The sequence below is a fragment of the Polypterus senegalus genome, chromosome 11 (genome assembly GCF_016835505.1).
Source record: "Polypterus senegalus isolate Bchr_013 chromosome 11, ASM1683550v1, whole genome shotgun sequence".
Lineage (NCBI taxonomy): Eukaryota > Metazoa > Chordata > Cladistia > Polypteriformes > Polypteridae > Polypterus > Polypterus senegalus.
In genome coordinates, this window is record NC_053164.1 from 53,537,815 (window position 1) to 53,598,762 (window position 60,948).

The window sequence follows — 60,948 nt, forward strand, 5'->3', positions numbered from 1 at the left end:
TGTAACGGTGATCGCTGCTTCGTAATTCCGTTCGTTTTCTTCTGCGATGCGAAAGGCGCTATATAAACTAAAGCCTCGATTTCCCTTACGCCGCAAATTTTGAAGCTACCTATCAGTACAAGTCAGACTTGATCATGCGTCTTATTCCTACGCTTGTCCAATTTGAGGTTTTCTTGAAAGTACACCTTTGATTGATTTGCTAAATGGATGTCATGATCTGGCTCAGATCTCTAAAATGGGGGGTGTGCCAGGGGACAGACGCTTTATATTTTTGCTGAGGGGTGGGGTGGGAGAGAGAGCTGCCACAGCAAGAAAGCTGAAATAGTTTCGGGCAAAGAGATAAGGATTCACACGAATGCACCATAGTTGTGAAAATGACAGCGTATACGAAGAAAAGATTTGCAATTTTTGTTTTTTTTAATGAAGTGACAAAGACTATATCGCATTCCTATGACAGCGAATTGCACCCATTAAATGTTGCCCGATGAAACAAAGCTTGGGCCGCAATTTTTTTGGAACGTTATTATTTTCCTGCAAAGCTGCACTGCCATCAACATGCTTTATTTGACTTCCTGTATGTCGTATACAACACAGAAAATTGTGTATGCAACATGCCTTTTGAGCTTTTTTATTGAATAAAAATAAAAACACATCGACCCGCATATGTTTTTTCAGCAGAATGTTACATGTCATTTTTTTGGCATTTAGAAACATTTTAAGTAATAGCTCACCTACCTTTTTGTTTCACACTCACGTTTTATATGTGTTGCTATTTTTCCATTAAAACAAAAAAGGCGGCATTCGCTTACCTCGCCTTTCAAAAAACAATCAAAGCCAAGAAGGTATCCCCCCTCTCTTACACAGGCGGTATTGTCAAGGGTAGAGCTGCAAAAGAAAGTGACACCATTCTGGCTCAGCAGCAGAAAACCAGTATGCCGCAGATGGAGCAACGACAGAGCCAAGATGGCTGCCAAATCTCGCATAGACTGGCAAAGAATGTTGCAACTGGCGATCCGTCGTTCAGCCGTGACGTAGTCAACATGGTGTCCTGCAGCTTCAGGGTTTTGTTTGCCTCCACTGACAAATTTAAATGGCAAACATTAACATGTAGAGATTTAGTTTAAAATATCTTAAATTGATGTCCAATAATGCATCTACATGAAGATAGCTCCGATCAGCATTTCAAGATATTTTAGAAACTAAAGTCCAGGTCATTAGGAGATAAATGAAATGCATTTTAGGATAAATCTTTTAACATTTTCAATCCAATCAAAATTTATTTGTAATATACTGTTATACACAGTACAGTATATAGTGAAATGCTTGGTTACTGAACTCTAAGACTGCATTAGAAGAATATAAAAAGGCAATAAATAGTAAATACTCAGTCCTATAAATATCAATACGTACAATGGCTGTATTATAATCTAAAATATATAATGAAAAATATATATTGTGCATTTTAAGACAAAACTGAAGTGCAATTAATATATTATATTGATATACAGTGTGTATGTGTGAATATATATTGTAGCGACCCGTGGAGGAGTCTTTTAAGATTTCGAGCCGAACTCTGCCGTGCACCTCTCCGAAGCTGTCGGCTAGCGGCTTGCCAGCGTCATGCACGCAACTGCACCCAGCTCTTTAAGAAAGAGAACACTCGTGCCCCATACACCGCACGACTCGAGTGTCTCGGTAGTTTGCTTAGATAACATCTTAGCAAATAAACAGCTCTGTCCTGTTGTATCTTTTTATTACAGAAGATAGTCAGAAACAAAAGCTCAACATTATTGCGCGGCCATTGCCAAGGTCAAGCACGAAGACACATTTCAATAAATTGGTACTTTTTACAAAATAAATAACCCCCGGACGGCGATAACCCAAACCCACCCAACCAATTAAATACAAACACACCATTATTTACAACACAAATGACAATACGTAAATTCCGACATACAATAAGCTTTTTATAAATTACCCATAATTTCCCCGCAAACTATTTACATAAATTACCCATGAGGCGTCACTCCGCCAGCGCTTGCTGCCGGGTTGTTACACAGCCCCCTCCTAAGAGGGTTAGTGTCCCCACAACCCTACTCATCACAGATAAAATCACGTAAATGTCCTGGCCGTCGACGGACACGCTTTGTCCTGCCGGAGGTGCCATCACTGGTGTCGGGCTCAGTCCTGTCACTGTCTGACTCGGTGCCGGGGGTGGAGGTTGGAGAACCGCTTATATTTTCGAGTTGTTGTTGCTCTGGGGCCAGTGGGTGGTATGGTGCTAAACGGTCCTTGTGCAGCACCACCCGTCTGCCTCGTCCAGGCATTCGACTCGGAAAACTACCTCCGATATTTTGTCCAATATTTCTCCCGGTCCTTGCCAATGGTGGGCTAGTTTTGGGGACAATCCCGTTTCCGTTGGGGCAAAATACCCACACTTTGTCCCTGGCTTCAGCGTCCGGGCCATGAGCCCGCGAGTCATAAGCCCGTTTTGGCGTGCTCCAGCTCCCTCCAGGGCCTCCCTGGCCAGTCGATGAACGGTGTCCAGCCGCTCTTTTAGCCGTCTAAAATAATCCATTTCGGGCCCACCAATAATCTCAGGCTCAGGGGGTGAGCCAAACACTAAATCCACCGGCGCGAAGTTCCCTTCCAAACATCAGCCCGCTGGCGTGCATTGGCTCGACTCCTGCACTGCTGTCCGATATGCCCATAGGACCAAAGGCAGATGTTGGTCCCAGTCCCGCTGGTGTTGACTGGTCAGAATTGCCAGTTGAGTGGCCAGGGTGCGATTAAATCGCCGACCAATCCATCACTTTGTGGGTGAAGGGGTGGTCCGGTCTTTTCACCCCAGTCGCTGACACACCTCTCTGAACAAACGGCTCTCAAAGTTCCGCCCTGATCGCTGTGGAGCTCGTCCGAACTCCAAATCGAGTGAACATTTCATCCACGAGTTTTGGGCAGCTGTGGGGGCACTCTGATCCGGAACTGCATACGCCTCTGGCCATTTGGTAAAGTAGTCCATTGCTACCAAAACGTAGCGATTTCCGGCTTCCGTTACAGGAAAAGGACCCAGTATGTCCACGCCAATTCTCTCCATGGGTGCCCGACCAGGTATCGTTGCAATGGCGCGTGAGAACGTTGACCAGGTCCTTTTTGTGCAGTGCAGACGTCACAGCAGTGGACGTGTAGCTCTGCGTCTTGCCGACACCGGGCCAATAAAACCGCTGCCGTAGTCGACGCACTGTCTTAGCGTTCCCGTAATGTCCGGATCCAGCCGCTCCGTGGACCCATCGGAGGACCTCGGCGCAAAGCCTGGGGAACCAGTAGTTGTAGCCGGTCAATTCCTCCCCCGGGTGCGTGCCACCGCCTGTAGATTACGCCATCGTGCAACTCCAAGTTGCCCAACTGAGAGTGGAGTATTTTGAGTTCAGGCCCCTGTGACGACACGGTTTGCCAGTCGGGACGTTCTTGTGTCTCCAACCAGCCCTTTACCTTTTCTAGTGCTTGATCGTTCGCCTGTAACTGCCTCAATTGGTCAATAGTGTACGGCTCCCCTACTCCAACAGTGTCATCTATCCTTGCGGATGCGGACGATGGCCCCAGCCCCCTTTCTTCCTGTCGGCGGCAATATCGACATTCATTGCTGAGGCATGGACGCCTGGAGAGGGCATCAGCGTTGGCATGCTGCCGTCCCGGTCGGTGCTGTATCTCAAAGTCATATTCTTGTAGAATCTCCATCCACCTTGCCACCTGGCCCTCTGGTTGCCTGAAATTCAACATCCAGGTGAGGCTAGCATGGTCAGTCCGCAGTGTGAACCTAGTGCCCAATAGGTAGGGCCGAAAGTGCCGTACCGCTAGGATCACTGCCAACAGTTCCCGCCGAGTGACACAGTAATTCCTCTCCGTCGACTGAGGCTGCAGCTGTAATAAGCTATCACTCTTTCTCCAGCCTCCCCCTTCTGTGAGAGCACGGCCCCAATCCCCACATTGCTAGCGTCAGTGTCCACCACAAAAGGTTGGTTGGGGTCAGGGTACGCCAGGACCGGCGCGCTGACGAGGGCAGCCTTTAACTGTTGGAAGGCGGCTGTGCAATCCTCCGTCCACCCAAACTGTTGGCCCTTACTCGTTAGTCGGTGCAAAGGGCTGGCAATGGTCGCAAAGTTTTTACTGAATCTTGGTAGTAGGAGGCTAAACCCAAAAGCTCCGCAGTTCAGTGATATTGGCTGGTGGGGCCAGTTGCTCACGGCAGTCACCTTCGCGGGTCTGTAGCCACCCCACTCTCGCTGATTACGTGCCCTAGAAACTGAGTCTGTCGGGCGAGAAGATTGCATTTCTCAGGGTTTAACCGCAACCCGGCGCTACGAATGGCGGTCAGGACCTCCCTTAAATTGTGCACCGCCTGGTCAAAGTCTCTGGCATGAATCAGCAGGTCATCTAAATAGACCACACAACGGGTTCGGGGAATGTCTTTAGGACCCGCTCCATTAGTCTTTCAAACGTGGCCGGCGCATTACAAAGTCCAAACGGCATTACCTTAAACTGCCACAGCCCTTGTCCGATGGTGAATGCAGTTTTGGGTCGGTCCTCTGCTGCCAGTTCTACCTGCCAATATCCACTGCGCAAGTCCAAAGTGCTGAACCAACGGGATCCAGCCACATAGTCCAATGCATCATCGATGCGAGGCAATGGGTAAGAGTCTTTTCGAGTGACTGCATTTAATTTACGAAAGTCCACACAAGGGCGCCAACCCCCCGTTTTCTTCCGCACCATGACCATGGGTGCGGCCCAGGGACTGTCAGAAGGCTCAATGATGTCGTTGGTTACCATCTCGCGAATCAATTCTTCGGCAGCTTGGCGTTTTGCAAGAGGCAATCTGTGGGGCGAACCGAATGGGGCGGCGTGGCCAGTGTCAATGTGGTGTTTGACTAACGAGGTTCTGGTGCAGTCCTCTTCTCGAGCCGCAAAATGTCCACAAAGTCGTTCAATACTTTCTGGAGTTGCTCCTGCTGTGGCGTGCTCAGCTGTTCACCACTTCGATGGCCCAATTCTTCCACAGCAGCAACCGTCTCAGTGGATGGGTGGTCGTGTGAGGAAAACCGTTGGGGAGCACTGGTCTGAGCTGCAATACTCTCCTGGGGGTCTTCTTCAGTCCCTGCATCTTCCGAACAACGGTCGGGAGCCGGTGAGCCGTGGTGTCCAGGCAAATCCAAGCTAACAGCCCTTCCAGGATGATTCCAGCCCGATTGGGCGACACAGTCTCATTACCTACGCGAGGATGGCCCTGGACACATCAACACATGCTCCCCAGTGGGCCAGCAAGTCTAACCCAATTATGCATTTGTCTTTAATGTCCATGAGCCAGAATTCGTGGCTGGTCTGGCTCGTCCCTACTACTACAGTCAATAGTTTCTTTCCCGGCATTTTTGTCCGTTCACCCGTAACCGCGCGCAGTTCGATGTTAGAAGGGGTCCAGTCTTTGGAAGAGGACCAGCTGTTTGGGCAACACTCCTCTCTGTAATAGACAAATAGTGGACCCCGTGTCCACTAAGGCACTGCATGGCCGTCCGTCTATAATGCAGTCTAGGTACAGTCCACCTGAAAACCCACAGCCCCACTTTAGGGCAGTCATTGCGGAGGGATGATGATGGCTGGGCGCGACTGACCTCCACACCCTCAGGTTGGTCCCTTTCTACCACTCGCTCAACTGCTCGTTAGCCGGCTTGGGCGTGATGATTGACGTGCCGGAGACCCAAGCTGTAGTACCTCTTCAGCCCGTTCAGCCTCCCGTAGTGCCTCACTCAAATGTCTGGGCGACAGCAGACAGACGTGCTGACGGAGACGCTCTGGTGTAAGGCCCGCAGGAAAGCATGAACACTGAGTTCTTCCCTTGCTGCTGTCGAGAAAGTAGGGTAACCTTTCCGTACATAGACCCTGATGTCAGCTGCAAATGCTCCCACACTCTCACCTTCACGCCGATGTCGGTTTGTCAGCTCCTCCCTGTTGTGTTCCGCTGAGGTTCTCTGTCCAAAGCGACGGGTGAGAGCATCGGTGAGGGCCTGAAGATCACGACACTCCTCAGGCGGCAGGTCGATGAGTACCTGAAGTGCGGGACCCTCCAAGGCAAGGGCCAAGTGTGTTGCAGCTTCCTCGCAGCTCCAACCATTGTGAAGAGCAGCCAGATCCACTTGTGCAAGGTATGGCTCTAGGGCGTCAACCCGCTGTATCGTGGCAGCTTAGCGGGTGACCGTGTGGGGAGGACCGGCCGACTGGTGATTTGGGGTGTCGTTGCGGCAGCTACAGGTTCATTCGGCCGTGCCTAGAAGATCGCAACACTGTCCGGGGAATACTGGCACCCTCAGGCCAGTTTGTCCTTTTTCTCCGTGCAGTTCTGCTGATCAGGCGCTCCAACATAACGCTATTTTCCGAGATGGCACGCTCTATTTCTTCAAGACTCTGTTCCATGACGGCGTCTTCTTAACAGCCTGGTCTCCCACTTCTGACACCAATGTAGCGACCCGTGGAGGAGTCTTTTAAGATTTCGAGCCGAACTCTGCCGTGCACCTCTCCGGCTGTCGGCTAGCGGCTTGCCAGCGTCATGCACGCAACTGCACCCAGCTCTTTAAGAAAGAGAACACTCGTGCCCCATACACCGCACGACTCGAGTGTCTCGGTAGTTTGCTTAGATAACATCTTAGCAAATAAACAGCTCTGTCCTGTTGTATCTTTTATTACAGAAGATAGTCAGAAACAAAAGCTCAACATTATTCGCGCCATTGCCAAGGTCAAGCACGAAGACACATTTCAATAAATTGGTACTTTTACAAAATAAATAACCCCCGGACGGCGATAACCCAAACCCACCCAACCAATTAAATACAAACACACCATTATTTACAACACAAATGACAATACGTAAATTCCGACATACAATAAGCTTTTTATAAATTACCCATAATTTCCCGCAAACTATTTACATAAATTACCCATGAGCGTCACTCCGCCAGCGCTTGCTGCGGGTTGTTACAATATATATATATATATATATATATATATATATATATATATATATATATATATATATATATATATATATATATATATAAAAATCCTGGGACTTTTGCCATGATATTTTTTCAAGTCATGCCCTCCTCTCAACCATATTCAACCACACACATGGTACAGTTATCAACAGAACAAATGAGTACACGGGCAATCCCAGCACTAAGAAATGCTGAAGTCAAACAAACTAACACCAAAAATGATGATCAGTTACACGGTAAATTGGTTAAATGTGTATCAAAAAACTATGCTGAAACAGTTGGTGGGGATCATGTGGAAGATGAAAACATCAACTTACAATATCCCGAAGGAATATCTACAACTGTTAACAACGTCCGGTCTTCCACCGCACGAATTACTGTAGAAAGAAGGATGTATCCAAGAAAGGTAATGTAGTACATCTTCTGCGGATAACATTAGACAACAAAAGAGATCTTGATATGCCATTCGTATTAAAACGTTAACAGTTTCCCATTAGAATATCTTTTGCAAAGACAATTAAAAAAATCGCAGAGCCAAACATACGAAAAAATCATTTTACTTAAAAGAGAGAAAGAAACGAAATTCAATCACGGGCAGTTATACGTTGCGTTTTCACAATGAAAGTCCAAACACAGAATCAAAATTCAATGCAATGTTGATTAAAATTGAATTCGAAAAATTGTTTTTGCTGAATTTTTACAGTAAAAGTGTAAGTTTAAAAAGTATTTGCATGTTAATTTCATAGCCAAACACAACAAAATCGTATTATGCAACAAATAACTCTTAACGCAACATGAAACATAAATTACTTTCAAATTATTATGTTTTATTATTTTTAATGTGGTTAATTACTCACTGTAATGTAAAATAGTTAGTTCTTTTATGCATATGTTACAATTCCCATGAAAATAACAATCTGTTTAAATAGTACATCTGCATCCCCATAACGCAAGCGGCAGAACCGCAAAGAGGCTAACGTGTAGCGCAGGCCCGGGGGCTGGCGAGCTCAGCGAGAGAGAGAGTATATAAACTGTATATACAGGGCCATTATGAAGTCCCTGCATAGTTTTAAATTATTTGAACTTCAGTTGTATGTATGACAAAATCAATCCATAAAGAACAGTATGAAGTGTGCTTCATTTATTTTATTTTAGTTTATATTAAGTTTGTAGTAGTTTATTCATTTTTAATAGATTTAATAATTGGCTCATTACTCTGTTTTCAAGAATTATGCTTGAGCCATGACTTCAATAGAAGAGAAACAAAATGGCCCCTTTGGTTGGCTGAGCTAAAACCAGTCATCACGGTCCAAAGAAGATTTAGAACCCATTACAAGAAAAATGTAGCCATACAAGTAAACCACGTACTTTAGAAGGATTGTGGGCTAGAGTAACTAACGTGATTCACATCTTCTACAACTCTATGATGACCAGTATGATTTTCTATGCTGTAGTTTGCTGGGCTTGTAAGATCACTTCAAGACAGACCACCACATCAACAAACTAATTAAAAGGGCAGGTTCAGTTATGGGATGAACTCTGGACCCCCTGGAGGTCACAACAAAGGGGAGATTTAAAACAAAACTGAGTGCCATTATGAACAATAGTGCACATCCTCTCTCTGACACACAAATTCTGAGCACTTTCAGCCAACAAATTGTTCAGCAGAAGTGTGTGAAGAGATGCTATGGGGTCTCCTTTACACCAACAGCAATGCGCCTGTATAATGCCTAAGCTAAAAGCTTAACAGCTAAGTCAGAACGTTATTTTAGGTGTGTGTTTAGAACCATGGTGTGCGTATATATCTTTATTTAAAGAACTTCTGTAAAAAGCCAAGCTTCTCCTGGTGATAAAAATAAAGTTCTAATTAGGGTATTACAGAAAATGAAATGCACAAAGTATTTGTAGAACTTCAGAATCACATACGTATATGTAATGACATACAAGTTGAAAAGTAATGTAGAGAACTGACATTGTGATTATTTTAAACAGCACAAGGACTTTATAATGACCCTTGTTTAATATACAGTTCGGTCCATAAGTATTTGGACAGTGACACCATTTTCATAATTTCAGCTCTGTACACCATTACAATGGATTTTTAATAAAACAATCATTAAGTGATTGAAGTGTAGACTTTCAACTTTAATTTAAGGGGTTTACCAACAATATTGTATGAGCCGTTTAGGAATGACTGCTATTTTTCTGCATACCCCCATTTTCAGGGCCTCAAAAGTATTTGGACATTTGATTGACAGGCTGTTCCATAGCCTGGTGAGCTCAGCAACACCAGAATGTCTGGAAATCCAAAGAAGACAACTGTGCTGGATAACTGCAGAACTCTGTCCTTGGTGAAGAAGAACCCCATTACAACATTTAGCCAAACCAACAACACTCTCCGGGAGGCAGACCTATCTTTGCCAAATCACTGGTAAGCCTCCACCATAGGAAGGACAGAGTAGACTTTGCCAGAAGACATTTTTTAAAGCCTGTCCAGTTCTGAAACAATTTTCTTTTGACAAAGGAAACTAATATCAATATATACCAGAATGTTAGAAAGAGAAGACTATGAAGAAGAGAATAAATGGCTCATGATCTGATGAGTGTCTTATCATCTATGAAAATATGGTGGAGGTAGTTTTATGGGATGATCATGTATGGTTGCCAATGGAAGTCAGTTACTTGTGTTTATTGATGATATGACTGCTGGCAGAAGAAGCAGGATGAATTCTGAAGTGTAAAGTGATATACTATCTGCTCAGATTCAGACAAATGCTGCAAAACTGATTGGACAAGGAGTCACAGTACAGAAGGACAATGAATCAAAATATAGTGTGAAAGCAAATCAAGGGCTTTTCAAAGCAAAGAAGTCAATCAACTGACCTCAACCAAATTAGACATGCATTTCACTTGCTGACAATAAAACTGAAGGCAGAAAGTCCAATGAAGAAGCAGCACCTGAAGACAGCTGCAGTAAAGGTCTGGCAAAGTATCACAAGAGTGGAAACCCAGCACTTGGAGATGGCCATGGGTTTCAGACTCCAGGCAGTCATTGACTGTAAAGGATTTTCAACCAAATATTAAAAATGATCATTATATTTATGATTAAGTTCATTTCTCCAATTACTTTTCAGCCTCTGAAAATTGGGAGAAATTGTATAAAATTATTTGTCTTTTCTTCAGCCTCCACCCGACTCACACTGCACCCAACCTCCTTGGCCCCTCCTGCAGGTGGTGAGCCTATGGGAAGGGGGACCCACATTGCCTCTTCGGGCTGTGCCCGCCCAAGCCCATGGGTTCAGGTCCGGCCAGCAGGCGCTCGCCATCGAGGGGGGCCCCAGTGACCCATGCCTGGGCGAGGGAAAACACCATCCAAAGTTTTTATACATAATAGGAGGTTTTCTGAACTGCTCTTTGTCACGTCCCTCGCCTAGGACAGTTTGCCTTGGGTGGCCCTACCAGGGGCATAAAGCCCCCGACAACAGAGCTCCTAGGATCATTGGGACACGCAAACCCCTCCACCACGATTAGGTGGCGGCTCAAGGAGGGAGAGGGAAGTCTGGGCATCTCTGCTCAAGCTGCTGACCCCTGTGGACGAAGGCTTCAGACCAGACAGCAGGTGTAATTATAAAGCAGCTTTATTTTTGCAGAGTCACAGTGAGAAGAGTTTCAGAAAAGCAGACAATCAAATATACATGACAGCGTCAGGGCTCTTCTGAACCCCGTCTGTTGGGTGGGGTCCAGTTTTATACCCCTAGAATGCGTGATTTAATATCATTATGAAATGTAACAGTCAACACATTTATTATACACAAACCTTTAGCCCCTTCAACGCCCCTTGTGCAACTTGATTTCTTGGCCCCTTTTGTTATGGCGTTCAGATGTAAGCTAAGGGAAAACGTGATAAGGCAGACTCATGTGTGGAATGCTTAGACCTTGAGTCCTTTGCACAAATATTTTTCTGTTTGCTAAAACAAAGCATGCTTTACATGGTTTCGTAAAGCTTACTTCTCAGACATGAATTAGTACAAGGGAACGAAGAGAACATTCGTCTTCCACATTCCCCCCTTTTTTAGAAAACAAAAAATATTTGATCAGGGGAGAGTTGAGTGGGAAAGGGTAGCAGAGGGGTATGGAGTGGAGTGGGCGGAGGAGTGTGGGGTGGCTGTGCTGATCTGAAGCATTTTTTCTTTGTGTAAAAAGTAAGCTTTAGCCATAGAGGCAGAAAAATACTTGGATACAATGTATCTTATCAAGGGAACAATACAGCAAGCTACAAGCAGGAGAATGATTAAAGCAACCGTAAGAGAGATGAAAACAGACTTAAGCCATTGGCCCCAGGTTGAGTGGAAGTGTGTTCTGATTCAGGACCCACAACTGTGGCTACAGCTCAGCTAAATGAGCCACCAGGATCCTGTAAACAGGAACAAAGCACAAGAAGTCCCCGGCGACTTGAAAATAAATCACCCTAAAATGTCCAAATATTGCTGTTCTTATAGCTGAAAGTGCATACAATTTTTACTATTATGTTCTAGAAAATAATCTGTAGGAAGAACAAAAATCCAGCTTTCTTTCAAGCCGTGCTTTATATAGCATCTTTCATACATTTATCAGTCCATCCATTTTCTAACCCACTTCAGTTCAGGGTCATGGTCATCTGGCACCTATCAAAGTTGTGGGCACTGGAACCCTTGAAATGGATGCCATCCTATCACAGGGCACACTCGTTCACATGCCCATAAGAAACATCAGGCAAAAGTACATTATCCAGTTAACCCAGTTTTTATATCTTCAGGATATGGCAGCAAACAAGGATACCACAATCAAGGGTGCCATCTTTTGCAATGTGAGATGTGAATCCAAGCAGGCAGTCCCTCAACTTTAACAGCGTCTGGTGTCGACAGCAGAACTTGGAACGGTCCTCTCCACTGAGGGTGATGCCAATGTTTCCTTCAAGTATCTCTAACCAGAATCCAGGTTCCTAACGGAATCGGGGAGTCCTTTGATGGAGGACTAGTTCTCCAGGCCTGATTCACCTGCTCATGGACTTCCTTCAGAGAAGCTTGGAGACATGTAAGACTGGAAAGAAGATCATTGTCCACAGTATGCAGTGTAACATTACCTATGACCATGCTGACTGGCATGGGCCGTCCGGTCAGAATTTCGAATGGAGACAGCCCTAACTACCGATGTGTTCTTCCCCTTAATCCCATCAAGGCCAGAGGCAGAGCATCAGGCCAAGGTAAATTTGTTTGCTCACAGATTTTAGCCAATTTAGATTTCAAGGTACCATTGCATCGTTCCACAATACCTCCACTTTGGGGGTGGTATTTGCAATAATGATGCACATTTATCTGGAGCCAGGTGATTAATTCATTTATAACGGAATTTACAAAGTGTGTGCCATTATCAGTTTGTAATTTCTGCGGTATGCCCCATCTAGGAATGATTTCCTTTATCAAAGCTTTTGCCACAGTTTTGGCATCTGCATGTTTGGAAGGGAAAGCTTCCACCCATCGGGAGAACACATCAACAATTACAAAAACAGTATCAGTACCCCTTTGATGGTGTTAATTCAATGAAGTCCATTTGAAGGTGTTCGAATGGACCCATTGGGTTAGGTGTAACGGCGGGACTTACCTGGGTGCCCTTTCCTACATTAAACTTTTGACATAATGCACAGCACCTGCAGAACTGCTCTGCATATGTAGAGAAACCTACAGCTTCCCAATGTTTTTCAACATCTTGAACCATGGCGTCTTTTCCAGCATGTTCTAGGCCATGGCCAATTTTTTCCATACCTGGAAAAGAGGCCTTTGGGAGGAAAGGTTAGTTAGTTTGCTTATGGGTCCAGACTCCATCAGAGAGGGACCCTTCTTTGGACCATTTTCTCTTCTCTGTGTCCGTGGCTGCACTCTGTAAAGAAATAATTTGATTATAAGTGTCCTGGTCATTTCTCTGTTGGAATAAAGAGATTGGTGTGTTATTATACGCAGCCCGTTTAGCAAAATGATCAGCTAATTCGTTTCCTTTGCTGACAGGATCCTATTTTCCTGTGTGAGCTTGACATTTAACGATCGCTAGCTTTGATGGTTTAGTTATGGCCTCTAAGAGGGATTCTATTAGTTTTTGATGTTGAATGGGCTTGCCAGTACTGGTCTTGAATCCCCTGAGTTTCCTTAATGCCCCATGATCATGGCAGACTCTAAAAGCATATCTAGAATCAGTATAGATAGTTACAATTTTTCCCTCTGACAACTGACAAGCTCGGGTGAGAGCTATCAACTCAGCTGCCTGCCCGCTCAAACTTGAAGAAATTCGGTTTGCTTCCAGCAGGTGGTCACCTTTGACCTCTGCATAGCTGGTTGAAGGTGTTCCATTTTCCAATCGTAAAGAACATCCATCCACAAAAATTATCTCTCCTGTTCCTAAGGGTGTTTCCTGTAGGTCTGGTCTAGGTTTTATAACCTTAGTTATTTCATCATGACAGTTGTGGGGCTCCCCTTGATTTTCAGTTGGAAGCAGCATAGCTGGATTTAAGATGGAGCACCTTTCTATGGTAACGTTTGACAAAGTACAGAGTACATTTTGGTAGTGTATTGCCCTAGCAGTAGTGAGATGTGAGGTTTTAGCCTGTACTAAAATGGAGTGTACGGTGTGAGGCACTTTTACCACTAGGGGGCTCATGAGCACATATCTGTACTGGCTAGCACGGCCTCTGTTGTGGCTGCTACAGCTCTGAGACAGGTTGGAAGTCCCGCAGCCACTGGATCCAATTTTTTCGAAAAATAGGCTGAGCCTTTGTTTTTTTTCTCCATGGAGTTGTGTAAGAACTGCATTCATATATCCCCCCTTTTGGTCCACGAACAGAGTAAATGGACGAAAATAGACAACAGTCCCAACACAGGCGCAAACAGTAGTGCACATTTTTTTTTTTTAAGTCACATAGAGCCTTCTCAGCTTGATCATTCCATGCCACCTGACCAGAAAGGTGGAGATCAGGGGTGATCGCTAAAGTTTGCAAAAGCTGTGCTCTTTCAGTGAAGTTTAAAATCCATTGCCAGCAGTATCCTAGAATGCCTAATACAGACATAACCTGTTGCTTTGTAACAGGTCTAGGAAGATTTTGAATGGTGTTTATACGATCACTAGAGAGAGAGAGCTCTTGTTCCGCAAGAAATGTCATGACCTAAATATTTCACAGTTGTTTGAATTAACTGCAGTTTTGTTTTAGAAACTGTATGGCCATTTTCTGCTAAAAATAATAACAATTTCTGAGTATCATGTGTACAATCTTCTTCTGTAGTACTACACATTATATCATCTACAGTACATACTGTATCAATACACTGTCTTTATCTGGCCTTGAGAGTCGGGGTGCACAGGGATAGAAAAGTAAGGGTTAGCAAGGTCAATAACAGAGAAATAACAGGCAGACGCGGGTATCGTAGAAAGAATAGTGGAACGATTAGGAACAATAGGTGCCCTAGGAAAAACTGCAGAATTAACTTGTCGAAGGTCTTGAACAAAACGCCATGAACTTTCAGCCTTTTTAAAAGGTAAGATGGGGGAGTTGACTGGAGAGTATTTAATTTGAATGATTGCTCCACATTTCACGAGATCGGAATGTACGGCGGAGATGCCAGCCTCTGCTTCTGGAGACAGAGGACACTTGGCGCGATGCGGGCAGAAGGACGATTTTGGGTAAATCACCAGTGGCTCACAGTGTGCTATCCTTCCATAATCATTTGTCCCCTGGGACCAAAGTGCATCGGGAAGTGAGGAAAGCCAAGAGGGATATGAAGTCTGAAATGAAAATGTGGAGAGGGTGGGATGGCATAATGAACGGATAAATGGAAGGTCATCCCGAAGTAAAATCTTAGTTATCAAATGATCTGAAGTATCAAAAATACCTGGAGCAACATGCAGCCAGTCTGTCCTATCAAGACATTGTCCCACCCATTCCCCAATTTTGACCCAGCGAACAGTGCTAGATTTGGCAAAAGAAACATGGGGAACCAAACCTCCTAAATAGAAAACACTTTGTGAATATGTGAGGTGCACTGACAGCAGCAGCTTTGTTGGATGAGAAAAAAAATGCAAGGGATATGGAGGGTCTCTGGGCTAGTACCTGAAGAGAGAAAAGATTCTAACCAAAGTGTGTCCAGTTCAGCAGGGAAGTACTGGGCAGTACAGTGGAGGGTGTTGGGGATGTGCAAGTGGGGAAAAAGACATGAAGGAAAAGAGTGTAGGGCTTTAAGGAGAATGGTGTGTGAGGAGATGTTCAGGGTCTAGGCTGCAAAAGAGGGCTTAGTGTGGGGGAAGGTTTGGCACAGGAATTTAGGAATAGAACAGTAAAACCCTTGTTCGGTTAGAGAAATAGAGAGGGAGAGCTTAGTCATCAGATCCCTTCCTAACAGATTAACAGGGCAGAGCTGATTTAACAAAAACCGGTGCATCAAAGTGGAACCACTGGAATGAAGCTGAACCCGAAGAGGTTTAGACACCAGCAAAACATGTGGTTGTCCAGAAGCAGTAAGCACAGTCACTGTATCTTTCGAGGCAGACTAGAAAAGCAGTTTCAGTGCCATTCACCAGCAAAGTCAATAAAGGATCTGTCTCTGCATGGCGAGTGAGCAAAGGCAACTGAAGAGAGTTGCTGGGGGTCCCTGTGAATTCCTAGGACCAAGAAATATCCTCAGGTTCAGGTAAGGGAGGCGGGGGAGGAAGCTGATGTGGGCAATTGCGGCAGAAGTGTCCTGTCTCACCGCACCCGTAACAGGCATAAGATTTAGATGCTTGATCTGAGGGGAGAGGCAACTGAGCAGACAAAGAATTCGGATAAGGAAGTAAAAATCCGTGACCTCTCCCCCGGCCTCGCCCCTGTTCTCGGGAAAATCCACGTCCTTGACCCCTGTCTGAGGCAGCTCCACCTGCATAATAATTCATTTGTGCTGCGATTAACTTGGTCTGAGTATCTGACTCTTTTTACTTAGTCTGTCATTCAGCATGCTCCGCGTGTCTTTTAACTTCATCAAAAGTGGCACTTTCCCATCCAAATACAGGACGTGTGTACCTTATTTTGGATATAACTTCTGAGTCCTGACACAAAAGGAGGAACTGCTGCCTTGTTACGGTCGTCTGGGCTGTCTAAGCCAGAATGGTTTGTCATCAAGTCCTGAATGCGGTGAGCCCATTCATCTACTGTCTCATCTTTCTTTTGTTTGGCAGCTGAAATGAGGGACCAGTCGGTGCCCTTTTTATATTTTGCAGCTATTGCCGTTTTCACGGGTTCCCATTGGGCAAGGAAAGGACCCTCATTATTTTGTCCACGAGGCAATTCCTCATTCCACTGCCACTGTACTCCATTATGCTGCCCATGATTGACAGTAGCCCAAGTAGTGCCCATTTTTCTGCGTAGCACCTGGGTCCATTCAGCCTCACTGGGTTTATATATGTTGTCTAGTTGCTGCACCTGTTCCACAAACTTCAACCCACCAATTACCTTAAGATCAGGCAATTCAGACAATACGTCTCTCAGCTCTTGAATATCCCAGTTACGATGTATCATTACAGTAGTGGGGTTATTGTTTCCTGGGGGTTGTGTGGGATTGAGCCAGGGGTAAGGGACCTCAATTAAAGGGCATGAAAATGTGGGTGCTAAAGGTTTAGGGGACTTAAATGGGGTAAAGTTTTCTGGGGACTTATCTTGGAGGGTCTTGCTTCTAGTACGTTGTGAAATGGAGGGCTTTTTGTGTGAGTTAGAACAGCCTCCCATAGCCCCTAACAAGAGGCCGTCAGTCTCATCATCTGGATCCGTAAGTGAGGAGGGGTCGCACTGATATTGTTCATCAAAGAAATCATCAGTAGCTGGGGCATCGGTAACCACAGGAGACATTGGGGCAATGATTGAATGTGGCGGTGGAAGGGGTTGTGGGTAAAGTGTTGGGGAAGAGAGCATGGGATATAAAGGGTCTTTTTTATCACTCCTCTTCCTCCTTCCTTCAGACTGGGGTCCCGAATCAGCCTGCACTTTCTGTAAAGCTATAAGCAGCTCTTCCTTTTCCTTTCTATTCTTAAGTTCAGCAACTAAAAGCTCATTCCGTTTCTGTGCCGCTTCCAACGTACGGTCTTTAATATCCAATTCCCATCTGTCATACATTTCCATCCAATAAGGACCTCCATTACAACAACCTTGTGTATTTCTGCACAGTATTTTTCTAATTTCCTGTATCTCACTAATATCCCCGGTTCCTTTCACTGGCCATCTACCTGTACTGTCCTTATTCCACTTTCTACATGCCTTTTTAAAATCTAATCCTGTCTTCTTTTCAATGAGCTTTCTAGGGGACCCGCCTTTCGATCCCAACAGCACACTAGGAGCCTGGCGATCCCCCAAAAATAATCCGCCTTACGTTAGGTTTTTAGGACTCTTGGGGGACTGTTTGACTGGCTTGCTGATTGTTTTTCCCATAGTGAGTGGCAGGATCTCAGCAGAAAGTAACTCAGCCCTCGATAAACCCCGTTCCAACCGCCGTCCGCTCCTATTCCTGGATTACAGCTTTAGGTGACTTTGTGTCTGTTTATTCGCATCAGCAGAATCGTACATCAATACGCCCCGTGGAGTCCGGGATATGGAGGTTTTTACCCCGATCCCTTTATCAGACGGTTTGTATGCGTCAATCTGCCAGGGTATTGTCTCCATCACCTTAGCAACCCGTTGAAACAAGAGTATGACCAGACAGCAGATGAAAAACTCGACCTCTCGTTTATTTAGACACACATTCTCTAAATATCAATCAATCAATCAACATTTATTTATATAGCACATATTCATACAAAAAAAATGTAGCTCAAAGTGCTTTACAAAATGAATAGAAAAATAGAAGACACAATAAAAAATAAACATAAGTCAACATTAATTAACTTAGAATAAGAGTAAGGTCCGATGGCCAGGGTGGACAGAAAAAACAAAAAACTCCAAAGGCTGGAGAAAAAATAAAATCTGTAGGGGTTCCAGACCAAGAGACCGCCCAGTCCCCTCTGGGCAAATATGCCCTTTCACCCCCATTCCTCAAATAATTATAGGAGCGTTCCATTCGCCCTTTTCTATTCCACTGCACAGGGGTGACTAGCTAACATTCACACTGTGCCGTTTTCCGTAGGGTCCCAAAGCCACTTTCCGTGAGTCCCTAGAACCCTTCTATGGGTCTGATACAGTATGCTCTCTTATTCTTTATTTTGCATATGCTTTTTATTCCTTTTCTTTCTATATTCGTATTACTTCTAGCACACCAGTCAAACTCAAACTAACAGGAATCCCCCGATCTACTCACCGTGACTCGTCCCGTCAAATGCCCGTCAAGTCGTACCTCGTATCGGCTAGGAGGAGGTCAGGGACTCCCCACGCAGGAAATGCCCAAGGCAGGCCAATCCTACTTTTACTGAAGCTGGACCCGACCCAGCCGGAATCGGCTCCACCACGGTCCTCTGGATGATCCTGCTTGAGGAGCCGTCTGCCGTCTCCTGCCCCACGTTGGGCGCTAAAACTGTGGACGAAAGCTTCAGACCAGACAGCAGGTGTAATTATAAAGCACCTTTATTTTTGCAGAGTCACAGTGAGAAGAGTTTCAGAAAAGCAGACAATCAAATATACATGACAGCGTCAGGGCTCTTCTGAACCCCGTCTGTTGGGTGGGGCAAGTTTTTATACCCCTAGAATGCGTGATTTAATATCATTATGAAATGTAACAGTCAACACATTTTATTATACACAATCCTTGAGCCCCTTCAACGCCCCTTGTGCAACTTGATTTCTTGGCCCCTTTTGTTATGGCGTTCAGATGTAAGTTAAGGGAAAACGTGATAAGGCAGACTCATGTGTGGAATGCTTAGACCTTGAGTCCTTTGCACAAATATTTTTCTGTTTGCTAAAACAAAGCATGCTTTACATGGTTTCGTAAAGCTTACTTCTCAGACATGAATTAGTACAAGGGAACGAAGAGAACATTCGTCTTCCACACCCCGCGACCCGATCTCGGATAAGTGGAAGAGGATGGATGGATATTTGTCTTTTCTTAACAGCTCATACAATATTTTTGTTAAAACCCTTAAATTAAAGCTGAAAGTCTACACTTCAAACACACAGTGATTCCTTTATTTCAAATCCATTGTGGTGGTGTACAGAGCCTAAATTGAAAATAATGTCACTGTTCAAATGCTTATAGACTTAACTTTATATATATATACTAGCAAAATACCCGCGTTTCGCAGCGGCGAAGTACTGCATTAAAATTTTTTTTAAGAAGAAAATTAAACCTTTTTAAACTGAGGGAAAATATGCCAATAATTATTTGTTAAGGATCTCTTTGTATACCATGTTGTCAGTTCAGCCCTCCGGTTGTAACATGACTAAGCTGTGCGCTGAGCTTACTCTTAAGGATGCAACATACAGTTTGCCATGTGAACAGTAATCTTGTTTCACATCTCACAGCTTGGATTGCTGCTGTCATAATCGGTTTGAGTTTCATGGTTTGCTTCAATTACGACAGTATTTGCAGGATTTGTTGTGTTGAAGTGACATTTGGCATCTGTCAAGCGTTGTAAGCACACAACCGGTTTCATCGATAAAATCACATCCAGCTTTTGAGAGTTTAAACATTCATAAACATCAAAGTGTCCACTACTGAAATCGTCACCTGTCAATCTAAGATGTTTAAGAGGCATTGGCGGTTGCCGAAAGGTGTAAAATATTTGGCCATTTCGGTACACTTGAAAGCAACAACCGAACAATTCAGTGGCAGCCATCAACTCACATGCAGAACCATAGGTGAAGGGCTTAAGCATTTCACTCTTATAGTGCTCCTGTGTAGTATAATTATCTCCTGTACCATCATCAGTCCACACCTTGAACCTGTCCCAGTCATTTAATACATAAGACACAATGTTCCTCCGGATATCAAGAGTGAGCCTGATATGGCCATGCAATATGATCATCTCGATAGACATGGTAATGGGGGTTGGAATGATAAAGGAAATGGGTATCTGAGCAATGTAAAGTAAGTGTAAAATACCTACACAATAACTATAATTGTAATAAACAAACAATAAAACAGCGAAGAAGCCATGGATTAAACAAAAAGGCTGTAGTTATCAGTAGGGAGACGTGAATCCCGTGGTGAAGCAAGGAAGGGAATGTAGAGACCGGAGCGACAGACGGTCTTATATAGGCAGGCAGCCAACAAAGTGGGAGGCGTTGAGATGGGGGACCCAACGCCGCCTCACACGGCGACCGAGCTGCAGGCTATGGTATATATGTACGTAAGTTGGATTCAGTTAGCGTTGGGAACCCGTGTACCAAATTTCTTGAAGATGGGCCCATAAGTAACAAAGACTGTTGAAAAGTTCAATATGGCGGCCGACAGTAGCATTATATCACCGAAATAATTACGTACATTGGTTTCGGTTAGCTCAGGGTAGCCGCCTACCAAACTTCGAGAAGATGGGACCGTAAATAAGAAAGTTCAACATGGCGGACGTTGTTGACCGTTATGACCGTTACGCATAGAATTTTGAAATGAAACCTGCTTAACTGTTGTAAGTAAGCTGTAAGGAATGGGCCTGCCAAATTTCAGCCTTCTACATCCACGGGAAGTTGGAGAATTAGTGACGTTGGAAAGATTAATATGGCGGCCGACAATGGTGTCATACCAACGAAATAAGTACGGACATCGGTTTTCGTTAAAAGTTCAATATGGCGGCCGACAGTGGCATCATACCACTGAAATAAGTACCAAATTTTAGCCTTCTACCTACACGGGAAGTTGGAGAATTAGTGACGTTGGAAAGTTCAATATGGCGGCTGACAGTGGCGTCATACCATCGAAATAAATAAGTACAGCAGTTTCAGCTAGCGCAGGGAAGCCGCCTACCAAATTTCGTGACGATGGGGCCAGAAATAAGAAAGTTCAACATGGCGGACGTTGCCGACCGTTATTGACCGTTACGTGTAGAATTTCGAAATGAAACCTGCTTAACTTTTGTAAGTAAGCTGTAAGGAATAAGCCTGCCAAATTTCAGCTTTCTGGGAAGTTGGAGAATTAGTGATGAGTCAGTGAGTGAGTGAGTGAGTGAGTGAGTCAGTCAGTGAGGGCTTTGCCTTTTATTATTATATATATATATATATATATATGTGTGTGTGTATGTGTGTGTGTATTTCTCCTATAAACGTTCTATATTTTCAATAGGACATGTTTTGAAATGCACTTGTAATTATATTAAGATATCTTGAGGTTTTTTTTAAGTTCTCAAAGGGGTCTGGATCCTATTTCAAGATATCTGAAAACTTAAACAAGACATCTTAAAATGCACATTGAATAACTAAAGCCATTAGCATCTCAAGTTTATTTCCTTGTTTGTTAAAAAGGGTTTCAAGATATCTTAGATTTAATTTCTAATCTTTATATATATAAAATTCAACATCTGTCTGTCTGCTTTTCACAAGACAACTACTTAACGGATTTAGATCAGGTCAACTTGAACATTCTGGTTGACTTCTGTCATTGCACTAAGTATCATAGTTCATTTACAGGAGCGATCAATTCACGCTAATCCGAAATAGAGGCTGCGAGCCGAGGGGAGGGGGAAACGTGATGTCAGGAAGCGTGACTTCAGCGTGACCACCTCTATTCGAATCGGTCTACTTCTGACTTTTGGAGTGTGATTTGCCTCCGCTTAGCTGGCAATACCTGTTTGTTTATTGATTTTTAAAGTTTATCCAATTTTACTACTAAGCAGGTGGAGCCGCAGGGGACAGCTAGTATCAAATGACCTTTTTAAGGTATCTTTTAGGAAAGGATTTCGAGTTCATTGTAAAATAGGTAAAATACTATCACAGATATGTCTTGTGCCATCAGATATCTCAAACAGCTTCCTGTGCATTTTAAGGTGTTGGAAATGCATTTTACAATATCTCAAGATGACATTTCGTTTTATTTGAAGATATGTCAGATACATTTTCAGATCTGTTAAAATAGACAGGAGGTTCTGTTTAAAAAAATGGAAGACTGGTATGCCAATTTTAGATATCAGAAACTCTTCAGGTACATTGCAGATATCTCAGAATCTTAACATAGATTCTGAGATACTCAGAAAGTGGCAATATATCTTATAACTGAAATGCATTTTGAGAGATGTCTAAATATTTATTTGTTTTTCCATAAAAACTGCTTTTTAGTTTAATGTTTTATAACTAGTAAAACAGAACCTTGATATCCAATATTTCTATGAAATAGAAATGTTCCGAGCCCTCTCCTTTTCAGTGCAGGGTCTCAAGGAGCAGCAGCATTGGGTGTGAGACCAGTAGCAGATTTCAGTGTGTTGGCAGTCCATTGAAGGGCACAAATGCTTTGTCAAATTGGTTGCAAATATGCGTTTAAATAACACTTAATGATAAAAGCAGTTGTTTATTTTTGTTCAAATGCAATATTTGATAAGTACAATTTACCATTTTTTGTTTTTAAATGTATAAAAATGTTTTATAGATAACATATAAAGCCATGGTCTCCAAACTTGGTCCTTGGGACCCACTGTGGCTGCAGGTTTTTGTTCCAACCAACTTCTGTTTTTAATGGGTCTTCTGGGCTAATTAAATGAGTTATCACCCAGTTTATCTGTTTTGAGGTCAAAAGTGTGTTAATACATTTTAGTAAACATTAGCCAATTATATGTGGACAATGCATTTTTTAATAGTTTTTATTTATGTTCATTCTGATTTCCATTCTATTTTTCCTTTATTGACTAATAAGTGGGTCTGACAGAAGCAGTTGTAGCCTTTCATCATTTAGTGTTGTTTGCCTGGGTATGTCTGCTTTGCTTGCTTTTAATTGTCACTATTAGGATACAATGAAGGGAGCAGACTACACAGGAAAAGGGAAAAATAATAGGAAAAACAACAAAAAAGAGTAAGCATTTAAAGCTATAGCAAAAAAGAAATATTTCTAAAATGTCTTGTAATGTAAAACTCATACTGCTGTGCTTTTCTGAATGCAGAATAAGAGAATAGAATGAAAGCTAAGTAAATTAGATAAATGATCAATTATTATCACTTATTGTAAATCTGGTTGGAACAAAAACCTGCAGCCACAGGGGGTCCCCAGGACTGAGTCTGGGAACTACTGATACACAACATGAATGTGTGTGGTTTAATAAGTCGTATATTGTTTAATGCCTACTGGCTGTCAGCTCCCGAATTAAACTCTACCTTTAATACCAATTCGGCAACTTTCAAAATACAAAATGTTTTCTTTCCCTGGACACACATCAGTCCATTCATTCATTGAAGGTGTTCCTTAAATCTATTAAGGGCTGAATTGGACCTAAAAGATGGACTCAGCCATGGTGTGGTGCTAGATAACTAGATAACGTTAAGCAATCTTATTCTGCTTCATATATCTTTACTGTCCATTTTACTGTTTTAAAAACAAAACAAACAATCAGCACATGTTTTGGTGGTACAAAATTAGTTCTGGACAAATATTTATTAAGTTATTCAGTCAGTGTCAGTGCTTTGATCTTATCTCCATCTGACACAACTACAAATCATCTGCCAAGCATGAGAGTTTGAAAGAAGCACTCAGTAGATGTGTGAAGGTCTGCATTGTGCTGTTTATGGTCTGCAGTCTGGCAAAGGTGTTAGTGTAGCTGCTTCACTGCTCCAGTGGCCTTGGGCTTAGAAGATGGTGAAACCTCTCTGCAAAGTTTGCATGCCCCACCCAATTTTTCCAGCCAAAAATTTGTCAAAATGCATCTGGATAATCCTCTGTAGTTCTGAAAGAACAGTCGGTGGACAGGTAAGTCAAAAGACACACATAAGCATGCGTTTTTACTTTTAAACACAGACATTAAAAAATTTTAATAAATTTTCATGTCTATTGTAGCATGGGGTGTTGAATGCAACTTTCTCACAAAAAGGATGGAATGGTTAAATGAGAATGGCCATCTTAGGAAAAAAAAAGGGGTTGAGAAAGACTTTCCTAGCAGAGTACAAAATGCATTTTGAAAAATACTGGTTCTAAGGAAGAGTGGAGAATACTTAATTCTCCATGCTAACTTGCTGAAAAATGAATTAAAAAGTATATCTCACAAACCATGGATTGCAGACACTGTATACTGAAGCGGAGATAATTCGGCTCAAGGGTATTGCTGTATGTGGTTGATTTAAACCTGAGATGGGTCATTTGTGGTGCGCTGCCCAGGAGGAATCATTCAACTAAGCCAACAACAAGCATTTATGGCCTAGATAATCACATTTTTCCACCACAGGGTAGTCTTACTCACTGCTCTCATTCTATCATTTGTAGTAAGATACCTTTTAGTTTTACATATACTTTCTTCAATAAAGTTTATATTGCCATGATTATACTGCCAAGTATGAATGACATATTAAAGACATAATTTACTTTAAAATGTAACATTGTGCTGCTGGTCTCTGGTTATAAAGACTATAACTTAAACACACTGTCTTCAAAAAATAAAATATGAATGAATCACCTTGCAAAGGTTTGATTAACTGAATTATATTTCTTCAGGTTTACAACATAACAAATTCAAACATAATGTAAGAAAACAAAAACAAACAAAACAATTTAATCGTGCCATAGATCTGTGCAGGCATAAAAATGATTATTACATTACACATTTTTCTACAGCTTAGTTTGGTACCATATGAACTTTTCCGTATTACTATGTGGGCATGTAGAACAAAAGTGTTTACTTTGTTTAAATTTGCTTGATTTAAAATAAAAATACACATAATGTGTGAGCACTTTGTGCACTAGTGCAATAATCAGAAATTAATATGCTGCAAAGAGATTGAGACACTGAGAACATGGTTTTTGTGCCTGTAGTAATCCAATAATTCAATTTGTTTAAACGATTATGATGACCACCACATAAACTCAGTTTCAAACATATGGTAAATAACAATATTATAAATTCTTCAAAAAATTACAACAAGGTAGCTTAGTCCAATTTCAGGCAAATCTCACTAGAAGAGTCTTAAGATTTATTTGCTTGAGGAAGATGTCATGTCAACCTCTACAGAAGTTAAAAAGATATTCACAAATAAATTATTATGCTGTAGTTCAAAAGTACAAAAATAATAACAGATGCTTGAATAACTGGTAAAATATTTGTCTACTCAATAGATAGATTTGAGCAGATGGGATTAGCTGACATTTTAACACACGTTTCCAAGGTGGAATATTTAAAATGCATGAGGTCATCAAGTCAAGTTGCTCATAAACTACAATCTTCAGTTATACAGGTTCTTCCAAATCAGCTGGCACAATTAGCTGACAAAAACGGGTATCGCATCTTGGATGCTTCAAGTAGAAATGCTCCTTGACATCCTCTCAGTGTTATAACGTCCAGGGTAACTGAAATTCATAAGGTGGTAGGGGTGTGCAGTGTGTTGCATCAAAATTTTTCATGTACTTCCGAGCCTATAAAAGAATTAAAAAAAAAAAAAATGTAAGTCTTACTTTGCATAAAAAGAAGCATTAATTGTAATTCTAACAGCTTTTGGTGGTGAACAGTTTCTACAGTATACTGTTTTTTATTCATGTTGGAAGAAACATTAAGGAAAAAATTGCAATGAGTTAACACTCTAATTCTGCTGGTATGTCAATTTTTTAGGGCTGAGGAATATGGCATAAAAAAAACAAAACAAAAAAAACATTCTTTTATTTCAACATATTTCTAAATACATTTTTTATATAAATTATATATATATAAATATATATATATACACACACGAAAAATACAAGAATAAGTAGGTTGCCCATATTTTGCAAACTGAAAATACAACTATATCCTTTTTAGAAAGACCAAATAAACAAAACACAACACATGGAAGGAAAAAAAAGCATCAATTATAAGTTGCATTTCCCACTTACTAGAAATAATGCCAGCTGTCTTCTTCCTTCTTTCATGTCTTCTCCTGAGAAGTCAGGGTGAAAAAAAAAAGATATATATATTTATACACTCACCTAAAGGATTATTAGGAACACCTGTTCAATTTCTCATTAATGCAATTATCTAATCAACCAATCACATGGCAGTTGCTTCAATGCATTTAGGGGTGTGGTCCTGGTCAAGACAATCTCCTGAATTCCAAACTGAATGTCAGAATGGGAAAGAAAGGTGATTTAAGCAATTTTGAGCGTGGCATGGTTTTTGGTGCCAGACAGGCTGGTCTGAGTATTTCACAATCTGCTCAGTTACTGGGATTTTCACGCACAACCATTTCTAGGGTTTACAAAGAATGGTGTGAAAAGGGAAAAACATCCAGTATGTGGCAGTCCTGTGGGCAAAAATGCCTTGTTGATGCTAGTGGTCAGAGGAGAATGGGCCGACTGATTCAAGCTGATAGAAGAGCAACTCTGACTGAAATAACCACTCGTTACAACCGAGGTATGCAGCAAAGCATTTGTGAAGCCACAACACGCACAACCTTGAGGCGGATGGGCTACAACAGCAGAAGACCCCACCGGGTACCATTCATCTCCACTACGAATAGGAAAAAGAGGCTACAATTTGCACAAGCTCACCAAAATTGGACAGTTGAAGACTGGAAAAATGTTGCCTGGTAGAGTCAGAATTTGGCATAAACAGAATGAGAACATGAATCCATCATGCCTTGTTACCACTGTGCAGGCTGGTGGTGTAATGGTGTGGGGGATGTTTTCTTGGCACACTTTAGGCCCCTTAGTGCCAATTGGGCATCGTTTAAATGCCACGGGCTACCTGAGCATTGTTTCTGACCATGTCCATCCCTTCATGACCACCATGTACCCATCCTCTGATGGCTACTTCCAGCAGGATAATGCACCATGTCACAAAGCTCGAATCATTTCAAATTGGTTTCTTGAACATGACAATGAGATCACTGTACTAAAATGGCCCCCACAGTCACCAGATTTCAACCCAATAGAGCATCTTTGGGATGTGGTGGAACGGGAGCTTCGTGCCCTGGATGTGCATCCCACAAATCTCCATCAACTGCAAGATGCTATCCTATCAATATGGGCCAACATTTCTAAAGAATGCTTTCAGCACCTTGTTGAATCAATACCACGTAGAATTAAGGCAGTTCTGAAGGCAAAAGGGGGTCAAACACCACATTAGTATGGTGTTCCTAATAATCCTTTAGGTGAGTGTATATAAAACATTCAAAGCAACAGTCTACCTGTGCATATATATTTAGTAATTCTTCTACAGTTGAGTTTTCAAAGCTCACTTCAGGGCTCTCAGGAATGTGTCAATTTCACTCAGTCCTTTTGAAGAGTAATGTTTGGTTGATATAATTAATTTTGAAAGAGGGAAATACATTTTAAAAAGTTTTCTCAGGCAGTTAGTTTTGTTCATGTTGTCTTCCACCATATCAGCTCTAAAATTGCTTAAGTCCAGTAATTATGACCAGTCAATTCCAATCATCTATCGTGTTAATGCAGAGTAAATTTGTTTTCTATTTAACTCTAAGTTTTGTTCCCTTCATTACTAAACCTTTACTTTAGCATTCTACATATACACTTTAGAGCCTCTCTGTCACCAAATTTAAATGATTTTTTGTTTTTATTTAGGAGACTTAGTAATCTGGGGCTTGCTATGTAGTAAGTTGTGTACAGTTTTTGAGTTTACAATAATGTAAAATAAAGAATTGCAATACACAGCACAATAGTGTCGACACTGAAAATACAGTCTGTGATGCAGTGAGAGCTCCCTGATATTGTCCCCAAGTGACACATCATTTTCCAAACTGTCCTTTGGAAGCAGTCACTCCAAGCATAAACATTAAAATGGGATCCACTTGACATCACACACCTTTTTTCATAATATGGTTGCCTTGAGTTTGAATTACATGAACACAGCCAAAAAAAATAATCTAATTTTTGGACAAGTATATTGTCATTTTGGGACATACACTGACCTCAATACTTAGTGAAAAAGTACTTGTAGTGGGAAAGAATACTGATTGTTGGATATTAAAACATTCTTGGTCTGACACTAACTTTCTTCATATAAGATGATGGTACTTGTAAAAAGGTATTTATACATACTCACCACATTCTGACACAGATCATTAAAAATGCACTGTATATAAATACATTTAATGCATTTAGATCCCATCCTAGACTTTGTCTATACAGTGCATGTTTCTCAGTGCAGAGACTTGGAGCACTCCACTGATCCAACATATTGTAGTTGCATTATGTATAAACAAACAATTCTAATTACTGTATACAGAGTGGAATTAAAACATAAATACAACTCAACAAAATTCTGGATGGTCACTGTTAAGTGTTTATTAAGTAGATAATAAGACTTGAATACTTTCATCCTGTATATTTAGTGTGAAATTCTAGTGGTTTAAAAACTATGGAGAAGGTGGTGCCAAGAACAGGAACAGCAAACAGCAAACAAAAGCATTTTCCTAAAAGAATTATATTTGCACTATTGTCTACCAATTCTTATTGTTTGCTTTGATTCTGATATAACAGCACATGATCAATTACGCAATGTGTATTTGGACACCTACACTACAAAAAGTTATTCAAGAATGCAATCAAATTCTCTTTTGTTGCCAGGGTCTGTAAATGTTACTAAAAAACTGAATTGCAATCAGTGTTGACGTTCAGGTGGATACATACCTACAAAAGGCTATTATAACACATGTATCGTGGCTTTTCACAGCTGAGCTTTATTTCTGATATTTTAAATGTATGTAGAAAGCTTATTTTATTATTAACCATACATAATATTTCAATGACAATTACTAAGAAAATAGTCATGAAAGCAGAAAACGGTTTTGCTTCTGGATTATTTAAGAATAATATATGAAAGCAAATAAATTGACCTACCAACACACCACGGGAATGGTTTAGACTGATCAGCCTGATAAGACTGTAGGACGGAGGTACACCATTCATCATCTACTTCATATGCGCTATATAATGAAGCTGAAGGATAAAATGCATTATATTGGGAATCATAGTTGTAGTCCAACATTAATTATAAAATTAGAAATTTATGGAAAATAGCATTATGAAATCTTTCAAATAAACAGTAAGTACATAACACACAAAAGCTATTGAGCATTACAAAAATGACAGCAAAGCAACAAGTTCAAAATGATGGTCAAAGAGATAGTTTTGTCTGATGTTTAGCAAGTTCCAATTCATTTTGGTAAGTTTAGGTTATAAATTACTAAAGCTGATAAAGAGCCAGACACTGAGGATACCTTCTTCAACACTATTGCTGGCACTCAGCCACTCCCTCACTGCTTGTACACCCTCACCAGTCACCACATTTGGATACCTGAAAAACAATATTTAAAAAGGGTGTTTTTTTATAAAAAATGTTTTTGGCACAGTCTTTTTCTGTTAGACAAATAAATCACTGAAACTGTATGCCTTATGCATTTCATTCACTCATCAATATTCTTTTCAGAAACAAGAGGATAAGTTCATTAGCTATTTACCAGGGAGACATAAGGATGACTTCCACTTCTAAAATATAATTTAAGAATTTTCACATAGATCACATTCTAAGAATATGAAGCATTACAAAACAGGTATCATTTCACCTTTGAGTCAAGGACAGATTCCATGGATATTTTGTCTGATTACACAATAGGCACAAGTAATGTGATCTATGGTGGCTATGGAAAATTTTAAAGTGATTAAGATAAAACTAGTCTTTTCTCACTAAATCAAGTTCTGCTATCACATAGTATTGAGTTGAGCTGCTTGGTTAATGAATTTATTTTGCACAGTACAGCATTTTGATCCATTTTCTTCTGTCAATGTGACAAGCAGTATACGAAACAACTAAAAATAAACCACCATTATATTACAAAGTTAATGCAAGGAGATTGTGCTCAGTTTAGATGTCTTGGTGCTAATCACTAAGGGTTTATAACTTCGTTTCAACGTAGTCCAGAAGATGATGATGGTACAGCAAATTGCAAAGCATACTGCCTGACTGCTCTATTATAAAGTGGTTTTCACTAGCTTATAATCACCTTAAACTACACACATTTCTATTAATGGCATGCTTTGGCTACATGAACACTAGACTAAACATCCCTCTACTGGCACTTGGTGTCACTGTAACCCTAAGCCCATAGTAACATTTTAAAGAACTTGATCATTCAGGTAGCTTCCAGGAAGTCCTACTCATGTCAGTCAATGAATGTGTGCTGCTGTCTAATTTTATGGTAGAAAAGTCTTAACCTTCTTCCAGTCTTATCCTTAAATGACACCATGGCTCTACCTTTTCCAGCTTAGGACCATGTACAGCCCATAATAATAACCGTAGCTCATTTGATGGCTCTCCGGGACCACTATATTGTTTTACTTCCACTTTCACCTGCAGGGCTCATCAACCCTTGGTAAAAATATATATATATGTACTGTATATAAAAATTGTTGCCACTTTCATACCAAGTAATGAAATCTGTAACTTGCTTTGCAATAAAGTTTACTATGGAAAAAAAAAAATAAAATACCACTTCATTTGTATAATCAAATCAAGTACAGAATTTGAAATAGCATGCAGAGCTGCATCACTTTAATAAGAAAAAGAAAGCCAGTCCAGCTAATTTGGACTCTAAGTGCCAACAGTATTTACATTTTTGTGATGTGATAGTAGCAAAATACTCAGATAAAACATATACTGAGCAGGAAGCTGACTGAGGTAAATTGTGCAAAAGTCACAGCCTCTGAAGGCAAGACTATCTATCTATTAAGCATGTGCGTGAACCAATCATAAGAGATTTAGGCAATGCCATAAATATTTATTGCTGGTTTTAATTTTTAGAATTTTTTTGCTTTATCTCTAATGTTGGTTATTTGAAGAAATCCTGAAATACGGCAAGTACTTTCCACCCAAGCAAAAGAGAAGAAAGATTGCCAGGCCAAGTTACCAAAAGAAATAGTCATGTGCTGTCTGCTTCACAGCTGCAGGGAGAAAAACAAATATCACATTGAGTTTCGACCCCCTTTAAGTACTGCATGTTGTTTTATGATTTTATTATAATTTACATATCTGAATGTTGGTATCCGGGCATAAGCTAACAACACTGTTAGTCAACATGTTCTGTCATTTATTTTTTTTTTTAGATTTTCAACTCTGAAAACAAAAACTTCACTCTATTCTGAAAGTGTCTGGAAATGTGGTTAATGGAGGAGATACAATGACATACCTGCAAAATACAACAGTCTATGCCCAGATTAATAATTACAAAAGGTGCTTCTGTCCATTTGAGTTTTGGTAATACTGACTAAAGAGAGAAAAATGTTCTCTAAGCAAAATGTACAGACAATAATGATGCTTCACTGTACTGAGTAGCTCTTGCGCAGAAGATATCTAAAGAAGACAGTTACATCTCAGGAATCCATAAACATGAGACAAGAACAAGCAATGTAATGTGAATCTTGAACGGTGATATAAAATGTAGCCTAAAGAGTATATTTTTCTCAAAGGTCAATTTTTCAAGAAACTGACCTGAACTGAAGAAGACGAAGGAGTAAATCATTTCCCCTGTTGGACGTGATGTCTTCAGGCCCTCTGTAATAAAAGATAAAATTAGATTTTTTTAGTATGCAAAAGGGTTTACGTAGAGTCAGTAAGCCAACAGTGCCACTCTGAGCATTATTATACTGCTAATTCCTTTTCAACCTGTTGCAGAAGTACACACTACACATTTATCTACCTATTTACTGCATGCTTATATATGTTAAATGAGAGATTTCTGGATTCTACATACTGTACATAAAAAATAATAGGAAATAAAATTTAGAATGTGAACTTTTTGATATTTTTCATTGGTGCCAAATGATCCTGTTAAATCCACTCTTATGTTGTGGATGGTAATAATGCATGCCAAATTCAACCCTCTACTAAAGGCTCCCTTATTCTCATGTGCAGAAGGAAGTTTTTTATGTTTAATCTGCATAATAATGGGGGACACATTGTGTCTTTATGAAATGTGAAAAACAGCTGGCAAGTCCAAAAATTCCTACAATTGTTTATTTGAGAGTGAGGTTTGGTCAGTAAATCACGGTGCCCACATTCATTAATTCCTTACTGAGGATTTTAATGTCTAGGAGATTATAAAGGATTTGTGACACTACTATAGCCTGGCAACCAACTAGTCACTCATAGTTATCCAAGACATATTTAGTACAATGCAAGTGCGGAGCATCTCGATGTAGAAGAATACTGTACCATCTCTCTATTATATAAAAAAAAAAAAAACTTGCTACAAGACTTTTTCCCAGGGAGGAGATGTGATCTTTCGAAGAGGGACAGAGACACTTTCACTTCCCGCAAGGCAGACAAGTCACGTCCTACTTACAGCCTTCAGATTAGTTCAATGATACAAATGCAGAGCAGGTTAGAGATAATGGAAGTAGGAAAATTCGAAAGTCTCCAAAAATAAGAGTACAGATCGCATTAGCACAAACAATCTGAAAATATTACTCGGGAAAATAACGGAACAGTGAAAAGAGATCTAATATTCAGGTGCTGCACAGGCTTTTAAACGTTTGAAGCTCCGCATGAAATGCAGACCACGTGGCATGCAGCAGCAGCAAGTCAACTGCTTCTCGAGCAAAGAAGAGGTGAAAAAACACCTGTTACTTGTTTCCCAATGCATCACCATTTAAAAGGGGTTTCGGAGGAGCTGCACCATTCCCTTGGGATGTGCTCAGCCCCCTTCGTCACAACGACGCCTACCTCTGGTTTTGGGGGGGTGGGTTTTAAGGGTACGCGGGTGAATTGCAGATTATGCGTGAGGGCAGCAGGAGCAGCTGCTCGAGCAAAGAGGAGTTAAAAAAAAAATTTGTTTCCCATTTAATTGGGGTTTTTGGGAGGCGGCCTCGGGTGGGGGGAGGGGCTTGGTTGACGAGAGAAGCGAGCAGGGTGCAAAGCCCCCTAGTACATACAAACTATTAACTTGACTGCAATCGGACTCCTAGAACTGTAATTCACCAGCCACTAAAATGCTATAGTTATAATACAGAATAAGGTCATCGACTTATTCTCCACTCCAACACAGGTGATTGTATATATACTTTTCTGTATTTCAAGAACAGCATAGACTCTGACACAAGATTAACAGATGAAGCAGTTTGCAGAGAGAGAGAGAGAGAGAGAGAGAGAAAGAGAGAGAGAGAGAGAGATTAAAGGGGATGGGTATTTGTTATTCACTGTGGTTGTAGTCTAATCTATCAATGCATAAGTGTAAGGAAACACTTGCTCTCCTTTATTATGGGGAGAAAAACGCTTCCAACCCGACTACTAGAGAACTAAATTCATTGTTTAATTCTCCCATTACATTCTACAACTTTTTCATTTTTTTCTTTACCTGAGAGTAGTTTTGACCATTGGAATATAGAATTCATGCATAGTCAACAGCTCTTGTGGGGAGCAGGGTCAAGGCTTTCAGTTTATTACAGAGATCATCAAAATATTGCTAATATGTTGTAGGATGGAGGAATTAAGGGTTTTATGTTCACAAGCCATTTACTGAAATATGTTGTAAATCAAAGATTTTTTTTCTGTGTCAGTAATAACTTTGAAATTAATAAAGGTGGCAGTTTAAAATTCTGTGAGTGTATTCAAGAATACAGTGAGTAGTGGAATATAGACTAAGTAACATGGATACAGTTGCATGCCAAAGTATTCAATCCCCTTAAAAGTGATCATAATTTGCTGCATGACAAAAGATTTCTACACATATTTATCCATTCTGTATTTTAATGTGAACTCTTTATGCTGTATCAACTGTTAGTTACATATCTACATAAAATGGTTTGGAAATGTACTGTTACCGCATAACTGTTCACAATAGAAATATTGAATGTGTACAAATCTTTTGTCATGCTGAAAATTATGATGACTTTCATGGGTTGAAAACCTTTGCATGCCACTGTATATACAAAGACTTGGACAGTGCAATGCACACAGGGCAAAATGGACATGTCCAAGGGTATCAAATTCACTTGACCTTTGCTTATAATGAACAGTTAGAGACAGAAAATTACCATTTTTTTTCAGAATTGTCTACAAAGAGATGGCAAGTTCAAATGGACGTACTGGAACCGAAGATGTTATTTCTGTCAGTTATACAAATTTGTAAGATTTAAATGTACAGTATCTTTGTAATGAGATATACAGGGTGGGCCATTTATATGGATACACCTTAATAAAATGGGAATGGTTGGTGATATTAACTTCCTGTTTGTGGCACATTAGTATATGTGAGGGGGGAAACTTTTCAAGATGGGTGGTGACCATGGTGGCCATTTGGAAGTAGGCCATTTTGGATCCAACTTTTGTTTTTTCAATAGGAAGAGGGTCATGTGACACATCAAACATATTGGGAATTTCACAAGAAAAACAAAGTGTGCTTGGTTTTAACGTAACTTTATTCTTTCATGAGTTATTTACAAGTTTCTCTTTGTTTACAGCCACTGACATGTCGCAGAGGTTAACGCATGAGAAGCGGATAGAAATTGTGTTGATGTCTGGTGAACGCAGTAACCGGGTCATTGCAGCAGATTTCAATGCAAGACACCCTACGAGACCACCCATCTCCCATGCCACAGTTAGCAAACTGCTTGCTAAGGTTCGTGAAACTGGTTCAGTGTTGGATTTGCCAAAATGTTGACGCATGAAAACTGTCACTAATGAACAAACATCAGTGGCTGTCCTAGCCTCATTCAGCAAGAGCCCACAGCGTAGCACTCACCGCATGTCACTGGAGAGTGGCATTAGTCGAACATCCCTTCGGCGGATATTAGCTACTCACAAATGGCACCCTTACAAACTCCAGCTACTGCAGCATCTCAACGAGGATGACCCAGATCGGCGCACTGAATTTGCAGAATGGGCAAAACAAAAATTGGAACAGGACCCTCAGTTTACGCAGAAGATTTTGTTCAGTGATGAGGCAAACTTTTATGTGAATGGTGAAGTTAACAAACAAAACCACCGCTATTGGTCTGACAATAACCCACATTGGATAGATCCCTCCAAGACTGTTGGAACAAAAGATTGATGGTATGGTGTGGTATATGGGGTACAAAGATAGTGGGGCCATTCTTCATCAATGGAAACCTCAAGGCCACTGGATATGCAAAATTGCTACATGATGATGTGATTCCCACTTTATGCACTGAAGCTGGCACGTTCCCCGAGTTTTTCCAGCAAGATGGTGCACCACCACATTATGGGTGTCAGGTCCAAGCATTCCTAGATGAACAGTTACCTGGAAAGTGGATTGGTCGTCGTGGGCCAGTTGAATGGCCCCCAAGGTCTCCCGATCTGACCCCCTTAGATTTTTATCTTTGGGGTCATCTGAAGGCAATTGTCTATGCTGTGAAGATACGAGATGTGCAGCACCTGAAACTAAGGATACTGGAAACCTGTGCTAGCATTTCTCCTGCGGTGTTGCTATCAGTGTGTGAAGAGTGGGAGAAGAGGATTGCATTGATAATCCAACACAATGGGCAGCACATTGAACACATTTTATAAGTGGTCAGAAACTTGTAAATAACTCATGAAAGAATACAGTTACGTTAAAACCAAGCACACCATTGTTTTTCTTGAGAAATTCCCAATAAGTTTTATGTGTCACATGACCCTCTTCCTATTGAAAAAACAAAAGTTGGATCCAAAATGGCCGACTTCCAAATGGCCACCATGGTCACCACCCATCTTGAAAAGTTTCCCCCTTCACATATACTAATGTGCCACAAACAGGAAGTTAATTCCAACCATTCCCATTTTATTAAGGTGTATCCATATAAATGGCCCACCCTGTACTTTGCTTTAATGAACTGACGAAAAATCAGCCACCTATTTTTAAATGAAAATGAAACATTTCAATTTTTACATGATGCTTAAAGAATTCATAGACTTGACTCTGACGGAGTCCACTCTTTTCTTATGCGATAAATGTATATTTTAAAACAGAACTGACAACTATAGGATATACATTAGAAAAATTATTGAGCTTTTTTTGGTTTAATATCAAAAATGTTCTTAAACATTAAACTTATGTTTTTTTATTTATGCCTTTTTCCAAGGTTAAGAGAAATACTTTACATACACCCAGGAAACAGAGTGGGTATTAATGCTAGTGTACATATTCATTAGTATTATAACTTATTCCTAAAGAGGTTTGTGCAATTTTAATACTGTATGCAACAAATACATTTAAACAAAATCATGGTCATTAAGAAAATGAAATTAATGAGAATGAGAATAAAATGACATTAATAAGGAATAATCACACAGAATAATAAAAATATAAACAATCTGTAAAATAATTTACTTACGTAGTAGTAATAATTTCATCCTTGGTCCTCCGAATAAGAAGAACTGGCCCCTGAAACCTGCATAATAGAGTTTTGTGAATTACTGTTATTAAAGATAAAAGTATAAGGTAATAATTATACAGAAAAGTAAATACAGATGAAAAGTGTCGCAACACTACATTTTTTGGATAATGTGCATGCTATTTTTACTGTCAAAGTAGGAAACTGAAAAATACTAATTTAAAAGAGTGAGCTTTCTAACCACCATCCTCTATAAACACTAGTTAATGTACTTTAAAATTATTTTAAGAAAATCCAATTACAGTCTCTCAAAATGTGAACAAAATCTGGAAAATATTTTACTCACATGGCACTATAAACTAACATGCATACTTCTGGAATGAAGTTCTGTATCAGGAACATCTGTGCTACAGCGCACATACTTAAGTCACAAAAGGCAAAAACAAAAGCACAGTCTCACTTGCACAGCTGTTCTGCATTGTTGAGGTTGAGGTACTGACGCACAGTTCTAGTTACAAGAGATCCTAAAAAGAAGGGAGTAAACTTATTTAATGAAAAATATTTACTCATGCTAACTGTAAATATATAACTTTAGTTTACTAATTATTAACACTGGGAAGTACACTATTTTTACATTGTTACTAAAAATAGTGGTAAATTTAGATAAAATATTTTAAAATTTAAATTTATGTAAACTCACTCCAGCTTTCAGGCATGACTTTGAGGGCAAGGGGTAAGAGGTCATCAAAGGAGGCATCCAGGACTAGTGCACTGACTTCTGGGTAAGACATGGCTGCCCAAGTTGCTATCAACATAAATAAGAACATCAGTAAACTAAAGACATGCCCTTTGACAGATATTTAATAGGATATTACAGTAATGTAATAAATTTTAACATTTGTATCTGCTACAGTATAGAAATTTTTGATTTGATATACTTTGTTAATCCCCGAGAGGAAATTCTCTTTTCCCATGACCTATGCATTCCATTTAAGACAATTAAATTCATTTGATGTTACCTGTGAAACCACCTATTGACCAAGCATAGATGATAATATCATCAAGTTGAAATCCAAGTTCGTTAAGAGCATACTGCATAACCACATCCATAGCATTTGCTTCATTCTGGGGAAATGGCACACCCTAAAAAATGATTAAAAAAAGTAAAACTATTACTGCCACAACTAATACCCAACCACTGCTCCTAGGAAACTTCAAAAAGTCATAATATTAGCCGACTTTCCTTTACCAAAAGAGAAACTGAGTCATGTTTATTTCTTTGCCTGTAAATCCAGGATATTAGGTATTTATCTATACTAATAAAAGGCAAAGCCCTCACTGACTGACTGACTCACTGACTTATCACTAATTCTCCAATCTCCCGTGTAGGTAGAAGGCTGAAATTTGGCAGGCCTATTCCTTACAGCTTACTTACAAAAGTTAAGCAGGTTTCATTTCGAAATTCTACACGTAATGGTCGATAACGGTCGACAACGTCCACCATTTTGAACTTTCTTATTTATGGCCCCATCTTCACGAAATTTGGTAGGCAGGTTCCCTGCACTAACCAAAACCGATGTACATACTTTTTTCGATGGTATGATGCCACTGTCGGCCGCCATATTGAACTTTCTAATGTCACTAATTCTCCAACTTCCCGTGTAGGTAGAAGGCTGACCCCATCTTCACGAAATTTGGTAGGCGGCTTCCCTGCGCTAACCGAAACCAATGTACGTACTTATTTCGGTGGTATGACGCCACTGTCGACCGCCATATTGAACTTTCCAACGTCACTAATTCTCCAACTTCTCGTGTAGGTAGAAGGCTCAAATTTGGCAGGCTCATTCCTTACAGCTTACTTACAAAAATTAGGCAGGTTTCATTTCGAAATTCTATGCGTAATGGTCATAACGGTCCGCCACGTTGAACTTTTTTACTTATGGCCCCATCTTCACGAAATTTGGTAGGCGGCTTCCCTGCGCTAACCGAAACCAATGTACGTACTTATTTCAGTGGTATGCTGCCACTGTCGGCAGCAATATTGAACTTTTCAACAGTCTTTGTTACTTATGGGCCCATCTTCAAGAAATTTGGTACGCGGGTTCCCAATGCTAACTGAATCCTACTTACGTACATATATACGTCCATAGCCTGCAGCTCGGTCACCGTGTGAGGCGGCGTTAGGTCCCTCATCTCAACGCCTCCCACGTTGTTGGCTGCCTGCCTATATAAGGCCGTCCGTCACTCCGGTCTCTACATTCCCTTCCTTGCTTCACCACGGGATTCACGTCTCCCTGCTGATAACTACAGCCTTTTTATTTAATTCACGGCTTCTCCGCTGTTTTATTGTTCATTTATTACGATTATAGTTATTGTGTAGGTATTTTAGACTTACTTTACTTTGTTCAGGTACCCATTTCCTTTGTCATTCCAACCGTACCCCATTAACTTGTCTATAAAGGTGATCACCTCAACTGTCACTTACCGAGTGGTTTCCATGCCCGGAGATGGCACCTACCTTTTCCATTCTCTTTGGTTACATATTGCACAGCCATATCAGGCTCACTCTTGATATCCGGAGGAACATTGTGTCTTATGTATTGAATGACTGGGACAGGTTCAAGGTGTGGACTGATGACGGTACAAGAGATAATTATACTACACAGGAGCACTATAAGAGTGAAATGCTTAAGCCCTTCACCTATGGTTCTGCATGTGAGGTGATGGCTTCCGCTGAATTGTTCAGTTGTCGCTTTCAAGTGACACTTTGATGTTTATGGATGTTTAAGCTCTCAAAAGCTGGATGTGAAGTTATCGATGAAACCGGTTGTATGCTTACAACGCTTGACAGATGGCGAATGTCACTTCAACACAAGTCCTGCAAATACTGTCGTAATTGAAGCAAACCATGAAACTCAAACCGATTATGACAGCAGCAATCCAAGCTGTGAGATTTGAAACAAGATTACTGTTCACATGGCCAACTGTACGTTGCATGCTCAAGAATAAGCTCAGCGCACAGCTTGGTCATATTACAACCAGAGGGCCGAACTCACAATGTGGTATACAAAGAGATCCTTAAATAATTATTGGCATATTTTCCCTCAGTTTAAAAAGGTTTAATTTTCTTCTTAATAAAATTTTTAAGGTAGTACTTCGCCGCTGCGAAGCGCGGGTATTTTGCTAGTATGTAAATAAACCTGGATGCAGACATATTTATGAACTACCCTCTTTTTCTTAGTCAACTGCATTGGCAGTGGTAGAGGAGATATTTTATTTCGTTACTCAGGTTGTTTGGGAGCAGCCTTCAAGTGTTTTACTGGATTGATGAACATCCTTCAAACAAACACTTCATAACTTACTTAATTAATCAGCACATACAATCCAAACTGCACAATTAAAACATGCCTCTTTTATGAAGTGTGCTCTTGTAATACAAAAAATAATGGTCCTAGCTAAGGGCTGAAATCGGATTCAAAGGCATTTTAATAAACTTTTTTTGTTAAAGTATTTAATCTCATATCAATATCATTTAGTACTTGAAACACCTGACAGAATATATGATAACAGTATAAATTCATTCTGGCCCACTGATCTATAGCTAAGATATTATACAAACCTCCTGTCATTTAAAAAAGTATTAGTTTAAAGAAAACAAAACCATAACACTTTATTTCCAACATTGCATACCTACCGTGCTGCCTGCAAAACCAGGGTGATTCCAGCCCAAAACTGAGTAGCCAGCTACATGTAAACAAATCACAGAACATAAAATTATATTTGTAAACATAACACTAAGACCACAGTAAACATCAGTACAGAGTTTTAGGTACCAGAGCTATTCTGGCAGAGGGCATTTACAGTATTTAATAATTTCTCCCATGATTCATTATTGAAGGGCCAAACTCACTGTGTTGTTTATGTAATTCATTTTAATATGTCTTATCAACTGGTAAAGGTGTCATGAACAGTTAACATAATGTAGGATATATAAATACATTAACATGGCTGCTGAGAAATAACGTTCTGTGTAATCTTATCATCTGTGTCAAATGTACACAAAGGTATTTTCACACTAAGTTATTATTACCTATCTGCTATAAAATGTACTTTTATTTCTCTAGCTGTTAGTTATTATTCACTCTAAAAGTGTGCATAATTTGTGGGGTATTTCACCTAATGCAGTCTAACAGTCCCATGTTTACTAGAAGCTGTTTGTGTGATATTGATCTATTTGATATACAGTATATTTATTGGTATTTATTTTCCTAGTTAAACAATAAATATATTTAGAGAAAATCATTTGTGACAAAAGTTACCAATTGTATTAATGTTCTGTAAACATATTAACATTTACTATTTTTCCATAATAATAACTAAGTTAAGATGCATAAGATGGATTACACTTTATTGCTAGTCACAGAATGGGTAATTTGTTTTCTTGGTTTCACAGTTAAGGCAAACCTATCACATTGTTATTGCCAAGGCTTCCTACTTTGCACTTTTTGACTAAACACCAATCGTAACCTCTCTGTCTCTTCTAAGCTTGTTTATCTGAGAGCTTCAGTATTGAATAAACATGGATTGTTCAACAATACTTGGTCTATGACATAAAATAACAATAAAATATTTCATTCTGATCAAACAAAACATTGATATACATATTAAGAAGAGTTTACATTGCACATATTAGCACACGTAACATAATTGTAGGTTCTTTTCATTTACTATGTAAGGAAGGTCATATCAGATTGCCAAAAAAGCAATAACATCAAGCTACAATTCAACTTATGGTGAATACATTTTAGGAAGTGAAGAGTATGAAATAAAAAGTCCTTCTCTTATGACGACACCAATAGACTGTTACTCATTCACCACCTCACAACTTGACTTGTTCCATTTACTTTCAACAATATCTCTAATTTTTCCTGCCTCGCACTGTATGCTTGCTGAGACTGGCATGACCCTGTATGAATAGATGGATGGAATAATTAAACATATACTACTATATATTTATGTTTATACTACTAATAAATTATTTCAGAGGGTCGCGCACAGCGCAACAAGCATCTTGCAGGACGCAGGAACAATCTCTAAAATGGCAGCTCATCGCTACCACTCTCCACCATGCCCGCATATTTAATACCAGCTTTAATTCATTTCATCATCAAAATGATATCAACTATACATCTTAGTATTTAAATTATTCTGTGAGCTGTAATATCATGAATGTAATGTATTCTGTGCCCTATCAGTGTAAGAGAAAGCCCGTTTAAGAAACACGTAGTGATTCACACACAGAGTACATGGAAGAACACATATGAAGCATTTAGCATACTACTTTAGTTACCATGGGATTTTTAGAAACTAGTAAATTAAACAATTTTAAGATGAAGTTTATGACATTCTACTTTAATGCCAAAATAAACAATGTAATTAAAGTGGAAATTTCAGGATTAAAGTTGACATTTCAAGCTTTTTTTCCCCCCACCGTGTCCCTTTTTTTTTCTTTTCTCTGTACCCTAATACGCTTCCATATGACACTCAGACGGTGATGTACGATTCAACTTTTCACGGCGATTTTGATATCTGACCACTTCTTTTTAATTTTGGGCAGTGTGTGACTTTCCAACATTATCTGTCACTTGATCAACTTCCTTTTGTTGTTTATACCACTGCTTAAACCAACAAATAGTATGTTTTTCCTTGCCTCCATTTGGTATTCTCTGAAATTCTTCTATTTTCCCCATGATTTTGCCATTATCTTTTCACAGAACGCTGAATTTAAGAGCTATTAATATTGATTTGCATATTCAAAGAGGTGTAATTCTGGGAAGAGAAGGGGAGGGGCGGGAGGCGCATGCACGTCTGTTACAGTTCATGATGACCGGGATTTACATATTGGAAGGATGTGGAAGTTGGCAAACCTGTATGTCTTTGAAAGAAACCGAAGCACATTGGGGAAGCCCTCCAGGAATACATGCAACTCCAGGCAGAGAACACCAGTGATGTGACTCCCTACTGTCGGGCAGCAGCACTACTGCTCCGTCACCGTACCAACCCCACATTTGTAATTACTAATTGTACTCGTTATTTAAACAAAGTTAACGATTTATCTGTAAAATGTAATATACATACTTTAAAGCATTTCAAAGGATCGAAGGATTCTAAATGTGCAGAGAACCGGAATATCATACATTTAATGTTTTCTGTGTGGCAATTACTGACTGCCGCTGCTGTCGGTGCAGAAGGAAGCCCCAGAAGCTCGTAGCGATTAACAACTGGGCTGGTTTTAAGATGACACTTATGATGGTGTACTTTAAAGACAAAATAAAATATGCAAATTAAAGTGGAAATTAAAGGCAAAGTTTCCACTTTAATCACGAAATAGACCTTTTTACTGTCTCCCTAATTCTTTTTCTGTGACTCAAATACGCTTCAGTATATTCTGATGCTATTATAAAGGCCAAAAAAAAAAAAAGATTTCACAGAAGATGATATGTGAGACCTTTAAAATGTATCGCATCATTCTGATAGGGAATATGTGACTCTTGAAAAGAAAAGCACCATGAATATATATTTGTATGTCAGCATTTTGATTCACCACATCGAACCATTCGTCAAACATCGAAGCATGCACATTGATCCTGTAGGATCTGCAAAGCAGCTTGTTGTCACATGTTGATAGTAAACACAGACTATGACATCATATTCCAACTTGAACACACTATGCTTCACAATTTTTTGCTGGTACTACAACTTGTGAATGTTGTGGCGTTAATTTCTGAGGACATGCATACACCCGATGAGCTCCAAATAGTGCGAAACATGTGTCGTGTACTCTTTGTATATATGTGTGTGTGTAATATATATATTGTGGTGTATGGCCGGCCGTTCATCCCGGCCAAAACCCCCAAGCCGCCAGGTGGAGCCCTCCCTGCAGTATGGAGGTTCCCCAAAGACCAGCAGGGCATCATGGACATTGGAGTTTTTATACACAGCCCTGCTGGATACCATGGGGGCCTCTAGGAGACGCTGCAGGGAGGAACAGTGTTTATTTACCCTACGCCCCGGAAGTACGTCCGAGTCACATGGACAAGGGGAATGACGTGCTTCCGGGGCGAAGAAAAGGACTTTTGATCTGACCCGGAAGTGACAGAAGATCACGTGGACTGGGGATTGGCACACTTCCGGGTCAGGGACTATAAAAGGATTGTGGGAGCTCCCAGACGGCGAGCAATGCGTCTGGGAGTGGTGGATTATTGTATTTGTGATTTGTAATTTAATGAGTATAGTGGAGGAGAGGGTGCTTTGTGCACTGTGCTGTATGAATAAAGTCAACGTTTGGACTTTTATCTGTTGTCTGGCGTATTGAACAGGGGTTTAAGGGAGCGATACTGCCCCCTATCTGTCACAATATATATATATTTTATATTTATGTATTTATATATACACTATGTATCTTTGTTTGCATACACATGTGATACTTTAATATACATTTTCATGTTATAGATGCTTAAATATTTTTTGTAATATATTGTTTAGTTATGCAACCACATTTAAACCTACATGAACAGAAGGGTCATACCTTCTAGAGGTGTGTTCATACAACCAATCTCATAGAATCCAGCATTTCCTTCACAGCAAATGACCTAAATTAACAGAAATAGTCAAAATATGTCAGTTAAAGTTTCAACAAATAAAACCCCAGTTAACTTTACAAATTGCAATAAATTCAAGTTTTCTGAGAAAGTCCAAATGAGGCATGTATTGACCAAACATTACAAAATAATGAGAATTATTTAATTAATAAAGAATATTACATTTTACTAGAATTATCCAAACTGATCCAGTAACTAAATAATGTTATGTAATGTTAAAAATGTAAAGCCATATTACTGTATTTACTTAAGGTTATGAAATAATTACATGGTTAAGTATTTTACAATGTACCCACTATCAGGCAGTATGGAATTACAATTAACTATACACAACTGCAATTACTACTAAATAAATCAGTGAATTTAAACCTTCCTGCAGGAATAAATTCACAAGATTATAATAAACCTTTAAATTGATTATTAAATTTAAATGCATAAAACTAATGAAACTTTGACTTCAAACAAACCAGCTACTTATTAGAAAACTATATAAAAGATTATAGTACATACTATTTTTTTTCCTCTTTCCCCTTGGGTTTTTCTTCTATCCACAAAGATGGTATCAATTTCATTTCCATCACATGCTAGCAGTTTTGCTCTCTGACCTCCAAACTAAACAGAACAAACAAGATATTTAAACCTATTGTTTTGTTAATCTATGCTCATATGTGCACAAGCAAAAATGTACCCACTTCATCTGAATAAACTCAATTGATTTTAAATATCAATACATAAAACATATGTAATATTATGTAATATACCGTCTCTATTAAAATCTATACTGTATTTTAAATTTTTTTGTATTTTGCACTGTAAGCATTGAAGATAAATATATTTACAGTTGCATAGTAGTTTAAAAGTAAATTAATTCCATCGGCTTCCTTTACATTGCTTATTACCTCCTCAACAAGACGAATCTGTCCCTGAATTAACATTGGCATCATTGCCTTCTGAAGTGGATAGAAAGATCCAGGATAGAGCATTCTACGTCCAAAAGAATGAGCTATGAGGTAACTAGAGAAAAGCAATAAATACAGAATAAGATTGTCAAATTGCGAATATTTATTTACATGATCCATTCAAATTTAAGAAAACCTGCACTTGATTGGGCATTTCCAATCATATTTTTATATGCTCCACAACCACAATGTATTTGAAATACAAATACATTAAAATATATACACCATAGACCCCACTGCTCACCTGACAATCTGGCAAGGTAATTTGCCCACTGAGCTTAGCATACTGTCAGCTGATCCTCTGTACTTTGGTTCTGGCTTCAATAAAGAAACACCATTTGTTTTTGTCTTCCTGTAAAGATGTACAGAAGTAAATGAGAATTAAGGGATTAGAAGACATGAAAATTACCAAGTAAACGAAAAATTCTCCTTAAAGAAAACTGCAGTAGATAACTACAGGTTATTATGGAATAGGTTGTATTTATTCTAGTAAGTAAAGGTAGAGCAATTCAGAATGTTCTTTTAAACAAAATATGGGACCAGGAATAACCAGGAATTGTAACATACTTAAACATACAGTATCAGCACAAAAAACATATTTAAGTTTGCCTTTCAACAGCTGAATTCATGTGCATAGAGCATTATTTGTAATGATTTAAATGATATCACTAGAAGGTTATATTACTGGCAGTCTTGCAGATGCCAGAATTATAATATATACGTCTGAAGACAACCATGAGTGAATTCTTCTTAAAACTTGGTGGGAACAATTAGATGGATCACTGACTGTCACATTTCTAAACCAATCCAATCCCTCATAAAAGCAGAGGTCAAAGTAGGAGTGATGATTTTTAACTGCAAAAAGCAGAGGTGCTCTCATTAACCAGGGTTAATGGAGAAGCAATCTGTGATTATGATAAACTATCTACAGGTTAAAAGTCTCTTAAAAGACTCCTATTCAACACAACAATGTGTTTTGCATGTGCAGAGAACACATCACAAGTTCAAAAATAAACATAACCTATTTCAAAGAGAAAAAGTTTCTGTAAAATCAGACTATACATTATTATTCAAAGACATGTAGTGGTATGTATATATATATATATATATATATATATATATATATATATATATATATATATATATATATATCATAATAAACTTGAAATTACAAGTCTATCAATGAATCCAGAATTTTCAAGAGCTCGAACACCTTAAAAAAGGTTTTCACCTTACTATTATGCATATACTGTAACACTCCTTTGGAACAAAACCTAGATAAACACTGTGACTGAGCCAAGAGAAGAGGAGAATAGTCACAAATTTAATGTGAAACTACTGTACTACATTTTGCCTATGTACTTTATATATAATTTTCATAATTAGCTATAATAGTTTACATAATTGCAATGCAAATATATTTGATTATTATAAAAATGACAAAATGTGTTGTGAATTTTACCTGCTACTGACTTTTTCCCAGCTAAAATCTACTGGCCAGTGATGAAAGTCAAAGTTGTAACAAGCCAGCCTTTTCTAAAATTCCAAAAGAAAAAAGGCCATAAAAATGAATGTAATAAATACATTATTATGCAGCATATACAACACATTCTAGATATTTATTGTTTTAAAAGTTATGTATAATTATTAAACCAAAACATATGCTTTACATGCTGATATTTTTCATTTTAAGAAACTGAACTCAAACTTATGTGACTGTGCCAAGCCATTTGCCAGAGACACTAAAAATTATAAAAAATAAATAAATAATCACAAACCAGTACTTGTTTGACAAAAATCTACATCATCAAGTACAGTAGAATGTAGAATGAATGAGTTAGCTTGTAACAATGATAAAAGGAAATTAAACTGTTAATACATTTTCTCCCATTTTTACAAAATCTGCTTTGCGCTGTCGTGCATCATACATAATTGGAATCCATATATCTTTGATATATTGAAATTAAAAACGCTCTGCTTCTGTAAAAATGGGTACAGATCAATAATTTTAATAAGCAGATGATATAATACCACACTGCAACACTACTCTTGTCCCATTCATGTTTGACACAATTTTGTAGCTGAACTTCGTGCACAACTTCTAATGTATTGTGTGGACAAACTCAGATTTGAACCCAGAAAACTAAGAGTTTACAGTAATAGCATTAAAAATAAAAAAATAAAATATACATTACTTTTAACAGTATTTCTGTATATTTGCTGGAACAACAGAGCCAAAATAGCTACTGACTAGCAGACCAGAGACTGGTGACTGTCCATTTTTGCTTTTCTTTTGTTATTAGTAATCATCATGTAAATGATGTCAATTTCATGATACAGATAATGCAAGTCTGACATATACTCATGCACTCACTGCTTAGATTTGGTGGTCTGTACCTTTACAAGTCACAGTGATGGAATGGGCTTGACATATAGTATGTTCATTACTCTACCCTAATAATGTAGAAAGCAGTGTCTCATCTTTGTGGGACAGCTTATTGTACTGGTGTGGTCTTTTTAAAAGATGTTACAAAAGTAATGAATTGCTGGCATGAATGCACATTTTAAAACATATATAACTCATCATCTGCACTGTATTACGTCAAAAGTTAAAAAATATCACATTAAAATTAATTTGCAGTTGGTGGTACATTTGAATTGAAAACAATGTCATATTCTGTACTGCACCAGTTTTACATATCTAACAGACAAGCTTGAATGAACATGTGAAAATATACATGTAGACAAGGCTTCTACACTGTGTAGTATCACGTTAGGATGTTACACAATTATGCTCTATTGAGTTACATTTTTAGTACAAAGTTCTTTTAATTTTTTCAGGGACTGTTCTAATAAGAAAGTAGTTAAATGATTGCTTTACAAAAAGGGTCTATCATGTTCACAATGCAGAAATCACTGCTCCTCAGTGAAAGGTAGGATGTACTGATACACAAATTGCAAATAAAATACAAAGCCAAAGTATTCTATTGGCCTTATTCTTTTCTATTTCATTTTTTAGTGTCCTTTAGGTTACCTTGTTTTCTGGGGTTTGACTCTTTTTAGTTTCTTCCAAGATTGTAATGAATTGAACATACTCTGGATTGGTCCAACGTCCAATTCCTAAAAAGTAAAAACAAACTTCATGAATTCTAGCTACCTTTATTATTACAAAGTAAAATAAACGTGCACATGGCTAGCCTGTTCAGGAATGGTCCCCACTTTTTTGAAAAGTATTTTCTTCTACACTAAATAATACTTTCACTGACATCATTTCTCTGAAGGCTCACAGGCCTTAAGTATGACATTCTATTACAGGATCTTTCTAATTTCCCTACTTGCTTCTCTAGTTCTTAGACGACTACTTGGTAAGAGATGTTTATTCAAACTAATTAACTTCAAGTACATCAACCATTCATTAGAAAAAAGCTAATCAATTTAAAAAAATCATAGAAGTCTGACTGAATACAGTCACTGTTTCTTTTTCTGACAGTCTAAAATACAGGTTATCACCACAAAATTCATATTCTCAAAGAGAAAACTGATAAAACAGATCCATAATTAAAATTAATATTATTTTATTTAAGCACTGAATTATGTATTCAGACTTTATTGGAAATTAAAGGATAAAAATGGTTGTGGGAATCTGAAACAACCAACCATGTCCTCTATTTGAAGATGAAACCTAGACAACATTTAAAAGTATATGGAGATACTATACAGAATTAGTATTAGCAATTAGCTAATTAAATGAGCTTGAGGGACTGAATGGTCTCCTGTCATTTGTGAAGTGTTCTTTCGTAGCAAATGAAAAAGGATGTGCTATACTCTTGTCCATTCATGATAGATATCAAAGTGGATATATTTTCCTCCAATTTTTCTATAACAAACTTAAAGATCTAAATAATTCAACTAACATAAATACATCATCTGTTTATCTTTCCCTGTTCTCCCACTCCATCCAGCTCTTTCTCTAAGTTCTCACCAGTCACATCTGCTTTTGTTAATAACCTGCTTTGTAAGATGAGGCCGACTACTTGTGTACTGGACCCCATCCCCAGCACACTACTTAAATACTGCCTTCATGCCATAATCCTGATTGTTACAACAATAATAAACTCATTCCTTGACACCGGCTCTTTGCCGCTCACTTTTAAAACCGCTTCCATAACCCCAATGTCAAAAAAGTCTGGCCTTGATGCTGACAATCTTAACAATTTTCTGCCTATTTTCCACTTACCTTTTCTGTCAGAAGTTCTTGAGCGCGTTGTAGCTTCCCAACTCTAACTTCTAATAATTTGCTGGAACCCTTTCAGTCTGGTTTCAGGGTGCAGCACAGCTGTGAAACTGCTCTGCTACGGGTAACCAATGATTTGCTTATGGCAGCACACTCTGGACAAACCAGCATATTAATTCTTTTAGACCTCAGTGCAGCTTTGACACTGTCAGTCATGACATCCTACTGTCCAGAATGGAGAATAGGCTGGGTATCCCTGGCACTGCCCTCCAGTGGTTCAAGTCTTATCTGACTGATAGGCAAGAGTTTGTTAGTCTTGGCAACAACAGATCCAGCTCAGCACCAGTCACACAAGGAGTTTCTCAGGGCTCTGTCCTCGGCCCTCTTCTCTTCTGTATTTATATGCTTACCCTTGGCCATATTTTTCGTAGCTTTGGACTGGGTTATCGTTTTTATGCAGACAATACTCAACTCTATTTCAATGTTAAAAGTGGAACTTCATCAGAGCTTTCTCAGCTCACAACCTGCCTCAGTGAAATTAATACATGGATGGAGCAGAACTCTTTAAAATTAAACTGCAACAAAACTGAACTCCTGCAAACTGGGACTAAAGAGCAACTTAATAAAATGAGCTCCTTCCCAGTCCATCTTGGCGGTGATCTCATCAGACCTGCCTCTGCTGCAAAGAATCTTGGTGTCATTTTTGATTCCTCCCTTTCTTATTCCGCTCACATAAATCACATTAAGAAACTTTCTTACTTTCACCTCCGTAACGTATTAAGTGTTCGTTCCTTCCTCTCTTTTTCCAATGCTGAGAAACTTGTCCACGCTTTTATCACATCCCACATCGATTATTGTAATTCCCTACTGGCAGGTGCCCCTTCTAATCTTATAACACAGCTCCAGCTTATTCAAAATTCGGCTGCAAAAGTCCTTATTTGAACCAGCAGCAGTGAGCACATCACACTCATCCTGCTCCATCTTCACTGGCTCCCCGTGTCTTATAGAATCGAATAAAAAATTCTGCTAATAACCTACAAAGCCTTAAACGACCTTGCGCCAAACTACATCAGTGACTGTATATCACTATGTGCCTGTCTGCCCACTAAGGTCCTCTGATTCTGGTAATCTTGTTGTGCCCCACACTAATCTACACTCCATGGGCGACAGGACCTTCAGCTGTATAGCGCCCAGACTCTGGAATGACCTACCGAAATTAATCAGGTCAGCTGACTCCATGAATTCTTTTAAAAAACAACTCAAAACTCATCTGTTCAGGAAGGCTTTTAGCTCTACCTGACTTTATTACCCTTCTCTCAGTTTACCTCTATGTCAACATCTTCATATAACCTGTGTGTGTGTTCTAGACCATCAATTATGTTGTCTGTTAGGCTTTTCTCTGAATTTTCTATCTTACTCTTCTTTACTTATTTTTCTGATTTAGTAAAATGCTATATGATGTATACCCTGCCGTTCTTTCTTAAAATCTGTAAAGCGCCTTGAGCATGGGAAAGGCGCTATATAAATAAATTGTATTATTATTATTATATAACTTCTGTGCCATAGATAAGACCAAAAGTACTGTTAAATATGTCAGAAAGATGCAGAACCCCTGTCCCTTTCCTCATACATTTCTATAGACAGCATGGATAAGGGTCTAGATAAAATGCCAAAACCTGTCTTCTGTGAACTCAACATGACTAAACACAACCAATGTCGAGACAAATGGCATAATTTTAGCAGTAATACAGCAAGACAATACATTTTTTATCCGAATTAGTTGAGAATAAAACACTGTATATGCAGTCAGGTAAGATCCCGCTTTGCCTTTGGGCAGTATAAAAATCCTCCCATCAGTCCCTGCACACTGTTATTGCATGATGGGAATTACAGTACCAGCATAGGCACTGATTTTTAGGTTGCACTCCTGCATTACAAACCCTTGTATTGATATACCATATAGTCTAAGCCTTAAGTTGGACCAGCAGCAGCACACAAATTTTGTGAAAATCAGTTCATAAAAGCAAAACAACTTAGTTTTATTTATATGGATTTTCAAGGAGAAGACTTTGTAATACAATATTGCACAAACTATATCTATATACATGAAGTGCTGATAAAAATAAAATGAATATGACACTAACGCAACAGTGCCATGTTGCACACTTAGATACCTTTACTGAAATTATGTAATATCAGCTACAATACATAGCCTGCAAGTACACAGATACTGTTATTGCAAAAATTGGTTCAGTTGTTAAGAGGTTAAATATTTGGCCACTATTTTTTGCTCTCACCCTATGTTGGCAATTTCATGTACTGGTCAATACTCACCCCTTAGGCAAGCTACTCCAAACAGAATTATGATAAGTGTTGCAGCATACTGGCCAACTGGGACCAATTTAGACATGCAGAAATAACCTGAAACAGTCACAAATATAAATTAGAAAAGCATATTTGAATTTACATACAGTTAAAACTGGATAGATATATCAAGTACATCAGTTCAAGCAACCTATGTTCTCTGTAAAAATGTTACTTTGATTAATCATCTTCCAAATATGTCATACAAAACATTAAAGAATTTACAATGTCAATATAAAGCCATCAAAATTATCTTCATAAAACTTTTCTGTTGTTGAAAATATTTGGTAAATATGTTGTCTTTTTCATTATTTTGATGAAACAAAAACACTTCAGACGTTGCAGTCTTAAAGATGAATTCTCTTATAATGAAAAAGTCAGTTTATCTACTATATATACACCGGTATATACAGCATCTACACATTTTATGTATAAAAAATTATCAATTAAGTATGCATACATAAAATGGATATTCTTAATTCCACCACAATATAGTAACAACCCTTACTATTTACTATATTCGCTTCACGGGTCCTCCCTGCGAGGAGTCTGCATGTTCTCCTTGTGTGTGCGTGGGTTTCCTCCCACAGTCCAAAGACATGCAGGTTAGGTGCATTGGCGATTCTAAATTGTCCCTAGTGTGTGCTCGGTGTGTGTGTGTGTGCACCCTGTGGTGGGCTGGCACCCTGCCTGGGGTTTGTTTCCTGCCTTGCGCCCTGTGTTAGCTGGGTTTGGTTCCAGCAGACCCCCGTCACCCTGTAGTTAGGATATAGCCGGTTGGATAATGGATGGATCTTGAGTATTTTTTGCGACTTGGCAACAGAAATGCATTTTAGTATAGAATACTACGACTTGAATGAATTTGAATGTGCCCATGGGATTAATAACATTTTATCTAATCTATGAATTGAAATGCAAAAGATCAAACAACTACCATTACCTTATTTCAACTAAATAATTATAAATTCATTTTTAATTTAAATAATGCCTACCACATTCCAAATTAATCAAGAATGTAACACAAAGCAAATTATCTCTTCTAATTGACAGAAATCTCATATTCTCAAACCAGATTAATCAAATTCAACTCATTAGGATAAAAGAAAATCTTAATATGGGTTGTACTTTCAATGCTCTAAATGGTTATGAAGCCATATGTAATGTTAATTATATTCATTAGCAATACCTTGCTAGAAAACATAAAACCATTTAGCCAAAACTCAAGGCACAGCCAAGAAGTAGCTTCTGTTGAAATGATGCCTTCCTGTGCATTCACAAAATTGTTTGTTCTAAGAATTTACAGTCAATCTAAGTGCAATGCTAAGTATAGGTCTGTTTTTGGGTTAGCATTATACTGTGTGCTAAAAAACCTACATTATTTTTTAGGAAGCATGTATACCCTGGAAATATTACTACCCTTGTCAACATGTATTCCCTCCAGTTACTCCAGTATTTCCCCATATTTCAAAGATACATAGGAAGGTAGATTGATCACTCTACATGGACCATGCATGTCCAAGTATGAAATGTGATGGACAGAATTACCACACTGAGTTGTTTTTTGCCTTACATATGATGTTTCTCAAAATGGCTGTGGCGAACCTTAACTCTATACTGCAATAAACATGTTAAGAAAACTAAAAGGAACAGAAACAAATGGATAGATAAGTTGATTGGTGTTTACTGAATTAAAAAATCTTCACAAATAAGGCAGAAGATGGAGACAGACTATTTGCTCCAGCATATGGAATAAAATTTGACTTCTGGTATTGATTTTGAAAATAAAAAAGAAAGAAAGAAAAAAAATAGATATGTTAAAAATTAGTGGAAAACCTGTTAAATTTACATGTACAACACACTATCATAAAATGTGCAAATCTGGGCATGCAGAAGGAAATGGTAAAAGTGATTTTCAGTCACTGTTTTAGTATCTTAAGGGTAATGCTTTTGTATGTGAATATGCATGTTAACTGCATACAGTACATTAACCTAACTACAGTTGTCAAAAGTATTGATAAGTATCAATTTTAATGTTTCAAAATTACTATACTTGTTTTCATGATTCCAGAGCCTGCATTAAGAAAGCACTACCGGTTCACCAAAGCTATTAAGCTACTTAGCTTAAGCTAAGCTTGGAAATACGGCAGATATGCTTAGAGTGGAAACAAGCCTTGCAACATGATCTGTTAGCCTGGAGCCGTTTAATATAAATTTGCTTAGCTGATATCCATCCATCCTCTTAACCTGCTTATCCAGTATAGACTTGAGGGGCAGCTGGAGGCCTACATATATACATGATTAACTTTTAACAATATATCATAGTTGTGGCGAATGGCCAGGGCCCTTGCCCAGCCAGGACACCTATAACGCTGGAAGGACTGGAGGAGGGAGTGTATCCAGAGCATTACCTCCCTTGGAGCGGTAGGTGGCATTTCTTAAGGTAGGAAAATATAGTACTGTGACATTTTAATTTCAGCATTGTGAATGAGTAATTTATACATCTTAAAGTTAGCAAAGTAAGAAATGATAGTGTCCGTTTCCAAAAATAAATCAAGCTGGTAAAATAGACAGGTCTTACAAATATTCCATACCTTTTCTGTAGAGGTAAAATGCAACAAATGGTGAAGTGTAGTAGGAAACAGACCACAGAAATGAGGCCTAAAACAAAAAGAAGTGTTATTCACCAATTTGGTAGAAATATTAAATACGTATGAACTAATTAAAAATAATATCGTTACACAAAATGCCATTAAGCTGTAGAATACAATGTTTAATAGAAAAAAATTCATTTACATTCTGAAACTCTATGTAAACAAACAGTTAAACACTGAAGAGCTTTAAGTTGCATACTTTCTTATATCCTCCCTTTCTCCCTAATTTTTTCCTAATTGCTGGCCTATCTTCATCTAAAATGTTGCACAGCTTTGATTTTTCTGTGTCTTTGACAGCAAGGTCTCTAAAAGGCCTGTGCCACAGTTGACACCTTTTTCCCCCCAGTTGATTGGAAATATTCTTAGCTGCTAATACAATAAACTTTGCATGTTCTAAATATATAACTTGATACAGTTAATTTCTTCTAACGTTATACACATCACTAATGTACAAAAATACTAGTTAATCACTAGTGTAGGATTTCCGCGATACAGACGGAATCACAGAATTAACGCATAAAAACAGAAATGTGCGGAATTTAGAGATTGAAGGGATGACTGTTACAAAACTTCCCAATAAATTAAACAATTGAATAATCTGTAGTTCTATCATTCAGATACTTTGTTCTGGTTTGTTGTTTTTCAAGCAAACGCAATTCTTTGTAGAAATTCAGTCATGTCTCTATCTGTTTGTGTGTGTGTTTCCTGTATGTTTTCTCGTTAAAGGCATGCTAATTTGCCAGCTACACAAGATAGAAATGTCAAAACGAGTAGTATCAGATACCCTAACTACGAAGAAAAAAATAAGAAACACAAGCTTAACTGCAAAATTGAGTGCACAACAATATCCCGTCGACTTTTATGAATCTGGACAACAACTCTTCTGCAAGATTTGCCAGAATACCATAGACTAGACAAGAAAATATACTTGCAATGACCACGTAAAATCTAAAATCCATCTAAAGTACAAGGGGAAATTAAGATCAAAAAGTGTTGTTTAAAGTCGACTTCCTAAGCAGCACTCATGGTATAATGATGGAAAATGTGCATGGAAAAGACGGCATTTAATTACATTTTATTATTTGGTCATCAGAACAGCTATTTTTTGCCTAACCCTATTGTTATTTTAAAATGAGCAAAAACTGTAGCATTTAAAATGTGTTTACAATTAACTTGATACGCACATTTTTACATATATTACAACAGAATTGGACATACGTACAGTATATGATCTTTTTATTTAATTGTACCATATGCAATCCAGTAGTGAACATAATACAAAAAATACAGTAAGTATGAATTAAGTTCAACAACATGCAGAAACAAATTAGGTATTAAAGGAGGATAAAAATCACACCCACTTATTTACATTTTTTTTATTTAAATACTTCAGATAGCAGCAGCTTAGTGTACAAGATAGGAACTAAAACAAGACATTAGTCCAGCACAGGGCAGACACAGACACATAACTCTATCACATTTGAAAGTCAATGGAATCTAGAGTGTCTGGATGAAACCAACATGAAGAACACATACAAGCACCCAATAAAAGGCAGAGGTTGCTGCCCTTCAAAATCAGCACATGACATCATTACTCACTTTAAGTGCAACATTCTGTAACAAAATGTCAACAACAAAAATGGAAACCTTGTATTATTTTAATGTTGGAAAATTCAAAACAATTTAAATGGCTGTATTATAATTCAGTACGAACAATAATGTAATGTTTTGCCTTTTTAGATGTACAATGTGACAGTAAAATTTTACCACTTAATATTATAGCTCAGACACCTACAGTATTCTTATCTAAATCACTTTTCCGTGCTATGTCATAAAATTATACTCTTTAGAAGCAACTGCCAATGAAGTACTATGAAATACAGACTGCATCGAAAACTGAAGCTAATGACAGAATTATCAAAAAAATGTCTTTTCTTAAACAAATAAAAATCAAGATACAGTGAACAGTAATTACTTTACTTTCATTAAATTAAACAAGATTTTAGTCAATAAAATTAACAAGCACACTCAGTTTTACTTTTTAGAATAAATGAAAGGGTTATTTTCTTCATATATATATATGATTTGAGCTTGAAGATTGTGGTGTATGGCTGAGACCCTTTCCAGGAAAGGGCTTATCTAGGACATTACCTCCCCTGGGGCACTACAGGGCAGTCGACCTGGCTTGCAGCAGTTCCACAGGTTTGGAGGATGGAAGCTCAACCCTGCTGGGGCCCATGGCCACCGCCAAGGGGTGCCTAGAGAAGTGCGGTGCCTTTGGTTGCAAGCACACCCAGAAGTGCTGCTGGAAGAAGGTCCTCAAGCACCTGGAGCACTTCCAGGTACCTGATAAAAGGAGCCAGCTGCCACTACACTGAGAGCCAGAGTCGGGAGGAGGTGGACAAAGCTTGCTGGGGGAGGAGTGGAGATAAAGAGAGAGGAAAAGTTAAGAAAGAAGAAGGAAAGAAAGTTTTGGGCTGAGTGTTTGTGCTTGAACTGTGCTGTACAGGTGGGAAATGTGGGAAGGCATTTCCCACGAGGAAAAAGAAAAAATATAAACGTGTGAGCTCAATTTGTGTCCTGCGTCTGACTGTGTCGGGTTTGGGCAGCAGAAGAGCACTATTAACAAGATTCAAAACTAAAATGATGAAACAGCTATAGTAACTCTCTAAAGAATATTTCCAGAAAATAAGTTTATGAAACTGAAGGATTTTCAGGAAAAATTTTAGCTTCTGAATTGATTACCCCTCATTCAAGAGCAGTCTTTTAAACATTTCCTCATAGCACCAATGATCTGGGCTAAAATGCTCATTCTATCAAGGTGTATTTAAAGGAAGGAGTCCACTTAACTGAAGGAGTGGCTGAAGAGGCAACAGTATATGAGACACAGATTAAAAACGATTTTTAAAACAAAAACAGAATTAATTAGTGAATGACATGTTTAATGTGTGCTACATGGCATAAACAGTACAGACATTAAGAAAATACTATATGCTAGCAATCAAGGTGGTAAGACAATGGCTACATTTACACTGATGATATTTAATAACTGGCTGGATAAACCATTTAAAATAAAATACCTTGATATAGTGGAATCTAGATTAAGGACAACTGGAAATAACTTAAATAACTGATAGTAGCAGTTTCACAAATTATTTGAAAGGATTTGAAGGAGCACAGCCCTGACCACTTCTGGGGGTGGGATTAAAGGAATATTAAAACTTAAAAATGAAACAATGTATCCCTTGCTTACCCTGTGCTGTTTGCGGTAATGAAAAAGAAAAAAAAAAAAATAATCTCATGTTTTCATGGAGAAAAGGGACAACATTTCTGATGCAATGCACTTCAAAGTGGGCCAGTGCAAGCCAACATTGAGCAAGAGCAAACAATATTAAAATGTTCATGAAATAAATCTTGAGTTTTTTTGTTGCATAATGTATATCAGTTATCCAATTTTATGCTTACAATGTCCAAAACACATCAAGTTTCTAAAAGTGACACATGTTCAAGCAAATATGAGTTATTGTATTGACCCCTAATTCAAGAGCTCTGTCTAATATAAACTCTCATTATTGCTCCAATGACCTGGGTTACACTTGAAGTCAGAGGTTTACATACATTTAGGTTGAATTCTTTAAAATTCACTTTATAACCCTCCCACAGATTTTATGCTAACTAACTATAGATTTGGCATATCGTTTACGATATCTACCATGCCTGGGCGCATCACGTTGTGGGGGTGCTTTACTGAAGCAGTATTTTTAAATAGGCTTTTAAAAACAAAAATGAAATTGTATCAGACTCATAAATGGTCATTTTTTCATTTCAAAATTACTTTATTTGATATTTCAGCACACAAATACTAAGACAATAAAGTAAAACATTATTTGTACCAATGTGTTGCAGCAAGTAGTAGTGAGGCTGTGTTCTAAAATGTTACAAAAGTTAACATACCCAGCTGAGGATGCTCTCTGTATGTCTTTCAAGAGACCTGGGCTGGTACGGCAGACCTTGCTGTTGGAGAGACAGAAGGAAAAAACAAATTAATAAAATTGCTCTATCATGCAAAAATCAACATGTGGACATCACATAAGCATGATATGGGATTTAAAAGCAGACATATCATATACTTTGCTGTATTTAGGTCAAGTGGTTACATTTTGTATTATATTTAATGTATGTAGACTAAACCTGTATTTTACTATACTAGAGTTTTTCTCATGTTTTCAGGATCTGGATAACTGAATAAATGGAAACAGGATTAAGGAGTAACACCAATTCATTCAGCAGCGCAGTGTATAGGTAATTTTGAAAGTCACATAGGTTAGCCATTACGATATGAGCACAGGTCTCTGGAGTCACTTAACCAAAGTTGCTAACCAATTCCACTGATACAGATTAAGGCATCAACCATTAGATCCAATGAATAACCTACTAACCTTTCCAAAGGCAATCAAGAGGTGATACTTGAGAAAGTGGGGAGTCTGGCGATGAGGAAACACACAGACAACATGCAAACTTAGTCCAGCTGATGTGGCATCACGACATCTGGTAGAAGTGATGTCAACCAAGATGAACAATTCATTCATTTCTAACTTTGCTTTGATTTAAAAGATTAACCAGTATAAAAAAAAACAAAAACTATTATTCGCTGCAAGACTGCAGGATTGTAATTTAACACTCTTCATTTACATGGTGCTCCCCGAGATACTCAAATGATTTAACTTTTAAATTTTAAACATAAATGATCATGGTTAAATGAATTTACAGCTTATAGTTCACACCTGAATGTTATATGATATTATGAAAGAACAGTGTTTCTCAAAAAAATACAGAGTAATAAATGGCATTAAGCATGTTATGTTAAATTGTTTACTGCATTTGGCAAGCCAGCCTTTACTTTTGTTTATGTTAGGTGTAATGTAAGAGGTCCTGGACTAACAAATCTGATAAACTCTGATCACACATTGAATGTCTCCAAGTTTCATATGTCTAGAGTTGGTATTGTACTTCTGTCATGCCAAAGGTCATCTAAGACTATTCACCATTCAGGTGAAGGATGTGGAAGTGGTGCAGAGTTAAAAGTACCTGGGGGTTCACATAAACATCAAACTGGACTGGACTAACAATAAATACTGTGATGCTGAACAAGGAGGACCAGAGTAAGTGCATTGAGCATTGGGAAGGTGCTATATAAATAAAATGTATTATTATTATTATACTTCCTGAGAAGGGATGGGCCTTTTGATGTATGCAGCAATCTGATAGGATTTGCTAGTCTGCTGTAGCCAGTGCATTACAGTATTCGGTTTTGTGGTATCCTGGAAAAGGCTTACAATGACTAAACCTGCTTTATGAGGAAAACCCTGGACACACTGGAAGTTACTTTGGAAAATAGGTCGGCAAACTGGATGTCATCATGAAAAATCCCCTCCACTTTTTAGCCATAGGCTCATTCCTCTTTGGTGTTCTAAGAACCACCACTGGGGATTTCTGGTGCCCATTTATTTTAATATTAATTTTGATATTTCTGTACAATATATATTTATTACTTACGTATTTCTTTATTATTTGCCCTTTGAGTCTGTATCTGCCTTTTTTTTTTTAAATATATTTCTGCTGTTGTATGCATCTAAATTTCCTCTTGGGATGAATAAAGTTTATCTAATCTAAATACAATGTTCCATACGACAAACATTGAGACATCCAGCTCAAATAATGTTATAAATAAACTTTTATTAATACTATGGACAAGGATGACAACAAGCCTGTCAATTGCTTCCCACTCACAGTACTGTAGTGGCTCACCAGGAACCTCAACTCAGTCTTGACCTCTGATTGAAAGACAACCAAAAACGAAGTCTTAAATTAAACAAGCTGTTTACACGGAAACAGTAACACCGAACTAGCTTTCAAGCACTACCAGCCTACACACCATCCTGACAACACTGCTGTCAAATATGACATGCCTCTCGCTTACCCTAATCGGCCTCAGGTACACTGGATCCTTAAAACTAATTGGAAGCGTTGTCGTGGCTGCACACAACAATACTTCTAGCGAAGTGACGTCCTTTGCGACTAATTCACTCACCCTTTCCCGGACCCCGCCGGCAGCGTGAGTGGTCACGTTTCTCTCAGCTGGGTTCTGCTCCGGCTGCCGGTGGATTCGCAGAAGTTTCGGCCCAAAAACACAACGAAACCACAACACCAACTGAGGTACAGACATTTTTCCGGCAGCACACTGTCATACGCACACTACGGGTACTGAGGGGAGTCAAATAATGCGAGACTTCCGCTGTATTAAACCAAGAAGTTGCAAGACGACTGTAAATGCCTCCGTCAAGGTATTTTAACGGCTCGACCCTTGCGTGTGTTACCGCCACCTACTGTATTGGAGTGTACGGTAAAAGTGTGTCTATCACCATTTTTCTTCCTAGCGTTGTATCTAGTTATACTTCAAGTGCATCCCCACAAACCCTCGCTGCCTTTTCCTTTATTTCCAAAATATCTCTCATTATACTCACTCCAGCACTACATACTATTTACCTGAACAGTTTCTTTTCATCTGGCAGACACTTAATTACGCAACATTACATGCTGCACTCGGTTTAAGAGTATATATAACCTTAAT

General features: G+C 38.9%; 2 protein-coding genes across 5 annotated transcripts in view; both read right to left on the reverse strand.

Moving 5' to 3' along the window:
* The window catches only part of LOC120538989 (zinc finger protein 239-like), a 15,826-nt gene extending 14,877 nt beyond the window's left edge, over positions 1-949 (reverse strand). For 2 of the 4 annotated variants that reach the window (XM_039768646.1, XM_039768643.1), the window contains exon 1: positions 736-948. The gene's annotated coding sequence lies outside the window, so the exon portion shown is untranslated. Of the gene's footprint in view, positions 1-735 lie in introns of all 4 variants that reach the window. The other 2 variants (XM_039768645.1, XM_039768644.1) reach the window with 2 other exon arrangements.
* A 23,651-nt stretch (positions 950-24,600) lies between these two features.
* abhd16a (abhydrolase domain containing 16A, phospholipase) lies at positions 24,601-60,636 on the reverse strand. The gene is made up of 20 exons (XM_039768647.1): positions 60,409-60,636; positions 58,272-58,331; positions 54,258-54,324; positions 51,637-51,723; positions 48,103-48,188; positions 46,531-46,604; positions 45,313-45,420; positions 45,009-45,123; positions 44,620-44,721; positions 44,037-44,100; positions 40,143-40,192; positions 37,468-37,591; positions 37,149-37,253; positions 36,909-36,972; positions 36,449-36,505; positions 31,608-31,670; positions 29,341-29,417; positions 28,961-29,059; positions 25,997-26,040; positions 24,601-25,543 (listed from the first exon to the last, which is right to left on the reverse strand). The coding sequence occupies exons 1-20, from the start codon at positions 60,541-60,543 to the stop codon at positions 25,460-25,462; spliced, it is 1,665 nt and encodes a 554-aa protein (XP_039624581.1). The 5' UTR covers positions 60,544-60,636; the 3' UTR covers positions 24,601-25,459.
* Positions 60,637-60,948: the final 312 nt, after the last annotated feature.

What these genes read in the sequence shown, in the direction of transcription:
- abhd16a (XM_039768647.1), bottom strand. Translation starts at nt 60,543, where the DNA reads ATGTCTGTACCTCAGTTGGTGTTGTGGTTTCGTTGTGTTTTTGGGCCG. An exon ending in TGGAGTAGCTTGCCTAAGGG is followed by an intron (nt 48,189 to 51,636) that starts GTGAGTATTGAC and finishes TTTACTTTTTAG; the next exon opens with GAATTGGACGTTGGACCAAT. An exon ending in CTTCGTCTTCTTCAGTTCAG is followed by an intron (nt 29,418 to 31,607) that starts GTCAGTTTCTTG and finishes ATTGTTTTTCAG; the next exon opens with GTATCCAAATGTGGTGACTG.